At 36.5% G+C, this 72,089-nt stretch overlaps 1 protein-coding gene and 1 pseudogene across 1 annotated transcript; both read right to left on the bottom strand.

Moving 5' to 3' along the window:
• Positions 1–50,717: 50,717 nt before the first annotated feature.
• On the bottom strand, positions 50,718–52,981 carry LOC113279041 (annotated as a pseudogene).
• Positions 52,982–54,070: 1,089 nt separating this feature from the next.
• LOC113279040 lies at positions 54,071–55,810 on the bottom strand. The gene has a single exon (XM_026527758.1). The coding sequence runs from the start codon at positions 55,808–55,810 to the stop codon at positions 54,071–54,073; it is 1,740 nt and encodes a 579-aa protein (XP_026383543.1).
• Positions 55,811–72,089: the final 16,279 nt, after the last annotated feature.

The following is a 72,089-nucleotide window of genomic DNA, read 5'->3' as shown; positions in this document are numbered from 1 at the left end:
CCTTTGCCAATTTTATTGACAAAAAGGGGGAGAATTAATGTGTAGTTCTACTACATATACAAATGGTTTTTGAATCATTGTGTAAGGGGGAGTGGTTTCCATGTGAGATGGAGTATTGACTAAGGGGGAGTGATACATATCACCGTAGTATTATTGTTAAAGTCGTGATGCAATTGGACTTTGATGTTACATAATAATACTATGTCACTGTCTAATGATGATCGAGAATCTCGATTTATCTCATTTTTATAGCTACGGATCGGTGATGCTAAACTTACAACCTTTGGGATCATTGGAGTACTTGGAAGGACGGAGATTTCAGGGAACGTTGAAGATTAGACTATGGAATATGAGCCACTAAAGTTTATCTTTTTTGTATTACATATGTATTAATAGTTTTGTCACTAAAATTGACAAAGGGGGAGATTTTTAGAGCATAGCTCGGTTGACCTCGCATGCGTTGATATATCAAGCATGTTTGTCAATGTTAGTGATCAAAACTATGAGTCTTGATTTCTAGCCTACATAGCTAAGTCTCGGACTAGGATAGAAAAGTGTAGTTGAGCTCAAGGACTTCATGGAGATTCACCATACAACGACGAATATCTACTCAAGGAACCGTGGAACTTTGTCAACAAAAAGGTATGTGGAGACTTGAACTTATCTATCACTCAAAAGTCTATCTCTTCTATCTCCTACTTCTTATGAGACAAAAGTCGTATGCTATATAGACTGGATCATACACATTTGATATTTTGAGCCGAGTATATCTCGCCTATCTGTATCTCGAAATCATGTGTTGGTAAAGCGTTTCTCTTTGATCGGGTTTATATTCACCTAATGACGAAAGTCATATTGTTTCAATCACTTTGAAAATCGCTTTGACGAGAAATAGTGTAACAATTATATAACGTCCTCTAAGAATGTTTCAATGGTTGGAATGAGAGTTTAGGTCAATATAACCAATGATGGATATAAGCATTGTGTGGTACACATATGTGCATAAGTCCTATTCCTTAATCCGAAGTTTGCGAACTTTGTTGATTGAGAGAAACCGGAGGAATTAACTTTGTCAAGTACACGAACTCAGTTTGTGAACTCATTCCGCGAACTGACGGAAGTTCTCTTGCCGAGAATTTCTGCTGGGATTTTCCAAAAACTCGTTTGCGTGTTCAGTTCGCGAACTGGCGGAAGTCTCCTTGCCGAGATTTTCCGCTGAGTTTGGAAAAATCTGTCGGTTGCCTTAAGTCCACGAACTTGCTTGCGTACTTGAGTGGGTTATGATCTAAAGATGTGCTCTGAACATGAATCTTAAATTACTAAGGAATGCTTTATGCAAACCGTGGATATAAAGTTCATCATCTGATTCAATCGAATTGAATCATCTTTGTTTCGATTGTGTCTTGCGTAGTTACATAAAATCTCATAGAAATTGAACAACTCTCTAACTAGTTCATTTGAGTCAATTGAACTAGTTATGGTGAATAAGAACAAGGTTAATATGAAATGCTCATATGGTTAACCTTTTGGGTTACTATGTTGAACCAACATACACGTACACGTTTGGGAACGGTTTTCACAAACCCAGTAAACGTATATCACAAGTGTGTGTGACAAGCTAAGTTTTCGATCTAACGGTTGAGAAATATTAGCTTGAATCTAAATAAGGTTTTCATCTAACGGTGAATATGGATTGTTTTGTAACTAAGGCAAAACCCTGATTTGAAGACTATATATAGGAGACATCTAGCATTGGGAAAAACTAATCCCCACACGTCTGTGTGATACTAGTGCTCTCGCTAGGGTCGATTCTCCTCTAACCTTTGGTTTTCTTCTCTAAAACCAAGTTAACGACTTAAAGACTTCATTGGGATTGTGAAGCCAGACCGATACTACTTTTATCGTAGTTGTGTGATCTGATCTTGCATCTTCTATCGTACGAGTACAATCTATTGATTGGATTAAGATCGTGAGAGTTCTCTGATAGGCAAGATAAAGAAGTCACAAACATCTTCGTCTCACTGTTTGTGATTCCTCGACTAAATTCCATAGGTGTTGCACCTTTTAGTTCAAATTTTTCAACTAAATTCCTTGCATATTTTTATTGAGAAAGAAGAATATTGTTTTTTTGTTGTTGTATTTGCAAACCAAGAAAGTATGATTGTAAGAGCATTGCTCGGTCGAACTCGCGTGCCTTGCTATCTCAAGCATGTTTGTCAATGTTAGTGATCAAAACTATAAGTCTTGATTTCTAGTCTATTATAGCTAAGTCTCGGACTAGGATAGAAAGTGTAGTTGAGCTCAAGGACTTCATGGCGATTCATCATACAAGTAGAAGAACTAATCAATGAACCTGTAAAACTTTTCGACAAAAAGGTATGTGAATACTTGAACTACTAAGTCCGCGAACCTAGTGTGAGAACTTAAGAAAGTTATATATCTGAAGATGATTTCTGAACTTAAACTTTAAAAAGACTAAGGAATGCAGTTTGCAAACAGTGGCTATAAAAGTTCATGAACCGATTCAAGTGAATCAAATCATCTTTGCTTCAATTGTGTCTTGTGTAGTTACATAAGATTTCCTTGCAATTTAACAACTCTCTAACTAGTTCATTTGAGTCATTTGAACTAGTTATGGTGAAGAAGAACATGGTTGATATGAAATGCTCATATGGCTAACCTTTTGGTTAACTATTATTGAACCAACAATGTACATGTTTGGGTACGGTTAACAAAAGTTCATTTGTGTATAACAAGCTAAGTTTTCGATCTAACGGTTGAGAAATATTAGCTTGAATCTAAATCAGGTTTTCATCTAACTGTGAATATTGATTGCTTTGTTACCAAGGCAAAACCCTGATTTGAAAGACTATATAAAGGAGACATCTAGTATTGTGCAAAACTAATCCCCACACCTTACGTGTGATACTAGTTTGTGTACTAGAGTAGGTTCTCCTTTAACCTTTGGTTTAATTCTTCTAAAACCAGGTTAACGACTTAAAGACTTCATTGGGATTGTGAAGCCAGACTGATACTACTTTTATCGTAGTTGTGTGATCTGATCTTGCATCTTCTATCATACGAGTACAATCAGATTGATTTGCTTGAGATTTGATATCTCTGATAGGCAAGATATAAAAATTAATCACAAACATCTTCGTCTCATTGTTTGTGATTCCACAACATCTTGTTTCGCTACCATACGGTTAAGATTGTCGTGAGGTGATTGATTAATCTAGGATGTTCTTCGGGAATATAAGACCGGATTATCAATTGGTTCCTGCTCACCTTGATTTCATATCTTAAGACGGAACAAAAACCTAGGGTTTTTCTTTGGGAGACAGATTTATCCTTTGATAGACTTTTCTGTGTGAGACAGATTTGTTTATTATCAAGTCTGCGATTTTGGGTTGCAGCAACTCTTGGTTGTGGGTTGATAGACGCATTTATGTGTCTAAGTTTTCCTCAATGTTTCGTATTGTTAGTACTCGATTTCGTACTTATTATGGTGTTTTGTGTGTTTGTAGGCATTTTTGGGAAATAAACATTTTTGGAAAATTCGGCTCGAAAAGTTGCCCGGGCACCCTTGGAGGACACGTGTTATTCGGACTCTCACCGTTGGCTAAGGGGCACCTCGGTTTATAAGGGGCACACTAACTGGACAACTGTTATTTACACTCCACATCCGGATAAGGGGCACTTCTTCTTCTTCACGGGAGACAGAAAATTGGAGGGAATTCTTCAGTTCAAATATTTTGTTACGGAAAATTTTTGGCGGAAGATTTTAAGGCGATTAATTGAGACTCAATGCCCGGTTTTGATTGTTACAACCCTGTTTCGATTAAACAGTGGTGGTAATGTGTTTTATCTCGGAAAATTTGGGTTGTGTGCGTGGGAATGACGTGAAACATGATTGAGAGACTCACGGGATTCTGTTGGATTCGTTTTGGAAAGTTGGAGCGAGTATACAGCGTTGTCATCTCATTCTGGAACGTGTATCAATCGGTTTGGAGTGTGTAAACAACAGCTAGCTGCGTGAGAAGTTAAAACAGGGAAGAAATTCCCGTATCTTGCATGAAAATAATTTTTATTGATTACCGGGTAATGGAGGATATTTGGGGAGTAATGGCGAGATATTTTGGTCATGTTGAGTATATATAGGGTGCTGGGAACTCAGAGAAAGGGGATGGAGAGTTAGGGGTGAGAACAGAGTATAGAAATTAGAGTTGCAGAGAGTTGCTGCTGCTGCCATTAGAGAAGAACAATAGACTGCAAGTAGCAGTCGTTTTCTAGTGTCTTAAAACCGTTTCGTTTTCTTCCAGAAAAAGACTGTTGCTTCTGCGACTGTTTTGTGCTATAATTTTGTAATAGCTTCTTTGCAACATTTGTAACACCCGTAGACCATTGCAAATCTCTGTTTTATCTTATTTCTCCAATAAAAACACCATTTGAGCTATGAGTTATCTTTTTGAGTGTGTTTTCACCATGTGAAGCTAGAACTCATCACTGGGACGACGGAGGAAGCTGTATTTCATCCTTGGGGTAATTTAATAAATTCCTTATTTACTTTTTGCATAAATTTTAAATGATTTATGATTTTTATTCATCATTTGTTATCTTGTTAGATAGTGTATGCTTAGTCTTAGATGCTTTAGATACACTATGCTTGTAATTTACAATTGATGTTTTACGAAATCTACTTTGGCAAAGAATAGAGCTATTGTTTCTTTTGCTTTGAGCTATAATTTATGAACCCCATGAACATGAAAACCAGTGGAATCCCGAGTCCCGGTCTCTCTTCATTCTGTGACAAATTTTGTATATATATTTTTCCTTATTTTCTTTATTAAATCTTAAAACAAATTCTCAAAAAATCTGAGTGAACGAATCATCTTACTACAACATCATTGAAAAATACCATCAATCATTTTGGCGCCGCCGACGCGGATTTGTTTATAAATTTGTTTTTAGTTTTTTTTTTATTTGTTCTTTTTTACGCGTTTTGGTACTTTTGTTTGCTTTCAGATTTGGAGCTAAGCTAAAGAAAAAGAGAAGTGCTGAAAAGAATGGCGAAGCCCAATAAGGAAAGAAAAGAGAAATCCAAAAGGAGTGAAGAAGAAGATTTTTTAAATATTTTTTTTTTATTTTTTTTTAGAAACTGTAATTAAGTTTTTTTATTTTTGTAAAGTTTTATTTTTGGACATTTTTATTTTTGGATATTGGACATTTTTATTTATTTTTTTTTTTAAAACCCTACGGAAGGGTACTTTTAAATAAACTGTTTGCAGAGAAGGACGACGATTACGATATCGTCTCGGCCCCTCGGGTTCGTACACTGACATTTGAGTCGGTGGCCCGAGTCGACTTCAACGGTTCATCCCCCGTCTGGAACGGGAGGTAAGAATTCTAAACACCCGCGAATCCCCTGTCAGCGGGTTTACTGGATGATTTTGTATGCCTATATGTTGAGGACCTGAAATCGGATTTAATTTTCTAGTGAAGGGCAAGGCCTGGCCAAATCAAGATAAGGACTCGGATTTCATCACCGTTTCCTTCTTGCCCGCCTTAGGAACACGTAACCTACGCGAACCTAAGCCTAAAAGTTTGACTAGAACGAGACCATAGGGTAACGAGCTTAATAGGAAAGTCATTCGAAAAATATTGGTTACTCTTTTAAGCATACTTCAGAGTTCATGATGGTTTCTGTGAGTTGAATGCGTGACTGCGCCGCCTTGTAATGCGGTGAGGCCTTGGGTATCAAAGCTCCGCGCATCTTCCCTCGCCTCTATTCAACTTACTTTGACTCGGATTGATTCCAAAGGGGTTTGCTCAAATTGTAACGAATTCCCTTTCGAAGGATTAGAAGCTGGTCTAGAAACAATCTAAGTGGATCCATCATGCTTTTTGTTTGCTAGATAAAATAGGCTTGTTGTGGTCGAGTCAGCCTTCTTTGTGTTTGTTTAGAATTCCCTTGCAGTTAGGATGTCGAACTGGTATTATAATAGCCAATACAATGAGTATCCGACTGAGCAGCTTAGACATTATCCTTTTTATGACCATAGTGTGAATAGTGATTGGGAACACGAAACTTTTGAAGGCCATGGTCCATAACATTGTGAGCCCAATTACTATCCACATACCCACAGGTCATACGAGCAAAACAATCCTTCTATTTCTCTAAAAGAGTCTATCAAGAGTTTCAATGAGTCAGCACAGAAGTTATTTATGAAAGATACTTATAATATTCTTCTCCCAGAAGAGTCCATAGAGCGGTCAACTAAGATATCTCTAGAAGAGACCCTCAATCAATTTACTGAGAATACAGATAGGATTGTGGAAAAACTTGCTCAGGATAGTCTTAATTTCCAGTGTAGTTTTCCCAATACCACCCTCGAAAATAAGGATAGTTTTTATTCACATAATCAAGATGACGAGGTTAGAATTGGTAACACTACTTGTTTTGATAAGGTTCGATCATTTTCATGTTATTATAGTGATGATTATGATGAGGATAGTATTGATGAAGAACATGAAATATGTAGGCATAGTGATCAGGAATTTGTTACTCCGATTGAGCGTTATAATGATAGTATTGTTTCTAGTACAAATCCAAATAATTTTACTAATTATTCACCTATTCAAAAGGACTAGGATTTGACTAGAGATACCCCCGTTTTAGATGATGTAGTATTTCCTGTCTACGAAGCCGATGATAGTTTTGAGGAACGAGTTTATTCGGAGAATATTGTTTTAGAGTCTAGAAATTCAGAAACACTAGTCTTAGAAGATGATAAACTCGTAGAAATGAGTGAGGATGAACCCAACTTAGAAGAATCTATTGACCATTTCCAGGAATCTGATGACCTAGAAATTAGGGAAGTTGTCACTAGTCTTTCTAGAGACACAGAAAACTCTAAGTTTGGGGGTGATTATCATTCTCCGTGTGCTTTAATTCTTAGAAAGTACCCTCCTGTCGGACTTGACATTTGTGCCTCAACCATCTTACAAGATTATCTTCATACACGTTTTCTCGAACCTAATGATGTCCAGAAAGAAGCTCAGTTGTTAGAAACCCATCCTCTGGTTGATGTGGTTAACCCAGGCTATGATACCAAGATTGACTTTGTTTTCCCACCAAAAACTTTTCAACCAATTGTGGGAACTTTTGATTTTAAGATGTGTCGGTTATTAAGTTTTGAGACTAAACCTAATCACTTTAGGATACTACGGTCGACACATTTTCTTAAGGAAGACCACCTCTTTCAGTGTGGTCAGTTGTGTGAGTCAAATCTGATTGACTTAGAGGATCCCCAGTTATTCAGGTTGTTGTTATGTGCTTATAAGTTCTTAGTTGAGTTTTTCCAGACTCTAATACCTGAACCGGATCTTAGCTTTGAGGAAATCCAACCGATGAAAACCTGTTATCTAGACCCAGTTATAGAACCTGAACCTGAGCCACAACTAGATGTAGTTGTCTTAAACAAGGGTATGTTCGGCATCTTTTTGGTCTGTTGCAGTTTCCTCTTCTTGTGGGTAATACTTTTTGATCCAGATGACCCACAGTTATTCCGACTACTTCTATATGATTCTATGAGGTGACTAATTCCTTCTGATGTCTGGCTGAAGACTTTAAACTTAGCACTTCTTGGGAGGTAATCCAATATTCTTGCGACACGGTAATATCTTTCCTTATCTCTTTTGCTTCAAGTGGTAACAGTTTCTCCTTGTTCAGGCTTTTAATTTTATCTTTAGAACATTGAGGACAATGTTAGATTTAAGTTTGGGGGTATGGGAGAAACATTTTAGTCGCATTTTTGAAACTTCTAGCGTCACATAGTACCCGGTTAGCTAAGTTTACATACTGTTTCTCACCGAAAAGATAGAAATTGGAATGCTAGAGATAACAACCTATTGAGACATTAGAGAAAAAGACATTGAGATCCTTGAAATTCAGGAGAGAACTTGTTCCTTTCAGAGGGTAACCGTGATGGACCTAACCATACATGATGGAAAGGCAAGTAGGTCAGGAAATGCGAGAAAGACAAAGCAACCTCACAATGTAGTCTTAGTTACTGGATTGCGACTCTCTCTCAGTAGAAACTTATCTTCATCAACAAGCGGAGCGACATCAAAATCTATGAAGAAAGTTGAATACGTTTTAGGTTTAGAAGCAACAATAGAAAAGAATAATTCAAAAATCAAGTTGAAGTTATAAGAGCAAATGATATAAATTGTTAGAATCCATGACACCAAGACATCACAAGTTGCGAAGATCCAAGGTTTGAAAGTCCTTCTCTCATGGCCATGTAAATTGTTGTCTTGTAATTTTTTGTTACCGAAAAAAAATGAAAAAAATGAAAAAAAAAAAATCATCGTTACGTTTTGTTCAATAAGGCCAAAGGGGAAGTAGAAATTTATAAGTCGAGCAAGAAATCGAAGAGAAGAGTTAATTGTCAAGTTTCTATGAGGTTCGATAGTTTATCATCAACAGTTGAAGACCGAAGAAGACGTTGTTTCTACTGAGCACTATGAGAGAGTCGAAGAAAGATACATTTGGTTGCTTTTTTAGATCTTTCTAGCAATGGTTTAACTCATCACACGTAATTAGTCCAATTATGTAGCAGATGTCCCTCTCATTTTTATCTCTCTCCTAATCTTATCCAGCTGTAAAGCAGCGGACGCATCTTACAATGTTTATCTAGCTGTGTAGCGGATATCTCTTTATCTAGCAGCGGTGCGGATGTGTCTCCCCTTTTCTTCAGTCAGCTTTAGAGTTGACACCTTTAATTTCTCTGGCATTCTAGTTACTTGGAGATAGGTTGAGAATATCTATGCCCTCATAGATCTTTGGATACTTGTGACAAAGTAGAAGTCATGGTTTTGTGGGTACACCTTTGGTAAACCCTCCCGAGATTAACTCGGTTTTATTTTTTATTTTCTTTTGCTCGAGGACTAGCAAATAATAAGTTTGGGGGTATTTGATAGACGCATTTATGTGTCTAATTTGTCCTCAATGTTTCGTATTGTTAGTACTCGATTTCGTACTTATTATGGTGTTTTGTGTGTTTGTAGGCATTTTTGGGAAATAAACATTTTTGGAAAATTCGGCTCGAAAAGTTGCCCGGGGCACCCTTGGAGGACACGTGTTATTCGGACTCTCACCGTTGGATAAGGGGCACCTCGGTTTATAAGGGGCACACTAACTGGACAGCTGCTATTTACACTCCATAGCCGGATAAGGGGCACTTCTTCTTCTTCACGGGAGACAGAAAATTGGCGGGAATTCTTCAGTTCAAATACTTTGTTACGGCAAATTTCTGGCGGAAGATTTTGAGGCGATTAATTGAGACTCAATGCCCGGTTTTGATTGTTACAACCCTGTTTCGATTAAACAGTGGTGGTAATGTGTTTTATCTCGGCAAATTTGGGTTGTGTGCGTGGGAATGACGTGAAACATGATTGAGAGACTCACGGGATTCTGTTGGATTCGTTTTGGAAAGTTGGAGCGAGTATACAGCGTTGTCATCTCATTCTGGAACGTGTATCAATCGGTTTGGAGTGTGTAAACAACAGCTAGCTGCGTGAGAAGTTAAAACAGGGAAGAAATTCCCGTATCTTGCATGAAAATAATTTTTATTGATTACCGGGTAATGGAGGATATTTGGGGAGTAATGGCGAGATATTTTGGTCATGTTGAGTATATATAGGGTGCTGGGAACTCAGAGAAAGGGGATGGAGAGTTAGGGGTGAGAACAGAGTATAGAAATTAGAGTTGCAGAGAGTTGCTGCTGCTGCCATTAGAGAAGAACACGAAGAACAATAGACTGCAAGTAGCAGTCGTTTTCTAGTGTCTTAAAACCGTTTCGTTTTCTTCTAGAAAAAGACTGTTGCTTCTACGACTGTTTTGTGCTATAATTTTGTAATAGCTTCTTTGCAACATTTGTAACACCCGTAGACCATTGCAAATCTCTGTTTTATCTTATTTCTCCAATAAAAACACCATTTGAGCTATGAGTTATCTTTTTGAGTGTGTTTTCACCATGTGGAGCTAGAACTCATCACTGGGATGACGGAGGAAGCTGTATTTCATCCTTGGGGTAATTTAATAAATTCCTTATTTACTTTTGCATAAATTTTAAATGATTTATGATTTCTATTCATCATTGGTTATCTTGTTAGATAGTGTATGCTTAGTCTTAGATGCTTTAGATACACTATGCTTGTAATTTACAATTGATGTTTTACGAAATCTACTTTGGCAAAGAATAGAGTTATTGTTTCTTTTGCTTTGAGCTATAAATGTCTAGGATTAATTTATGAACCCCATGAACATGAAAATCAGTGGAATCCCGAGTCCCGATCTCTCTTCATTCTGTGACAAATTTTGTATATATATTTTTCCTTATTTTCTTTATTAAATCTTAAAACAAATTCTCAACAAATATGAGTGAACGAATCATCTTACTACAACATCATTGAAAAATACCATCAATCATGGGTAAGATCATCTAAGGGAATCAAGTGCGCAGTATCCTGCTGGGATCAGAGGCGTAGGAGTACAACTGTACCTTGAATTAGTGGGATACTGATTGGGGTTCAACTATAGTCCAGTCCGAAGTTAGGTTGGAGTAGGCTAGTGTCTGTAGCGGCTTAATACAGTGTGTATTCAATCTGGACTAGGTCCCAGGGTTATTATGCATTTGCGGTTTCCTCGTTAACAAAACTTCTGGTGTCTGTGTTATTTATTTTTCGCATTATATTTGTTATATAATTGAAATAATACAGGTTGTGCGTTCGTGATCATCAATTGGAAATCCAACCTTTGGTTGTTGATTGATATTGATTGATCCTTGGACATTGGTCTTTGGTACCGTCCAAGTATTCCTTGTATTTGATAAAGACTCGCTATTGTTTTTAGCTTGAGGAAAAATCAAATCAATAGAGAGATATTAACTCCTTGAGATACTTGTATCTAGATTGAGTCTGACTGTCTAGTTGATTCTCTAGCAAAGTATTTCGGAGTTAGTCCATACAGATTGCTAAGCGAAATATTGGGTGGTGTTGTTAGACCCCCGCTTTTTCATCCTCAATTCCCTTTTAGGATTCGAAAATCCTGCCAGACTTCTGGATGAATAGCTATACACTCAATTGGAGCAGCACCAGTATTTGAGACGGTAGCTGAGACACCTCCATAAAAAAATCGACATCAAAATATCTTTTTCCAGCAGGTGCTTGCACAAAGACATGTGAATCACAGGGATTTACCAAAGATAAAAGTAAATGGATTTACCAAATTAAGATTTTGGCTAACACCACATGTTTGGAATGTCCTGTCGGTGTCTTCATTTACATAACACATCTGATTCGCGGAATACAAATTATAAGCACCATTTAGTTTACACGCACCGCACCCTGCGGTAGGCCAATTATACCAACAACACAAAAAACAACTACCATTATAATGAATAGGTGTGTCCCTCTTTCCCAAAATTTATCATTTTTAGATCATGAACACATGAACTGCAGTAACCATTACGAACAAATAATCTCCATGAACTAAATATTTTGATTTTTCTGAAAATATCAAACCCATAAACATAATGGACTATATTGAAAATGGGTGAGACACAAACCACCAGTAAAAGCTTAATATTGACCTCCAATTACCGCAACCTATTTATTACATGCAACAAACAATAAAAATAGATTAGACAACAAAATCCTAGATTGTAAGAAACCGAAAAAAATGAAGAAGAAACACCCGTAAAGAAAAATAATGCGCAAACAATGAGGCTTGGCTTTCGCTTGAATTATTATATTCAGTTAACAAAACTAAATTTCGATAAAAAATTAGTTTTATAAAGGAACAATATCAATCAATATCTTAAAGGAAGAAAAATAGGAAAATTATTTTCATAATTTATTAACAATATATTAATATTAATTAAAAAAAATTTAATAATAATAGTAGCGACAAATTGATAGTAGTATTATTACAGAAATTATCTACGTATTGTTATTTTTTTCCCCAAATAATCGTGTGTACATTAAAGGCATGCCATTTTTAAGACCATATTAATATTAATTAAAAAACAAATTACCCCCTTAAAATGGATAAAATATTTGAAATTGTTTTTTGTATCAGATTTATAGATATGCTTGGATTTTTATCATAAATGTCCTACATTAATATAGTATAACTTTTTTATATTTTTGATTTTTATCATTAATATTTGAAATTATATGGTAGTTTTTTTTATTTTCTGGATTTTTATAATCAATACGCGAAATTAGATGGCAAAGAAAACTACTATATTAATTTTGGGCATTTATGATTAAATAAAAAATAATAATTCAGCATATTTATGGAATAGAATAAAATAATTAGATTCGTATTTGTTGAATCTTTTATAAGGAAAAAAAATCTAAGAATGACTATATTAATTTTTAATATTAATGATAAACATCTAAAAAATTACTAACAACATCTAAAAATTACTATATTAACTTTTATATTTGTAAAATATTTTGTAAGGAAACAAAGTTCTGGAAATGGCAAACAAAACTACTATATTAATTTTGGGTATTTATGATTAAAATAAATAAAAATATTCAACATATTTATGGAATAGAATAAAATACTAATAAGATTTGTATTTGTTGAATCTTTTATAAGGGAAAAAAATCTAAGAATGACTATATTAATTTTTAATATTAATAATAAACATTTAAAAAATTACTAACAACATCTAAAAATTACTATATTAGTTGATATTTTAATTTCATGTATTTATGATAAAAAATCCAAAAAAATAAAGAAAAACTATATTAATTTCGGGGATTTATGATTAAAATAAATAAAAAATCAAGTCAACATATTTATGAAATTAAAAAAAAAATTTATATTTTTTGAATCTTTTATAAGGAAAAAAATCTAGAAATTACTATATTAATTTTTAGTATTAATGAAAAACATCTAGAAAAATCTAGGAAACTACAAATTTTTTCCTTACAAAAGATTTTACAAATATAAACCTCATTATTTTGTTCCATGAATATGTTAAGTTCATAAATGTACGAAATTATATAGTATATCTTTTATTATTTTCTGTATTTTTTATAATAAATACATGAAATTATAAGAGATTAATACGGTAATCTTTTTTTTCATTTATATATCTTTTTTCTTTCTTTTTTCCCTTACAAAAGATTTTAAAAATATGAATCTCATTACCTTTTCCATAAATACGTTGAATTGATTTTTTTTTATTTCATTCATAAATGTAAGAAATTAATATAGTATATTTCTTTATTATTTGGATTTTTTATAATAACTATATGAAATTATAAAAGATTGGAAAAATATAAATTATATTATTTTATTCCATAAATATGTGGAATATTATATTGTTTTATTTAAAGTAAATAAATGTATTTAAAAAAAAATTACACAAAGCTTTTGGTTGGTAACCTAGCGACAAGCTGGGCCCCAACTCCTCTTTGAATAGCAACACCTAAACGATGAAAAATAAAACTACCTAAACCACTACTAGCGTCATTACTAACCAAACAGTTCCTTAGACGCTTGAAAAAAACAAGAGTATCCTCACCAAGTTCCCCTAAAGTAGAGAAAGCTAAAACACCTAAGCCATAGCCATGTGCAGCACATTTGTCCACATATTTGGTACGTTTACGTGAAACCGCACCAGAAATAGCCTTACCAGGAGTGACGGAGCGAACACCATCACCAGTGAATGGAGAGACACCTGTAACATCCATACAAACGTCTTGCCCATTTTCCCAGTTAAGAACAAGAATATCAGCAGGTTTTAAATCTCTACCATCATCCGTCTGAAGACCAAGAGAAACTTCCTTGCGCGCAGGTACATTGGCTTTGTAGCAAATGTCAAAGACAACATCACGGAAAATATCATGGCGAAACTTATACCCAATATCTTTAGCACAATGAATCGCATGATCACCGAAAGTGTCCATAGGCTTGTTACAACTTGAACATAGACTATTCTCACCAAACAAAGGAATACCAAGGCGATAGCAAAGCACAGCTCTAAATTGTCTAGGTCCAAGACATTGATTGAGCCCATTAATGGGAACCACCAAAAGATAGTCTTGTGCATGCTTCACACGATTGCATTGCCATAAGATAGAATCACTTTCAGACATATGAAATTGGTTTGGGATTTGCTTCTTAACTGCATCAAAATAAACAACTCCCAAGGAATGCATGGAAGGGGGGGCAGTGTCATCGACACAGTAAGTAGATGGTAATCCACATACCTGAGTGAAGGTCTGAAGAGCCAACTGATAAGCTGAGCCTTTGTCCGTTGAGAATAAATTTCCAAGAAGCAAGGTAGCAGTAAGCACGAGTGTCATCCATGGTATAAATGCCGAGTCCACCATCCTTCATAGGCAAGGTATCTAATCTCTTCTGTAGAGGACCAAATCCCGCACCATCCCCAGTAATCAGAAGCCTCAAATACTGATATAACTGGTCATCGAAAAGATCAGTGGCAGGTTGTAGAGCGGCAGGATTGGTAGTTCGCATTGCAAAATAAAGTCTAGACACACCAGTGCAATTGCGAAGTAAAAGCATCTCACTTTGAGGGTCCTTAAGTTTTTGGATCGCATCCATTAGTTGAACAGTTTTATGCACCCTGTTCAACAACATGTCACTAATGAAGTCCATATCTAAACTCACTGGACCGCCCAAAATTTTAACACCCTTAGAAGGCCTACCAATATTCGAAGGGAAGACATCATCTGTGATACTCCTGGGATCGAGAGAAGGCCAAAAGACTTACGTTTTCTTTATGTTGAGATGTAGCCCCCTGCCTGGTCCTTCAGTTTCAATTATACTCAAGGCCTTAGCTACCTCTAAAGTATCACCAATAATTGTGTCGTCATCAAGGTACCAGGCGTGCAAATCAAGCTTGCATCGAGAAGCAATGGTCTTCACTAAAGGGTGAAGTGTCAATGCAAAAAGCAAGGGACCGAGGGGATCCCCTTGTTGCACACCAAGAGAAGAAGACAAAATATACTGGGCATAATATAGCTTAGCTGGGCGTAAGTAGCAAAATTCTACCCATCGAGAAATACCTGGACAATGAAGGCGGACTTCTTTGATGAGCTGAGTTCTGCTCACCATATTGAAAGCATTGGAAAAGTCAATTAGCAACATTGACATTTTGTCTGAATGACCCTTCAGCTCTAAAAGGAGGTTTACAACATGTAAAATACCTTCCCCTCCTACAGGAACACCAACCCCAAATTGATAGTCTCCTAAATAGGAAGTCATGTCCTTTCCGACAGCAAAGGAAGCCACCTTAGAAACATAAATGTCTAGAATCTAAATAGTAGTTTTCTTTATTTTCTGGATTTTCACAATAAATACACGAAATTAATATAGAATTTTTTCAAATAATGAGGGTAGTCCATCACGTGTGTCCCAACAATCCACCCAATCTACACCGCACATTGTCAGATCGACGCACCATATCTAATGAACTTTCATCCGAAGAATATGAATGGTTTCTCAATTAGCCAATGAGAGTGTGAGGTTACGCTCACCAACCAATAGGAGAGAGAGGGTAAGCTCCACCAGTGCGACTTTCATTCTGGAGTGAAGGATGGTATTGAGTTTTTAGGTTGTTTATAGAACATTTAAACACTCAGCCTTAGACGAACCAAACCAATAATTATCGGAAGACCGAGCATTTTAATTAACTGATACATTTAATTATTCAGTTCTCAAAATCAAATATAAATACTCCCTCCGTCCCACTATTAAGTGACCTATTTACTTTTAGATTTTGTCCCACTATTAAGTGACTTATATCACTAAACAAGGAGATATTTCTAAAATTATCCTTTTAATTGATTATAAGAAATATGCATAATTTGATAGGCATGTTCATATTCATTACGTAGGTGTTTAGAAATGCTTTTCAATGGTATGAAGTTTGCGAACATCCGTGGTGTAGTTTGAGAGATAAATCATTTCAAAATTTCACTAATTATTATCCATAAGGGTATAATTGTAAAAATGCTTAAATATACTCTTTTCCCTTACTTGCCTTAAAAATTGTGCAAACTTGAACTAGGTCACTTAATAGTGGGACGGAGGCAGTACTACATGAATTTATAATCTAATTGGGTTTTAACCATTAAGTGTTTTCGGTCTATCATACCTTTTCCAGTCTCTCATACCTTAATTTACAATATACAAACAGAATCATGAATTTTGGTTTCAAAAACATTAACATAGCCATACCTATTTTGCATAAGGTCTGGAATAAATAATTGAATTACAGCTTCTTCATCAATTTCTGCTCCGGAGGGTGTTTAACCTAGGTGAAGTACTTCTGATAGAGAGAAAACCGTCTCTTTCATATAGACTACCCAATCGGTTTCTTAAACCCACCAGTTTCTCCTAACCCAAGTAACCCCAACTATGGTTTAACTACTAACTTTGCTGGAGGGGTAAACTTGGGATTTTTTTCAAACTTACTAAACACAGACAGACAAACTCGCTTGTTCTTTTGTATAGTTTGAATCAAAAGTTATTCGGACCGGTTGAAAAAACCAAACCTTTGGATTTCGGTGACGATTGCTCCATTTTCTAAGTGGAATAAAATTACCATGGTTTTCATAAGATATCCCCAAAGGTTGTTCTTAACCACCATAATTTGTTAATCCTTCTCCTCTCTCTCTCCTCTCCTCTCTGAGGTGGTTTTTTTTCTCCGCCTCTATAACCACCATAATTTGTCGGCAAACACCATTTTCTAGCCAATAACCACCGCAACCGACGGCCATCGAAAATCATTAAAAACCCTTACCCATGTCAGCAAATCAAACCCTTTTTAGATCTATATGTTCTAGTTACTAAATCTCAATTCCATGTTATTTCTGAGACCTGATTCCATCTTTTTTCTAAGTTCCTAAGACACCGAGTCACAAAGACCCAGCGTCATTGAGACTCCAAGACACCAAGTTACAAAGATTCATAGACACAAAAGACAAAAGCCTCTTAGTTACAAAGACACGAAGTCACCGAGATTCAAAATTTCTGAAGAAATCAGCTCAAGTCCCCCTTTTTAATATCTAAAGCTTCAAGATCCGGAAATTCACAATCTTTCTGTATTCGAATCCCGATTAAAATCTTTCTCTTTTTTGATTTATTTCATCTTCTTTTTAATTGATATTGATTTAATTACGAGATTTGCTTCTTGTTATTTCCGTAACTTGTTTTCCTTTTGCTCTTAATCCTGTATATCGTTTTCACATCTATATGAAGCTAATTAATTTCTGCAAAGAACATTTCACTTTTATCTCAAAGCTAATATGTACTCGTCAAATCCCAGGTACCTTTTGCTACAACTAGAAAAAAAGAATACTCTTGGGAAATCAAAGATTCCAAGAAAATTTACAAACAATTATTCTGAACAACTTCAAAGTAAACCTTTCAATTTTGAAGGAAAAGGAACCATATCCCATATGCTGCATTTCTATAAAGTATGCTGGTAATTTGAATCACTCTATGAAAGCCTTGTCAAACTGTATTGAGCATAAATTGTTTTGTAAATATCCTAATTACACTACTAGTGATTCGGATTCATTGCATAACAAAACTTGCTCAAAGAACTCCAATGAGGTAAGCCTAAACTCATCTCCATGTATTTATTTATGATGACTAAAGATGATAATAGTAGTAACATAATTGCATGTTGCAAACTTCAATTATATGACATTGGTTGGGAGATAAATATGATTTACAATTTTATGCTCTACAAATCAGTGAACATGTTTGTCTTGATGCATCATGAATATATTACCATTAATATTAGCACACATGATTCACCATTCCTGTATAACTTAGAATACCCAATTGTATCTTTTTTTGGCAATTTATTAGTGTAATAGCATGGAATTATCAGGGATTAGGTAATATTTCTACCATAAATAGTCTTAATGATACTTGAACAAATATAATCTTGATATTGCTACCATAAATAGTCTTAATGATACTTTGAACAAAGATAATCCTGATATTATGTTCAATTCGGAAATAAAACAAAAAAAAATGAGGAAATGCAAAAGATCATGAGAAAAGTAAATGTTAGTAATTTTGGCTAGTACCTCCTATAGGTTCTGTTGGAGGCCTTTGTCTTATTTGGAAGGATAACATGAAACTTGATATAATTGATAACCATCATAACTACATTAATGTGAATATCCATGCTAGTAATAATAGACCTGCTTGGATCTTAACTTGCTTTTATGGCAGCCCCCATAGACCAGAAAAATTGAAATCCTGGAATATCATTAAGCAGATGACGCCACATATTGATAAACCTTAGATTGTAATAGGTGATTGCAATGTTTTTTTTACATAGAACAGAAAACAGAAGTAGATTTCCCTTTAAAGAATCAGAAGCTAGAACTTTCAAAAATTTAATTAGTAATTGTGGTTTGATGGACCTTGGTTTTATAGGATATACCTTTACTTGGAATAACAAGAAAACTAATTCTGACTTTATAGAACAAAGAATAGATTTGAATACTCATAATACTTGGAACTCCTTTTGGAACTCTTTCTTTCCTAACTCTAACATAAAACACTTAAGCCCTTTAAATTCTGACCATGTCCCATTTTTCTGAATACTCATAATACTTGGAGAGATGTACCCTCCCCATTTACATATTTTGGTGACTGGATGAAACATGAACAATGCAAGCCCCTGATACAGGAATGTTGGAGAAAGGATATTCAGGGATCCCCTGCTTATACTTTCACGAAAAAGCTATACTCTGTCAAGACCATTCTTAGATTATGGAATAAATCCACGTTTGGTAACATAAGAAATAACATAGATCTAGTTAATAATAAGCTGGATCAAACCAATAAGAAAAATTATTACATTGATAAACCAAAGGATCTAGCTATGTTAACTGCTGAGCTAAATAGTTAGTATGCGATTCTGGAAATTTTTTGGAAAGATAAAAGTAGGGATCAAAATATAGCTCTAGGATATAGAAATACTAGATACTTTCATATAAAAGCAAAACAAAGATTTAGAAGAAACAGAATAGAGACACTTCAGAAAGATAATGGTGAATGGGTTAACAGTAGAGAAGAAATTGTCTCTTGCATTACCAATCATTTCCACAGCATTTCCACTACTGTGAACCCTGACATTGACGAAAAAATGATTGACTTAATACCGAAATGAATAAACGATATTGATAATGTTATGCTTTGTGCCATACCTTTTATGCCTGAGATAAAAAAAATTGTTTTCTCCATGGAATCTGACAAGAGCCCTGGTCCCGATGGTTTCCCTCCAAAAAAATTTCGACAAAATTGGGAAATAATAGGAACTGATTTAACTCTTATGATACAAAAGTTCTTTGAAAGTGGGCATATTTCTAAGGAAATGAATGCCTCTTTCATATCCCTCATACCTAAAACTTTGAATCATGTTACTCCAGATGAATTTAGATCTGTAGCACTAGTAAACACCACTTATAAAATCATCTCTAAACTGATGGCTGGAAGAATGAAATGTATGCTAGACAAGATAACATCTCCATTCCAATCTGGCTTCGTCCCTGGAAGGCAGATCTCTGATAATATTACTATAGCTCATGAGATAATTCATAAAATGAGAAATAAAAAAGGAAAAAATGGGTTGATGGGTCTAAAGATAGATATGTCAAAAGCCTTTGACAGAATGAAGTGAAATTTCTTAATTAAAATTATGGATTAGTTAGGATTCAATGAAAAATAGTTTATGAATGTATATCAACCACTACTTTGGTTGTTTTGATCAATGGGTCTCCATCTGAATTTTTCAAACCTACTAGAGGATTGAGACAAAGAGATCCATCATATCCTTGTCTATTTCTTTTTATATGGAATCCTTGTCTAGAATAATTTTGCATGTTGAATCCTTGCGCCACATAAAAGGTATAAAAATTACAACTCGTGCTCCTTCTATAAGTCATTTACTCTTTGTTGATGACTGCTTAATCTTTTGTGATGCTAATGTTACAACAAGTCATAATTTGGTAAAACTGTGTAAAGAGTTTGGCTTAGCCTCTGGACAATTGATCAATCTCAGTAAGTCCGGATTTTTCTTTAGTACTAAAACAAACCCTAGTATTAGGGAAGATATTCAAGCCATTCTTGGAGTTAAGGTAATACCCTTAAATGATAGGTATTTAGGTTCCCTATTATTCACTAATAGATCTAAGATTAAAAGTTTTGAGGCACTAGTAGAGAAGATGAGCAAAAGACTGTTGAGTTGGAATGGTAAAAACCTAAACACAACTGGTAGGACAGTCATGATAAAAAAAAATGATACCTCTTCCTTGTGTGTTTATCAAATGAATTGTTTCAAAATCCATGTGAAAATCTGCAACACTATTACTAAAATGCAATGAGACTGTTGGTGGGGTAAAAATGAAAAAGGAAAAAATAAAAATGAAAAGAAAGGAGTTTTCCTTAAGGCATTTGACTCTGTTTGTAAACCTGTTAGTGAGGAAGGATTAGGACTTCAAAACATTCAGAATTTCAATCTTGCAATGATAGCTAAAATGGGTTGGAAACTCAAAGAGAACCCAAATTCTCTTTGTGCAAATGAAATCTAAATATTACCCAAACTGTGATATTTTTCATGTTAACTCTAAAGCTAAACATAAATATAGTTGGATTTGGAAAGGAATGTTGATACGTGTCCAACAGATCAAGAAAAACTTATTCTGGGAGGTTGACGATGGAGATAAGATTGAAATATAGAATGATTACTAGATGCCAGGCCTCAAACCTCCTCTTGACAAGAACTCTGCAGGAGTTGATGATTTTAAAAAAGTTAGCCAATTAATAACAGACATGCATACGTGGGACCAGTCAAAACTAACTCTCAATTTGTTTTATCCAAAGTACCATCAACAAGATTTTGGGAATCCAAATCCCAACTAGAAGAATAGAAGATAAACCACATTGGACCTTAAACAATACATGTATGTTTTCTGTTAAATCTCTGTATAATTTTACTAACTCTAGTGGTACCAATGGTACAAACTCGAATGATTGGAACAGAACATAGAATATGAAAGTAACACCTTTTGTTAAAACTTTTGTATGGAAAGCTGCTCATGCCATACTTCCCAATAGTATTAGAATGGCGGCCATCCTACCAGATATAAATACCATTTGTACTCTTTGTAACAATGGTGAGGAAACTCTTACGTATCTTTTCTTCAATGTAACCTTGCTTCTCAGGTATTGATGCATTTGAACTTTGATATGCATTTTGTTACTAATGACACTACTGATTTCCATGATTGGCTTAACACCTGGTTTGACAACCGTAATAGAAATGAAGGAGCTATGGATTGGGCTGTTCTTTGTAGTATTATTAGTTAGCATATTTGGAAAGCAAGATGTGAGCATGTCTTTCAAAAATCTAAGCAAAATAGTGCCCAAACTTCTAAGACAATAGTCAAGTTTATAAACAACATCATGAACATAAGTACAAAAGATTATGACAACATGCAGACACTTTATTACAACCCAATGAATGATGAAAACTTGAGAATAAATTATGAAGACCCTGAAATGGATAAAGTGTTTATGTATGTCCGGATCAATGTTGTTATTTGCTTGATTCTTTTTCTAGCTCTGGGATAGGCTTGACACTAGATGATTATGCAGGGAATACAACAGAAGCAAGAGGATACTCTGCAGATTGTAGTACCAGAGAAGAGGTCGAACTGAGAGGGGATGTAGAGGCTTTTAAGTGGGAAACACAATTGAGTGGTCACAACGTCATCTTTCAAAGTGATTCTGAACCCATTCTTTTGTTGCTGATGTGAATGTATGCTAGAGCAAGGGAAAGAAAATATACTATCAGCCAAGATTTCGATTATAAAGCTACAGATTGCATAAACTTCAAAGCACAAGGATTTATCTTGAAAAACAGATTTCATAATATAGAAGCAACTCATATATCTACTTACTATAACCGTCTAGTTATGAACCACATATGGACAGGTGAAAATTTTAGGGTATTTTTAAACAATCTCCATTTCCGATTTTGGAAAGATAGGTTAATACATTTTGTTGCCTATTATAACAGTTTAGCTACAAACTATTTAAAAGTTCAGGTGACAATTTTGGAGTTTATTTAAACAATCCTCAATTTCATGACTGGAATGTCAATGTAACTAACTATACTACTCTTTATTACGAGGAGTCGTAGATTCAAAACAATGAACGAGGTTATTCCTTTTTTACGGAAAAAAAGGTTGTTCTTAACTTGGTGCACCCTATAGCACCATGCCCCCATTTGTTGGTCAAGAATAGTGTTTGAAATGTATAAAAATCATAATTCAGCCAAAGAGTTGGTATCATTTTATGTCTTGCAAAAGTTGTTCTATGTACATTGTTTTTGCGTATTTTGGGTTTGAATCATTGATCGAACAAATCACTTTATTAAAACTTTATTATCTTCGACTATGAATATGTATCTACTGCATCGCATGAGCAGGTATGACTTGAACATGTCTACTGATTTTAAATAAGAAAGTTGGCGAGTCGAAGAAAAAGAAAAGGATATGGATTAGGGGGTTCTCACAAAGGCATACATATTAAAGTTTTTAAGCTACATACTAATAATCAGAGCAATCAATAGTTTATTGTTATTACACTGAAGTCTCTTGCATTTCTGACACAGTTACGATTCCCAGATTCTGTTTGTACATGAAAATCTTCTTCAGTTTTCAAATTTAATTAAGCCAATTTGTACTTCTATTCTTGGAGGACTTAATTGTGCAAAGTAAGACAGATTCAGTCACCATCCTCCAGTGGTTCATGTAGAATATTTTTTCGACATACGTATTATATTCAACATACACAAGATCATATGCATTGCCTATTAATTCGTACCATAGGGGTTCCATTACTAATATCAATCATCTTTATTGAAGTGTAAAGATTCTACTTATTAAGCTAAATAAGACTAGAATCAAATCATATACGAGTATACATACATAAATATCAATTGATTAATATATGTGATGAGCAAAACCAAACTTACAACTTTTCCAAACGTTTTCAGTCAGATCCTCAATTTTTTGCAGTCCACCCTATCCTTTTCCCTATTTCCCAAGTACATACTTCATTGTATCCATAATACCTGATATTAGCTTAATAAAATACAAAACACACACACACAAGAAAGAAATCTAAAAAATTCTAATTTAAATTACTTATTGATCATCGCCTCAATATCCAAATAGATCTTCGTAGCACTATTCCAAATAAAACAGTTCATAAATCATAATGAACTCGAAGTTAGCAACACAATGACTGTACCTAGACGTTGCATCATTAGAGCTACTTCGATTTCAGCTACTATTCATCTGCTCTGGTTTAAGATCAGGAAAACCAATTTATCATCCGCTGCAATAATGAGATAATTAATCCCTGGCTTCAATTTCGATCCAATAGTAAATAAACGAAAAACCTAGATTCGAATCCAAACTACAGAATCAAATCCAACGACGTGTGACAGTTAAAATCTACGGAGGGGTCTGTCGTTAGTAGTTCATTAGGGGTACCTTATTAATTTTTGTTAGTTAATTAATTGAATTATTGAGTCTGTTAGATTGTAACACGTGTGTCCAATCCATTGATTCATTTTAGGGTTTAATTATTGGGTATTAATTGTGTAAGAGAAGTTCATTATTTTCTCATCTGAAAAACTACATGAAATAAACTTTGGCTGCTTTGTGTTTAGCTCAGATCTTTGGCCTGAATCGTGAGATTTCGGAGGCGATTTCACCATTTTTATACTTCTTTGTGTTTAGTTGTTGTGTTATCACAATAATTGGTATCAGATCCGTTCAAAACTCATCCAATTTTTTTTCATCATCCACAATGACTCTAAAAGAGGTTCGGGACGATGTGGCTAAATTAAAAACTTCACAATCGAAACTACAATCTCATTTTAAGGCATTTTCATCAGATTTAACTACTAAGTTCAATTCTATTGCTACCCCTCTCAATACCACATTACAGGAAAATAATCGCAACTCAACCTTACAATAATCAACAACAACCAAGTCCTGAAGTTTCTAGTGGATCATATACATTTGATGGGGGTGATTAGAGTTTTGTTCACCAACCTCAAGCTGGGTTTTCTTATCACCATCATCGTATTCCAAAGTTCAATTTTCCAAGGTTTGGTGGAGATAATCCTAGAGATTGGATCCAGAAAAGTGAGAGACAATTTCAGTTAAATGCCATTGAGAAACACATGAAAGTGGATATTGCAGCAATTTATCTTGAGGGTAAGGCTGAAAAATAGTTTTTAAATTTTCAAACTAATCGAAATAGAATTACATGGCATGATTTGTCTCAACATGTATGTGCTAGATTTGAAAATCCTGTTAAGGAAAATTTTGTTGGTAGTTTTAATAAATTAGTGCAAAGCTCTTATCTGGGTGATTATTATGAGGACTTTAAGTCACTAAAAGAACTGATGTTACACATGAATCCATCTCCCAGTGAAGCCTACTTTGTTATGAGTTTTCTTAATGGGTTGAAGGATGATATAAGTAAATCTGTGTCCATGTTTCACCAACAAACACTCTCAAATGCTTTTTCACTGGCTAGAGTACAAGAACAAAAAATCAATCTAGCAGTTGTAGCTACTAAACCATTTACCAAGTCATTCAACACCTCATTTAACTCCATCAGATAATACTCCTTTCCACCTAAACCAATTCTCACCTCCTCTAAATTTGTACCAATCGCTCCAAAATCTTTATTCAATCCTCAACCAAAACCCAACACTTCAAGTCCAACAATTAAAAGACTTACTCCAGAGGAAATTCAAAAGAGAAGGAATCAAGGACTATGTTACAATTGTGATGTTGTTTATAAACCAGACCAATTTTATAAGGGTAAACAAAAAAAAAATCATACTACAAATGGATCAGTTTGAGTCTCAGGACACAGAAGAGGAGGATGAAGTCTTTGAAGAGGATGTTGAATCCCCAATCCAATCTGATATTGAGATTTCCTTACATGCTCTCACCAGCAGTGCTATTGGGGATACTATAAGAATTCCTGGGGTCATCCACAAATAAAAGGTATACATCCTTATTGATACAGGAAGCACCACAATTTTCATTGATAGTACTTTAGCTGCATCACTTACTTTCCACACAATATCAACTGCTCCTATGATGGTCACAGTTGCAAATTGAGACAAAACTGTTAGTACTGGTATTTGCTCTAAGCTTCATTGTTTAGAGCAAAGATGTCTAAGTGTTGCTTTGGACAATCTTCATTGGAGTATCTTGGTCATATTATAACAGCTGGTGGAGTTTGTTCTGATCCCAATAAGATTTCCTGTATGCAAAATCAGCCATTACCTAAAATTATCTAGGAGTTAAGAGGATTTATTGGACTCACTGGTTATTATAGAAAGTTTACGCAAGTATATCTCTCCTTGAGTAAACCTTTCACTAATCCTATAAAGAAGAATTCCTTTCAGTGGAGTCTAGCTGAAACAACTTACTTTGAAGATCTCAAGAAAGCAATGACCAGTACTCCCATTTTACCTCTTTCAGACGTCAATAAGACATTTCTAGTTGAAAATGATGCTATTTACATTGGTACAGTTTTACTTCAGAAAGGCAAACAAATTGCTTTATTCAACAAACCATTAGGTCCAAGGGCTAGAGCAGTTTCTACTTATGAAAAAGAGTTTCTTGCAATAACCATGGTTGTGCGGAGATGTAGACATTATTTACAGGGCACTAAGTTCACTATCAAAACTGATCATCAGAGTATCAAGTATTTTCAGTAGAAAATAATATTGCCCTACAACAAAAATGGCTTATCAAACTTCTTGGTTTTGATTATGATATTCAATAAAAAAAAGGGGACTAACAATAATGTTTTTGATGCTCTTTCAAGAAGACCTACAGATTCTACTACTTGTCATTCATTGGTCATCTCCACACCAACTTGGGTTCAAGAGGTTACACGTAGCTATGTAAATGATAATAAGGTCAACCAGCTCCTTTCACAGGTTTTACTTAATCTTACTATTGTTCCACACTAAACATATCATGATGGAGTTCTAAGATACAAAAATAAGCTTTACATAGGAGTGGGAAGAAATGTAAGGCACACTCTTATTGAATCACTACATGCTTCTGCTATTGGTGGCCACCCAGGAATTCAAGCAACTTCTGTTAGAGAAAGAAGTCACTTTTATTGGAAGGGCATGCATCGAGATATTGTGTTTTTTGTTTCTCAATATGAGGTATGTCAAAGAAACAAAAGTGACCACACAATTGCTGTTAGACTACTCTAACCTCTTGCCATTCCTGATCAAGCATGTCAACATATCATTATGGACTTCATAGAAAGTCTACCTGTCAGCAGCTACAAAAGTGTTACCTTAGTCATTGAAGACAAATTAACCAAGTGTTCTCATTTTGTGGCCCTCCAACACCCATATACACAGCTTCCTCTGTGGCCAATTCCTTTCTAACTCAGGTGTTCAAATTACATGGTCTACCATCTTCTATTGTATCTGACAGAGACAAGGTCTTTACAAGCAATTTCTGGAATTATTTGTTCAAGGCTTTAGGGACAAGTCTCAAAACTGAGCACAACATATCATCATCAAACATATGGCCAAACTGAAAGAGTCAATGCTTGCTTGAAAACTTATTTGAGGTGTCTCACTGGCCACAAACCAAGAAAATGGAGTCAATGGTTAGATTTAGTAGAATGGTGGTACAATACCAACTATCATACTACCTTGAAGATCTCTCTTTTCCAAGCACTATATGGGTATGTACCTCCTCACTTAGCTTTTACTTCTACTGAGACCACTTCAGTTGAGGAAATGGATCTAAAGGAAAGAGCTTCTCTTCTTGAACTGCTAAAATAATCTCTTCAAAAGGCTCAAGAGAGAATGAAATTATATTCTGAACAATCCAGATCGGATAGATCTTTTGAGGTGGGAGATCTGGTTTACCTCAAGCTGCAAATGTACAAGCAAGCTTCGTTGTCCTTAAGGAATAATTTTAATCTCTCCTCCAAATTCTACGACCTTTTTCTGGTGTTACAAAATATTGGGAAAGTGGCATACAAGTTACGACTTCCCTCTCATGCTCGCATTCATCCATTATTTCACGTCTATCATCTCAAACAACATATTGGTCGCAAACACACTCCCTCTCCTACCTTGCCAGTTGTTGATCATGAAGGTGAAATCATCATGGTTCCTGAAAAAAATTTGCGCATTATAACCATTTTACTGGCCAACAGATTGGTACGACAACTTTTGATTCAGTGGACTAATTCTTCTCCAGAGAATGCTACATGGGAAGATATCTCTAATGTCAAAGCTCACTATCCAAAATTCATCCTTGAGGAAAGGAACTTTTCAAGAGAAGGCAATGTCACAGTGTGACAGTTAAAAGCAACAGAGGGGTCTGCCGTTAGTAGTTCAGTAGGGGTGCCTTATTAATTTTTGTTAGTCAATTAATTGAATTATTGAGTCTGTTAGATTGTGACACGTGTGTCCAATCTATTGGTTATTTTAGGGTTTAATTATTGGATATTAATTGTGTAAGAGAAGTTCATTATCTTGTCATCTGAAAAACTAAATGAAATAGACTTTGGTTGCGTTGTATTTAGCTCAGATGTTTGGCCTGAATCGTGAGATTTAGGAGGTGATTCCACCATTCTTAACCATATGTGTGTTTAGTTATTGTGTTATCACAACACGACGATAGAAACCTAAAATCCCTAAATTTGAATTGAGATTGTGAAATACAAATCCTAGTTTTAGTGAGAGAATTTTCAAAAAGACCTGAGAATTTGATAAAAAGAAATATATAAAAAAAAGAAACTCACGAACTTACTCTTCTCGCCTCTCTATGCATCTCCTTTAAGAAGAGGGTAGATTGTCTATTAAGGGGTAAAAAATCACGCACAAATATAATTTCGAAAAAAATAGGTTTCTGAATAAGAAAAGTGAAATAATAGGGGGAGTCAGTGAACTTTTACGCCCATGGCTTTCCGACTGGAAAAAAAAATGAATAACGGGCCTAACAATGACAAACCCACTTTCAAGATTTCTTTCACCCAAAAACCCACGGGGGTAAAAGTTCACGCGCACACCTGTTGTCCCGTTCAAAATTTCTCAGAGACCCAATATTTTGAAATTGTGTTTTCTTTTTCTTTTTTCTTTATTTCTAACTTAACATTCTATAAAGAAAGGCGAGATCCATCGAAATCAAAAGCCTCTGGGATATTGCAGAGCAGATTGATCTTCGATCTTCTCTGACAACACAGTACACGAAGATCTCAACTTTTTGGTCATCATCACCACCATCGTTTACATCTCAGAGAACCAAGAAACAAAAATGATTCGAGGCAGAATTGAAGACGAAGAGAATGGTTAGTTGAAGGAATTGCAGGTCTTCAACAATGGTTTTTACATTCATCGAGCGCGGGTAACTAATTCAATTTATTCCATAAAAACCCTAATTCCTAAATCCCTAATTCTTATTATTAATTTTAATTTCATTTCTTATGGATTCATATTTTAATTTTCCCTAACAGTTTACTGATTTACCTACATCGTTTGCAGTTGGGTATTTTTAGAAAACGGCATTTGTCACTAAAATCCATCATTTCCTCTTCCTATGATTCTCATCTCGTCTTATCCTCCCTCTATTTGTCTTTTCCGCCACCCCCACATTAATAATGCTCTCTCTATAAATGCCTTGTTAAACTGATTCCATTCCCCAACCGAATACTCTCTTGTTGTTGATCATCAAATAAGACTGTTAGAAGCAAGAACTTATCCTGGAGAAATTGGTTCCATTTTTTTTACTGAATTCCATTAAACCAGACCTCTTCAAGTTTAAAGGTGTGTCTTTTCTTCCTTTTAGGTTTAGAGTAGACATGATTTGAGTCAAGGGGTGACTTTGTTCTTCTGTGATAGAGATTATGTGTAGGCTTTAATTTTAATCTTAATTTTGTGATTTTTTATGCATACACATTTCTACAGACATGCTTGGTGGTTTTAACTAACGGGAAAGACAATGAAGAATGTAATGTGATTTAGTTTGTAGTGTTTTGTGTGTGTGTGGTGGGGGGAATGTACGGAGTGTTAATAAATTGGATATCGTGATTGAAAATATATTGATCCATGAGTGTCAAAATAGGAAACACCAGTAAACCAATGGGTCTTTGCCAAACTTGGTATCACCATATCATGAATTTAGTGAACCTAGTTTAGAATTCTTATAATTCTCTGGAATAGGGAAGACATATACAGTCACATGAGTCCATCAAAAATAATTTATAAGGTAGAGATACAAATGCCAATGAAACTATTATCCCTTACTATATACTTCATCCGTACCACTATTAGATGACCTACTTGGTTTAAGATTTTGTTCCACTATTACTTGACCTATTTCATTAAACAAGGGGATATTTCTAAAATTATCCTTTTGATTGATTATCGGTATTATAAGAAATATGTATAATTTGATATCCATGTTTATATTCGTCGTGTAGGTGTTTTAAAATGTTTTTCAATGATACAAAGTTTACGAGAATCGATGGTATAGTTTGAGAAATAAATCAATTCTAAATTTTACAAATTACTGTCATAAGGGTATAGTTGTAAAAAATACTCCATTTCATTTCTTGCTAAGAATTGTGCAAACTTGAACTAGGTCATCTAATAGTGGGACGGACGGAGTATTTCATTTCCACTTTATGAATGACTTGCTAATTTAGCTATATATGTCAGCTCACTAGTTTGTATGGCGACAAGCTCCAGAATCCAAAAATGAATCTACGCGAGGTCACCAAATTCAAGCACTTACGAGCTTTTTGGTTGAATGAGAACACTCTGCCGTAATAAGGTGTTTCTGAAATTTCATTTTACATTTGTATTTAGCTACGAGACTTGTGCAGTCGAGACATACACTTATGCAGTCGAGACTATGGATGCATAAAGCATTATGCAACCATTTTTCTGTAAGCACTGAAATAAAAAAATTATGCATAATCTTTTATGCATCCAAGGAAATAGATGCATAACTTGATATGCATCTGAAAATATGGCTGCATAATGCATTATGCATCAACTTTTTCGTAAGCATTTAAATTATCCAAAATAACGGATGCATAACTTGTTATGTAGTCGAGAAAATGACTGCATAGTTCGTTATGCGTTTTTTTTTTTTTTTGTGATGTTATTTTTTAGGCATATATATCGTTTTAGTGGTTGCGTAACTAAATTAGTAGATGCATGAACCAAAATATGGTTGCATAACGTTTTATGCATCTTTTGTAGTGTCTGTGTAATGTGTTATGCATCTTTTTTGGTGGCTACATAATGATTATCTATCAAGTTTTCGAAATTTTTGCCTAAAAGAACAATCACTTCCGACTTTTTGGTAAAATAATTAAATTTAGGATACATAATGAGTTATGCAAACATTTTTCATGATTTCAAATGAATGTATATTTTTTTGGGGGGGCTTAGCCTAATTTAACCCACAAATTATGTCTCGACCTAAATTACCTATTGATCCAAACTTTGCACTTTTGACTGATAATGTTTGACATCTAATTGCAAAAGTAGAAATTAACGTTTAATCTCATATATATTGGGCTTTGGACACTCTAGTCTTGCCTCCTCAAGCCTAGTACTAGGAGGTCCAAATGTTATAAATCTAGCACGAGTTAGTCCATTTTTAAACGATTCAGTATAAATTGATTATTTTTTCACAACTAAAAGTAACCCTCCTATAAAAGCCTAGAGTGGTTGTTGTAGCTAATTCATTTCACCTCTCTTCTCCAATGAGTTTGTGAAAACAAATTAGGTTTCGTCGAGAGAAAAATGTAAAAGAAAATCTCAACAAGTTTTCATATAAATCAGGGAGTTAGTTATCGTTTATTGAGTTCAAGAAAGCACAAATCGATCCAATCCATCTTCAAAACCAAAGTCTGATTGTCAGTTAGCAATTGATTCGGCAAGCCTGAATCCGACATCATCGACATCTATTCTCAAAGAATTAGCTTGATAGTAATGTGGATAGTAAATGAAATCACCAACAACAATTGAATCTTAGGATTCATCAACAAAAATGTTTAGGAACAACAATTACTTATCATCGATTAGGTTTTCTTCTTCTCCATCTTTGAGTCCGCGGTTTAATGGATATGATTGCAGACAAATTTGTCAGATTACATTTGAAGGTATAAAATTAAACGAGCATTTCTTGTTGATACATTAGCTCTTGTAATTATTTCTTCCAATTTTGATTTTCTTTATATGATTTGTTATTTCTTTTGTATATTCTTAAGGTTTAGGATTCTGTAAGTTTGGATATGTTAGTGCTTATGCAGATTAAGTGTTTGTGTTATATGTGTTAGGTTAGGAAATTAGACAAGCAAGGTTTTGAATCCTTCAAGCACAGGTCGGATTGAAGTTCTTTCTAGTTATTTTTTGTTTGTTTATTTTGTAACCTCATGCGGTGCCTTGGTATGCTTATTTCACCCGAGTATTAAATGTTTAAGATTCATTGTATGTTAATGTGTAGATAGTTGTACATATGTTGATTCTTGATGTGTACATAATTGTACACCTGTTATTTACGTAAGGATTGACTAAGTAAGCTGACTGCAATCTCTTTTAGTACTTCCAAATTTGGTTGCCTATGATGTCGACGCGGTATAAGTTTCATTGATACGGTTAATTTCATGAAAAATCTTTGTTTGTACAAGATTAATTTATTAGTACCTTTGAAGTAGGTCGCATCATCTCTTCAAGTGCTTATTTACCCAATAAGTTCTTTGAGTGTTGGAAATGCTTGGTCGTAATTTTAGTTTTAAGAAGATAACACATTTAAGATGGAATTGGCTGATGATTTCGTTTGCCTTCTACTATTGTGTTAACATCATATTTGTTTTGTTGTTAAAAATGGGGTGAAACAGAAAGTACACATGTTGATGCTTAATGTTTACACAATTGTACACATGTTAATCTTTAATGCGTACATATTTTTACACATGTTGATCGTTAATGTGCACAAAATTGTACACCCATTGATCGTTGATGTGCACATATTTTTACACTTGCTGATCATTTATGTGCACATAATTTTTCCTATGTGGTAATTGGTTGCATTTTCATGGTCATTCTTTTTCCAGCTTATTCGTTTGCTATTTCAAATTTTTCAGATGAATTGTCTTTGATACTTCTTGGATGAATTCCTAGAAGTTAGGTGTTATTGTTATTTCTTCTTATAGGTGTCCCCTTTTTTGTAATAACAATAAACCCCACTTCCATTTTTAACTTTTTTTCCATATCCATAACAAATATTTTTTTCATGAATTCCTGTTTAGGTGATTTTTTTTGGCATCATTAGCCTTTTTGCATTGAGTTGTAGCTACTTCAAGAGTCGCCAGTAATTTCAATAGATCATGACTTCTTTCTGAAAAGTCCATAATCAATAGAAAAGCTATTTTAAATGGTCGTTGTGCAAAATATATTTTATGCTCACTGCTATTTTTCGGTTATCCTTGTTTCTCTACTTTATTTGTCTTATATTTACTTTCACCCTATCTTGGCTTGTTGTGGTTTCCAATGTTTTATTTCTGTAGATAACGATATCGTCAACGAGAAAACGAGTTGCGTCTCTGAATAGTAAACTTGGCAAGGTTAATTTCTCACATGTGCCCTCTCTAACCATTACCTTTCCTTGTGAAATCTGTGAAGATATTCTTTTGAAAGGTTAAAGACTTGTAGAATCTTTATGTGCATTGTTTTTATTATACCGGATGTACGAGGTGCACTTGTTTGTACACCAGTTATGCGTAGTGTATTTTTTAGTTGTACGCCATTGCGCTATCTCAATAATATATGCATGATTTTTGGTATATATATTGGGGTTTTGTAGGGGTGTATATTAATATACTCCATTGTGCTCTCTAATGATTTATGGCCTTGGATTTTTATAGGTGTGTATACCACTGTACAATCTCAATAATATATATGACCTGTTTTGTGGGTATGGATGTTAGGTATATAGTTGTATGCCATTGTGTTATCTCGATAATATATGCATGTTTTTGGGTATAGAAGATGGGTTTTTGTATATGTGTACATAGTTGTGCTCTCTCATTATTTTATGGTCTTTTTTTGGTATGTATATCGGATTTGTTGGGTTTTTGTAGGTGCGTGCATAGTTGTACACCATTTTACGATCTCAATAATATATGGCTTGTTTTGTCGGTATGGATGTTTGTTTTTTTATAGGTGGGTACATATTTATACACAATAGTGTTATCTCAACAATGTATGCTGACTTTTATAAGCGTGTACATAGTTGTACACCATTATGCTCTCTCATGATTTTTTGGTTTTTTTTGTGGTATGTAAATTTTTTTAGGTGTATATACCATTGGACACCATTGTAATCTCAATGATATATATGACCTGTTTTATGTGTATGGATATTAGATTAGTTGGATTTTTTTTTGTGTATACATAGTTGTACGCCATTATAATATATGGTCGTGGGTATGTTAGATTTTTGTAGGTGTGTATGTAACTGTACAACATTGTGCTCTCTCAAAAATATAAAAAAACTAATTCTTAACGGAACCTTAAGTTGTTATTTTTCGATATCATGAAAAGATTTTAATAGCATGCTTGCTTTGTGTTTAGGTACTTTCAATGGAGCTTAAGAAAATGGACAAGAACAATGGACAAGTTGTTTAGATGGACGATTTTATAGATTTTCTAATTTCAATAACATGCTTGCTATGTGTTAGATTTTAATAGCATGCTTGTTAGTGGTGTTTTGGTGGACCACTGGTGCACTTTGTCTTGTCTTTGGATTTCTGGATTTTCGGCACATGTTTGTACTTTGTACACCAGTGTAAACTAAGATTTTTTAAAAAATGAAAATTATATAGTCATATGGGTACTCTTTTTGTAGATCTCGGAAAGAGCTTTCCGAATATATAAAGTTTGCAAATTTTGGACAAATGGTTCGAAAAATAAATTGTTTTTTAATTAATTTTATATCCATAATAATTTTAATAATATGACTAATAAATTTAGAGTAAAATCATACAAAGATTTTGGTTGGTAACCTAACCACAAGCTGGGCTCCAACTCCTTTCTGAATAGCAATGCCTAATCTATGAAAAATTAAACTACCCAAGCCACTACTAGCGTCGTTGCTAACTAACCAATTCTTCAGACGCTTGAAAAAACACAAAGTATCTTCACCAAGTTCTCCCAAAGTAGAAAAAGCTAGGACACCAAGACCATATCCGTGTGAAACGCACTTATCCAAGTATCTAGTGCGTTTTCGTGAAACAACACTAGAAATAGCTTTTCCTGGGACGAAAGAGCGAACACCTTCACCAGTGAAGGGCGAAACACCTGTGACATCCATGCAAACGTCTTGCCCATTCTACCAGTTTAGAATAAGGATATTGGAAGGCCTCAAATCCTTATCGTCATCTGTCAGAAAACCAAGAGAGACTTCCTTGCGTGCAGGCACACCAACTTTGTAGAAGATGTCATCAATAATATCTCGAACAAGATCATCATGAGTCGCTTTGTACTAAACTGTAAATATTTGGATTAAATTGTACACCAGAAAGGTTATACGTGTATTTTCCATATTTTAAAGTAAAAATTAACATTTAGTTCCATTTTTACTGGGTTTTAGACAATTTAGTCTTGTCAGCTAAAGCCGCATACTCGGAAGTCCTAATTTACCAAATCTAAAATGGGTTAGTCCTTTTTAAACGATTCAGTCCAATCGAATATTTCTGATGACAAAAATAACCCTTTTATTAATTCTTCTCTGACGACAAATTTGTTTCTAAAAAATGATTATTGTTTCGTTGAGAGAGAAACGTAAAACCAAATCTGAATCTCAACTAATTTTCATATAAATCAACGGATTCACAATTCGTAAATTGAGTTTAAGAAAATATAAATCGATTCAATCTCCATCTTCAGTACCAAAGCTTGAGTACTAATTAGCATTTGGTTCAGCAATCCTAAATCCGACATCATCGGCACTTGTTTGTGTTATATGTTTTAGGTTAGGAAATTAGAGAAACAAGGTTTTGAATACTTCAAGCACTGGTTGGATTTGATGGTGTTCAGACAACAATTGCGAGGTTCGGCTTTTGAAAACCCTTGTTTGTTATCTTTTTAGGTTTTGATTTTACTATTCACTTCGTATTTGTGAATTTCAATATAAAATGTTGCAAAGCTCAATTGCTTAAAATACTAATTATTATTTGAATAATTTTTCTTGTGTTTGATCAAATTTATAGGTTGAATTCTTAGTTTGTCTTGATATGCTTAGTTGATCGAGTGGTGATAATGAAGAAGAATTTAGATGGATCCGTCCGAGTTCACTCCAGAGAATGTAAGTAATAATTCAAATTATGTATTTATTTCTTCACTGAGATTTGTGGAATTTGATCTGTATTTTGGGTTGGATCTCAGTGATTAAACACTACTTTTATTTATTACTTCTTAGAACACTTCAAATTATCTAGATTAGACATGTGGAACTAGGAAGCAAGTGAAAGGAAATGAGAAAGCAATAGGAATGTTGGCTAGATATTGTGTCCTGTAAATTTTTTCGTGGATTGGATCATTGGAATTACATTTTGAATTTTGTATTTTATGTAATTGATTGGAACTAGGACGTAAAGGATTAGACATGTGGAACTAGGAGGCAAGTGAAAGGAAATGAGAAAGCAATATGAATGTTGGCTAGATATTGTGTCCTGTAAATTTTTTGTGGATTGGATCATTGGATTTACATTTTGAATTCTGTGTTTTATGTAATTGATTGGAACTAGGACGTAAAGGATGAGATAGAATTTTTTGTGGTTCTTTTGTTTAATACTATGGAAAATGTAATTACGTTTTACAATAGAACAAGTGCGGCAGTAAATTTAGTCATAGGAGCTCAGTCTTACTTGAAATCTTCTAGTGTCCGACTATGCATGATATAAAACAGTTAGATAACTTAATGAAGGAATGCATGTTTGTATGCTTGTTTAACTTGCCCCCAAATGTAATTATTTGTGTAGTGGTCACTGCCTACCTCTTTATCTTCCAACATCCAAAAGAGTATAGTTTGTACAATAGTTGTTTTGTGCCTTTTAAAACGCGATTTAATCTATGGCTTCCATATGGGGAGATCGGTTTTGATTGAGAAACAAGATTTATTTTTGTTGTTTGGTTAGGAAATATAGTACTTTATGTGGAGCGTTGCAATCAAGATCTCTGTGTTGCCGGGGAGCTCGCATTTTTGTTTTATTTAACTTATTATTAGTTAGAATGATAAGCTTGTTTTACTGAGACACATTGCATTTTAGTTTCTTGGTATGATTCAATGAAATGTCATCGGTACATTGCTTGCTTGTAAATCGATTAGAGATACCGTGGTGAGGTGATGAGTTTAGAACCTTTAGAAATAAGTCTCATACAATTGTATTATTCGATTGTTAGGTTTGACTTTGGACTTCACATCTTAATGTGGTTTTTTCTTTTCATTTTGTTGTTGTAATTAAAACATTATAGATTTGTTGAATAGGGCCAACCAGTTTTTAGATGCTTAAATAGAAACTCTTTTGCTGGACCTAGGATTTTCCTCTTGTGTTATAATCACCATTTTATAACCCACTCGGGACACTCTCAAATTTAAGATACATAGGTGATGGCTGTCGTAAGTGCAATCAAATTAAATAACTTATTTCCACACAATTAGCTGGAAATATAATGGAAGTAAGGATTGTTCCCACGAAGAGCAGTGAGTTTTAGTTGTCAAAGTGTCACAAAAGGTGGGTTTTGCTTCAGATTTTAAACAAAATAAAATAATCAAAGCAAATAAAGTTGAGTTGTAAGCAATAAAGAGAGGTGATCGAGGAATCCTTCTTCGTCAATAAGTTATTATACTTTCCTACTTGTCGTTAATCATAGATTATCACCAACCGTGGAATAACAGCTAGATCAGTGCTATTCCCTAAATTCCTTATATCACTGGATACAAAAGTTCTCTCCTATCAGATTATATTCATCTAAACCACCTAGTAGTAGATCACTCAAGGTGTAATTTGGTCGAATGCTTTATCTTCTGTGAATTTATAGGTCGATCCTACTAGTTAGATCTTAGATCAAGGTCCACTTTTTAGTGTTGTTTATACACACAATCGCTCCGCAGAATCCCTCTGCAAGGTCTCGTGTTCTATACTTGTGTACAAGTTATTCGACGATTACTTATCTCCTAACTCAATACTATCAATAGATTAAATCAACAAATCAATTTAGTTGGCCATGTAAACAATCCATCCATCAATCATAAATATAAAAATTCGATATAGTATAAACAAGCGATAATCGTATGAAGAACTTCAAAGTAAATTAATATCAAATCTTTTTTACAACTCATCCTCAATCAATAGGTGTTTATCTACTCATGGATGTAGAAACATCCATGGTATACATATAAGAAAAGTTTAGAGATATCGTTACAATTGAAAAACCGCTCTGAAACCCCAGCTTTCATTATGTGTGTTGTTTCTTTTCTCCAAGCCTTTACAATTTCGTGATCCCTTGATGATATCTCATGCATGATCTAATACCTTTTTATATAGATTTACATTGCTTGACCTTCAAGTATCTAGATCGGTTCAAGAACCCGACCCGAAAATACGAAATAAAGACCCTAACCGTGAATTTTGGCCTTCAACAGTATGCATACCCGTTTGCATACTTAAATTTCAGTTAAATCCAGGGAAATAAGTATGCATACCCGTTTGTATACTTTTTCTGTCTTCGATATCCGATAAAAAGCTTGTTTTGCCCACAACTTCTTCGTCCGAACTCGGAATGACCTCATTCTTTCTGAACTCTTTTCCTATTTAAATTATCTTCGATTTGGTGATGGGAAATCCTAAATTTGAATGATTTAATCTTGGTCTTTGTACCGTTTCTTGATTTTGAGCGTTTTGCTCCTTTTCGTCCCACTTCTCTTCGATTTGAGCAGTTGGATACTTGGAATACTTCTCTTCTTAGCTCTTTTCAGCACCTTTTAGTTCCTTTTTGGATGATTCACCTAACAGAGAAAAATAAGAGAAAACAAGAGTAATAATACGAATACATGCAAGAATAATAGCTAAAACAAGTATGGAATGGACACTAAAGTCATATGAATTACGCACTTATCAAATTCCCCCACACTTATCTTTTGCTAGTCCTCGAGAAAACTAAAATAAACTAATCCTAAATACAACAACTCCATTTCGTTGAGAATACGGTTACACTTAGCTAATGCAACATGCCTTTAAACCCCTAAGTGTCCCTAGTGGACGAGTATAGTCTCGTGAGGGTTTACGAGAGGTATACCCACAAAACTTACTCCAATTTCTCACCTTGGAAGAACCACTAAGGATAGACACAAAGTAGTATCTAATAAGGTAGTCATCCTACATATGTTCTTTAGCTGCAAACATCCCACATACATCCCAATCATCACACACAAGCAATTAATTGTGTGTGTCATTCAACCTGATTGCATAACTCTACTAAGATAGTCATCGTATTTGTTGCAATATTTCTCAACATTTTTTCCGCAACACTCGCGTACTGAAATCACATGGATAGATAAGAGAATGAAAATAGAATAGTGAAGTGTGCAAATGTTGACTAAGGCATGTTATCCACAATATTTGTATGAATGTCGTCAAAGGATTCTTTGCTTATAGCGCAATAGTTGAGATAAGCACCCATTCAACTCGATAACATGATTAGATACTCTAAGAGCATGTTTATTTTCAGCAAATATGTGATAGTTCCCTTGGATCCTGCATTCCACCCTTGTTTAGGAGACGGAGACAAGGAAAACGTTTTACACATACTGTTATCCAAGTGTCGAGAACCTCATCAGTAGTCTTTTGACTTGCTATATAATGATGATAGGTTTCAGTCATTACATCGACTACATGATTAATTCCCATGGATCATGCGTTCCACGCTTGTTTAGGCGACGAAGAAAGGGAGAATCTTCTCTTTGTATTCATTTATTTATTTTTAAATGTCGATGTATGAAGAGGAGCCTCATATAGATTTTTAATTTTTGGCTCACTCTTTATGAGTGTAAGACAATTGTCTATGGGGCTTTTATAAACTCAACCAATGATTACCTTGCTACAACATCCATGGCAGTACTAGGATCCCATCAAATGACTTAGAGAAACGTATAACTGCAAAAATAAAAAGAAAGTGATTCAGTAATGATAAATTGCGATGACGAATATTTCAAGAGACTACCATGCTATTTCTAGCATCTGAGTTTCACATTCAATTATGAACGTATATATAATTAAGCACTGTACAACGATAAAGTGGGACTCAATCCATAGCCGTAAGAACTGTTTCAACCTAAAAAGGTTTAAAGTGTCATCCTAAATAGCTCATAATTAACTCCAAAAGATAAAGTCTCAAGAATGCAAGACATCAAAGACTATGATTTTTATTTTTTTTATATATGCACACTAAACATGCTTAACTACTCCCTGACACTTAAACTCAACATTGTCCTCAATGTTCAAAACCGAAAATTCTGATTTCTAATGTAACAGCCTGGAAAAACTCAAAAACTATACAAACGGGTAGGGAACTAGGAAAAACATCCTAAATGAGAGTTGTTCGCCTACGTCTTCTCTATGAGGTTTCAAAAGGGCACAATGTTTCTATAAACGGTCTAAAATTTATGGCCTCCAGACTGACAGACATGCAATCTGAAAAAATTCTGGAAAAAATACCGAAACTCAAATGTCCAGGCCTATCTCTCCAACTTAATAGAATCCTAATTCGGATTTTCCTTTCGTAAAACAAAGGTTAGTATGTCCTCTTTTAAATTTCGGTTCAACCACTCAAATCGGACTCCGTATGAAATCTCGAGAGTTTTTTTCGTGACAATCGCCAATCAGAATTTGCTGACGAGAATTCGTCAAAGCTTTTATTATAGATATATGACTTTGTAAAATCTAAGATGGGAATGCAAGATATGATATGCAAAACTAAGAAAAACTAAAAATAAAGATGGATAGAGATACAAAACCGATGGGTTGCCTCCCATGTAACGCGTAGTTTAATGTCCTCGGCCCGACTTGGTATTCCAATTATGTTACTCCTTCAGAGGGAGATAATCACGAAATTCTTGCACATCCATATCTACATAAGCTATGCTTTCGTAGTATGATTTCAACCTGTGGCCGTTTACTTTCAAAGTTATCCCATCCCTGAGACTAGATATATCAACTACGCCAGGAGAATAAACATTAGTAGCAACATACAGTCCAAACCATCTGGACCTTAGCTTACCAGGAAATATCTTAAGACGAGAATAAAATAAAAGAACTTTTTGACCCACAACAAAACTCTTCCGAGAAATCATCTTGTCATGGAAAAGTTTCGTCTTTTCCTTGTATATACGAGAACTCTCGTAGCATCATTTCGTGTCTCCTCTAGCTCGTTAAGTTGTAACTTCCTTTTTTTCCCCACATTGTCATAATCCATGTTGCACATCTTTATCGCCCAATATGCCTTGTGCTCAAGTTCAACCGGAAGATGACAAACTTTGCCATAAACCAACCGATATGGAGACATACCAATCGGTATCTTGTACGCCGTTCTATACGCCCAAAGAGCATCGTTAAGCCTATAACTCCAATCTTTCCGTGTAGTGTTTACGGTTTTCTCAAGAATGGATTTAATCTCACGGTTTGAGATTTCGGCTTGCCCACTTGTTTGTGGGTGATAAGGCATACCAACCTTGTGTGTTATGTTGTACTTCTTGAGTAGGGCATGGAAGGATTTCTGAAAATGTGAGCCTTCGTCACTGATAACCACTCTTAATCACACGAGAACTCTAAGAATCTAGCCACAATGGCTCACACAAGAATCATATAGTTACATCTAATGGTTCTAAGACCATATATGGTTCTACATCTTTTATCATCTATCTTTATCATATCTAAGGTCTACTAATTCAATTTGATTAGTTCTATAGTCAATTATCTAAGTCTTATGAACATCTACAACTTTGTAGAAGGAACCAAAGACTATTTCGGACCATACGGGTCCAAACATCAATCTAGGATGACTAGCCCTAAGCCCAAGTCCACTTAAACAAAGTGAAAACTACAGGGAGACCTATTCGACAGATTTTCTACACCGTGAAACCCACGGGCGGAAAAGTTCACGCACGCACCCAATTTTCGTGAGAAAATTTCTCCCAAACCCACAATTTATAAAATTTGGTTTCTTCGTATCTTATCTTCTTCTTCTTCACGGAAATTTCTTCTTCAATTATTTTTCTTTTCTTCCTCCCAACTGTGGCTTATGATCAATAATATTGATAGACAATATAATCACATGAAGATTGGAAACAATAGATGAATGAAATCGAAAATTAGGGTTTGAGGTGATGTTATGAGGTGAATCGAGATCTTGCTGTTTGTTATTTCCGAAAGATGTATGAATGGTTTTTTTTTTTTTTATGATTGAGAAGATGGATCTGAGATGTGTTCTGAGATGGAGATTGGGTTTTGTAATTGTTTCAATCAAGTAGAACATGAAGAAAAGTTAATTAGAGATTTAGAAAATACAGGGAATAATAATAAAGCTTATTTGAGCTTGGATGACGAACAACAACGAAGAAGAAGAAGAAGAAGATGGTGTTGTTATGAGTGCATAACATGTCATGCAGTCAAAAAATGGATGCATAACACATTATCCGGCATCTTTGTTATTTTGTGTGAAATTGAAAATTGATGCATAATGCATCATGCAGTCGAGAAAATGGATGCATAATGCATTATGCATCGAGAAAATTGTTGCATAATCTTTTATGCATCGAGAAAATGGATGCTGAAAATTGTTGCATAATCTTTTATGCATCGAGAAAATGGATGCATACCTGATATGCATCCTTAAATATGGATGCATAACCAATTATGCATCAATTTTTTTTATGTACGGATTAAAATCAACCAAAACAATGGCTACATAACTCGTTATAGATGCATAACTTTGTTATGCAGTCGAGAAAATGATTGCATAATTCGTTATGCGTCTGCATAATGTGTTATGCATCTGTTTTGGAGGTTGCATAATGAATATGTAGTCAGTTTTCGAAACTTTTCCCTAAAACGATGATCACCTCCGACTTTTTCGTGAAAAACAAGAATTTGATATTGTTGTTTGTACTCGTTGTGTAGCTCTCTTAAAAAGATTTCCGACGATATAAAATTTGTAAAATTCCAAGGCGCGGATTTTTAGATATGTTATATCCAAGTTGTGTTGCCAATTATACCACTGAAAAATTAGGCTGCATAACGAGTTATACCTGAAAAAATAGTATGCATAACGAGTTATGTATTGATTCTTAATAATTTCGGATAATTTTGGGTGTCACGGTATCTAAAATTAATTGTGGGCCTGACAATAAGAATATTATTTTTTTTGGGCCTGCGCCTAGGGGTGAGCATAAAAACCGGAACCGCGGATTTGATCCGTATCCGTCCGCAAAATTGCGGATTTCACCCAAACCGCAAAACGTATGGGCCGGACACGGATGGGATTCTCAAATCCGCACGTTTTAGCGGTTTGGGTGCGGTTGAATATTGAAAACCGCGGATTCACCCGCACCGCATCTGACTCTGCTCCATTAGCTATAAGCCACTAAGCCCAGCTAATTGAATGTGATGTCACTAAGCCCATATCAAAAATGGATTGCTTATTTGCTTCTTAATCTTGATGTCACTAAGCAAGCAGGCCCAACATGGGAACTGGATCGAACCAAAGAGGCGAGACTCCGCTGCTCAATGAGCAGAGATGTGATGATGAGTTGGGAATTTAAGTCTTCTTCTTTTCTTGCTTGACAGATTTTTTTTTCTTTTTTTTACCAAATCCGCGGTTAATCCGCAACCTGCCCGTACAATCCGCGGAAGTAAAATCCGCGGATGATTGGGCCGATCACGGTTTGATTTTTCAAATCTGCAATTTGGACGGTTTGGTTGCGGGTGACCCCTAATCCGCAACCGTCCGTCCGTTGCACACCCCTATCTGCGCCTAATTTTCCCTGAAACAAACTCATTACACAGGGCCTGACCCAACTGGGTCAATCTAACGGTCAAAGGGGTCAAATAACAGTCCACGTCCAGTCAAGGTCAAGTCCAGGGTAATCAATCAGTCAAGGTCCACTGAGTCAACTCTGAGTCAAACCGATCCAACTCAGATTAACAGGGTTCACTAACTTGTTTGTAGCTGACTCGGCGTCTGAATCTGAATCAACCCCTGACTCGGACCGAGTCAGCAGTCAGACCGTTTGTTTTCAATTTTGAGTCAGATCTGACTCGACCTCTGACTCAGACATAACCCCTGACTCGGACTCATTTGAGTCAGGTAACAAAATACCCCTGACTCATGGGACCAAACCACTGATTCACTTATTTCCGAGTCAGATGAGTCAGATCTGACTCAAAACAAACATATCGACTCAGATCCAGATGAGTCAGGTGATTTCACTCAGATCCAGATGATTCAGATCCAGACGACTCAGATGAGTCAGGAGTAAACAAACATGGTGTTAGACTAAGTCAGCTAAACAAATTGAGTCAGCTAAACTGACTGGGATAACTAATAGGTCTAAAATCAAATACAGATTCACTTCAATTCTAACACGTACAACTATAACTCAAGTTCGACTTCAATCTACTCATTGCATCAATTCATTGAATCTTAAAACAAACTTCATAATCAAAACAATTACAAACACTGGTTACCTACCTGTAATTGAAGTTCCAAGCTTTATAGCAACACTAATTGCAATTCTATAATCAACACCAAATCCAATTACAGTCACCTTCAATTACTTTCTCTAGTTCACATACCCTTGATCCATTCATCTAAACTTACAATTCATTCAGAATCACAACACCATCTACACTCACTAATCTCAACTTCATTAATAACCCATATTAACCTCAGTTACAACCTCATATCCATCATAACACTGCCAACTCAAAATCATTAACATCTCCAAAATCCTAACATTCATCTTCAACACATCCATACTCAAATTTCAGTCTCAACATACCACCATCATGACCCCAATTCCATTTCTCCATGAACAGCAACACCATCATCACCAGAAATTCAACCCCATTTATATCTTCTCACACAATTCTTCGATACAAATACACAATCACCATTCTCAACCCTGTCTGCAACAATAACTTGCAACTCCAACTCTTTCCTATCCTACACAACCTGCCTGCACCCGTACCATTAGTAACTCTAACAACAGAGTTCATTAAACTGAGTTGCCACTATTTAAACCTGAACTCCACAGTTCAACCTCCAACAACAGTTCTTGAATTTCCATTCATAATTACAAATTCCATCATTCGCAGTTCATACATACACATCACTCAATCCAATCCAAGCTCATGCTAAATTATGTAACTTATTCAAGACTATAACATTTCAATTCTGCATATTCCCATATCAACACTTAGCATAACCCACACCAACACCAAACTCAGCAACATCATTTTAATTCTTAATTTCATTAAAAATCACACAAACTCAACAAACTGAATAATAACTTTACTAAACTGACAGAGGAAGCCATTTACCTCAAGATAATCTTTACTCAAGCAACTGAATTAGATTCGGCTTCTCACTTGATTTTGATTCACCAACACATCTCAAGACCACTCAGAATTCCCCAGCTTCACCACTGGTTCTCAGAAAACCCTGGAAATAATTTTCAATCCTTCATTCTCCAATTCGAGTTCAAACAACAATCCAAACTCAAGAACCCTAAATCCCAAATCTAATAAGAACCCTACTTTCTTCACATACACAATAACCTCACATCTCAATTCTTCTTCACGATAACTTCACAACCTCAATTAAACAACGACCCCTTCGTTCTTAGCCTATTAACAACATGAATTGCTTCTCAAATTCATATGACTCAAAACTAAACCTATAAACCCTAATTACTGATTTCTCAAATCCTTAATCAACTCTTCAACCTTATATTGTAAATCGTGATAAACCCAACCCAAATCCATCTTCTAACTCCTCAATTTACTCTTGATAGAATTCCAAATCAATTTACAGAAAACCCTAATAATCTCTCATCAATGAATCTCCACTGAATCAACTTCAAACATCTAATTCAACTACAACCCTATTTTTCTTCGTCTAACGGCAACCCAATTCACCTCTCAAATCGTCATAAACCCTAACTTCAATTCTCTTTAATCTGTAATTTCTTCTTCCTCCAACGATAATTCATCTTCAACACCATCACAAGTGACTACTGCATGATCTACTCCACCCTATGTTCATCACAGCGCCTCCATTTGATTTCTCAATCACATGCAGAAGAGAAAGAACAGGGGAAGAAAGAAAAGAGAAGGAGAAAGAAGAAGAACGAGAAAGAAAGAGAAAAAAGAATACTAAATGAGTTATCTGCTGCTCGACTGGATCTGTTAAGGCCAAAGACAAATGATAAAAGTACTCTACAAAAATATATGTGGAGCCCATGTCGGCTAAGCTACAAAATGACTATTCTGCCCTTCTGATAATTCTGATGATATCTTCTTCGTACGGTATCCGATTGACACGTTCGAGCAGTCCAATCCGCATAACTTTCCGAGATCTATCCAATGATACTAGTTTAGTACCTAGATTGTTGTTAAATTTCTATTAATTAACGTTCATGTTAAACTAATCGAGTCATTAACGGCCGAATTGTCACTTGATCGTCTCTTGATCGGTCTAATAATGTTGACGAGCTTAAGGATCGTTACATTCTCCCCACCTTATACATTTTCGTCCTCGAAAATCAAACCATCCTTCTGGTCTTCAAAAACTCCCCACCTTATAGAATAATCTTATCTCTTATCTAAGCGCAAACAATAAGAAACAAAACACAAACCTATATGGCTTTCTATAACTAAAATTTGTTGCTCTAGGATAAAAATACTAATTTCAATTTTAATAAGTTATTGTTTCTAATTACGAGAGAAGATACTCTATAATAAAGTTTCTAAGTAAATTTTGGGATCTATCAGTTCACTAATAGAAGCAAGTCTCCCTTTCATGCCTAGTGATACAAGAATGCAGTTGCCCTGTCTAGGTTCATGACGCCTGACAATGCCTACAACGTAACAAGTATCACCTGAACACTTCAGAATTACCAACCTCGATATTCCCCAGTGCTGGATTAACTAAGTGCTAAGTTATTATGACTAGTTAATCTCTAAATTCTATTTTATCTGATTTACCATAAGAGTTTTACTTCATAAATTATATAGATAATTCACAACATTTAAAATAATTTAATCATTAAAATTATTTTATTTTATTATGGAAAGGAGCAACCAGGGGCATTTTATTTTTTATTATTATTATATATAAAAAAAAAGTTAGTTACATTTCGTTAGCAGGTAGCCTGGCCACTAGTTGGGCACCTACACCTTTTTCAATCACGATACCAATTCTATGAAAAAGCGAGTTACAAAACTTGTGGTTAGCATCGCGGATAAGAAGGCAGTTTTGTAATCTCTTCACGAATGCAATAAGATCATCTCCCAATTCACCCAAGGTAGAGAATGCAAGAACTTGAAATCCATATTCCTGAGCAGTGCACGTATCCAAGTATTTGTTACGCTTCCGAGTGACAGCCATGGATATGATCCGACCTGGTGTGAATGTAGTGGTGCTGGCAGTAGTAAAGGGTGAAACACCCGTAACATCCATACAAACATCTTTTCCATCCTCCCAGTTTAAAACAAGGATATCCGCAGGTCGAAGGGGGGTAGATGAGGTTGAAGACAAGCCAAGAGAGACTTCCTTCCGTGCAACTACACCGCCTTTGTAGCATATGTCTGCGAAGAAATCTTTCACCACGTCATGTCTGTATTTTTGCCCGACTTCTCCTGCACAGTGGACGACATGATCTCCATAAATGTCCATGTTCCTATCACAGCATGGGCATACATAACCTTCTTTAAAAATGGGTATACCAAAGCGGTACATGAGCACAGATCGAAACTGCCTAGGGCCAATAGATTGGTTAAGCCCTTGAACGGGGATGGCCTTAAGAAAATCCATAGCATGTGGTAGTATGTTGCTAAGCCAAAGATTTGTGTCACGTTGTGTTAATGAGTATTAAGTGGGGAGGTTTTCCTTTACGACGCCAAAGTAGATGACTTCCATTCATAAACTGTGGGGCATCATCGTTGATGTCGAAAGTAATGTTGAGACCACACGTCTGAATGAAAGCTTGTAATGCGTGCTGATATCGAGGGCTTGTGTCCAGAACTGAAGGCTACTGAAGGATCAAGTTTTGTAAATGTCGAGTCTGCACACTTGATGCCAGGAAACAATAATGACATGTATCCTTCATGGTGTACACCCTAAACCTCCATCTTTAATGGGGAGTGTAGCAAGACGTCGTTGAAGCGGACCAAATCCAGCTCCGTCACCGACAATAATGTTATGAAGGTACTGCATGAGATTCTTGTCATAGAAGGAAGCAACATTCTGAATTGCAAGGGGGTCTGTAGTCCTGAGTGTAAAATAAAGCTTGGAAACTCCACTGCAATTTCTCAGAAGCAACAACTCACTTTGCGGTTCAAGCAGTTTCTTAACTCTGTCCATGAGGAGAACTGTCTTCTCGACTCTAGCTTGTACTGTATCCATGCAGAATTGCACATTTGAGCTAACAGGGCCACCAAGGATCTTTACCCCAACAACTGGCTGGCTAATCGCAGCAGGAAAGGTACCTGCAACGTCTCTCCTTGGGTCGAACGAAGGCCAGAATAATTCTGTTTTTGCGATATTCAAGTGTAGCCCTCTCATAGGGCCATCGTCTTGAATAATCCTAAGAGCCTTAGCAACTTCCAAGGTATCACCTGCGATATTCCCATCGTCTAGGTACCACGCGTGTATATCTAAGGTACATTCAACTGCAATTTTCAGCGCAATTGGGTGTAATGCAAGAGAAAATAGCAGGGGACCTAGAGGGTCTCCCTGTTGTACCACTGGGTTGATAGTAGAATAGATTCATTGTAGTATAGGCGCGTTGGTTTTGAATAACAAAACTCGATCCAGCGAGAAATACATGGACAGTGAGTGCGTACCTCTTTGATGAGTGTGGGGCTGTCAACCAAGTTGAATGCGTTCATAAAGTCTATGAGCAGCATGGAATTTGTGGTATCAGCACCATTCAATTCCAGAAGTCTGTTAGCTGAGTGCATAATGCCTTCGCCGCCGCAAGGGATACTAACTCCATATTGATGAGTACCCAAATACGAGAGCATATCACTGGTAACAACAGAAGCAGCGAGTTTGGAGCACAATCTTCTCCAAATTGTGCCCACGGCTATGGGTCTGATGCCACCCCCAGGTTTGAGAAAGGGAGTTAATGTAGCGCTTGCGATAAATTCTCCAAGAATGAGAGGACACATACCTGCTAACCACAGATTAACCACGCCGGTGATCGAATTTAGCAAGTCCTCACTTACAGCAGCTGCAGCACCGCTTAAAGCGTCTAAAAGATGTTGAGCTTTTAGTCCATCACGCCCTCCTGAGGTTCCTTTGGGAAAGCTTTGCAAAGATTTGAGTACTGCAGTGGAGTCCACTGATAATGGTGGGGTTGCAATGACTTCTGTGGGGATGGGGGGGGGGGGGGGGGGGTCTGCATATGGATGTTTTTGCTCTAGTTCGAGTAAAGTGTCTGGTGACGGTTGAGCAATGCCATTTGATGAGATAATACGGACTGCTGCCGAAAAGTGACCCTTCGCAATCTTCCTTTTACAGGACTCAAGGTTAGGGTCTTCCTTCTTTTTATGCTTCTTGTTAGGTTGCTTTGGAGGTGGTTTTTGCTGTGAGAGCAAGTTGTGAATCATGCGAGAACATCCATTGGGTTCGTTCCAAGTCTGAGTGGCTTGGTTAATGGCAGCAACCTGAAGTCTTTTCCGATTACCGGAGCGCTCCTCCGTAGAGAATTTAGGTATGTAAATATTCAAAATAAAAATGGGAAGGAGCAGTAGTTGCAACCAAGCATGAAGGTTGGAAGGTTGCAGAATTACCTTGTCCAGGGAAGACTTCAGTGTGCGAGAGAATTGTAATATACACTGGTGTGGTATGCTTGCAATGGTTCTTACTTGTTTCTGGAAAATTAGGTTTAACAAGTCAACTGTGAGATCGATTGCAGCATTGGTTGGAGTGCTTTCTTCTGACAGATCTGAACTGGCTAATGGTTTCGCAGTTCCATGGATAAGAAAGTTTGCACAGCTAGCTTCATTGAGAGGGCCTGCAATGATCTCAGCAGGGTGGGACTTAGATGCACATGGTTTTTCCAGGCGTGAACTTGTAAGCATTTGATGCACAGCTAGCTTCATTGAGAGGGCCTGCAATGCTCCCATGCGCTGAAACAAGCAGCGTTGTTTTGAATTCTCTCCCTGCAGATATTCTTTGCTTCTGTGGTAGGGAAGTGCTTATCTGTAAGATGCTTGTAGATTGAAATTTTAGCGTACCCTCCACCCCTGATACCACCGAGGCATCCATCAAAACCTTTGAATGGACATGGAATTTTATCGCCCTGGGAAGACACCAGATGAGACGGCAATGGATATGGGGATGGCGGAAGGCATGGTGATGATGAATGCTGTGATGAAGAGGGACATGATGACTGTGTTGAACTACTTCAAGAAGTCTGCGCGTGAGGTATCCAGCATCTGAAGTTCGTACAACAATATCCATAACGCCCTTGCGGGCTCCGTAACAGGAAATTATATATTCCGTTAAAGAGAGCCCTTCGCGTAAATTGCTTTGAATGGGTAAATCAATCAGTTGTCCTTGGGGATACGACATTAATCCTCTCATACCTACTAATTGGTGTACTTGAGATGCATTTCCCCTAGCTCCCGAAAAAGACATTATATGGACTGGATTTAAAGGGTCAGTCATCCTGAAATTAGGATTCATTTCTTGTCGCAAATATTCACTTGTAGCATACCATATCTCAATGGATTGACGTAATTTTTCTACCGCGTGTACATTTCCATAATGGTGGTGTTTTTCCAAAATCAAACTTTGTTGTTCCGCATCTTGGACTAGCCATCCCTTAGAAGGTATTGTTAAAATACCATCAATTCCTAATGAAATGGATGTAGCAGTGGCTTCATGGAAACCAAGAGTCTTTACTTGATCCAGGATGTGCGATTTATATGCCATTCCAAAGTGATCTATTAATCTGCTAATAAGTCGTTTTATGGCAGTTCCATCTATCGCTTTATTGTGAAAGACCAGATCGGCCCTTTCTGCCATAAGTACCTCCATATTCCGCTGAGTAGGATTCGACAATAGGTTTGAGTCAGTGATACGAAGACTTCCTTTCCTCGATCTTGCGTCGTGTATACATTCAGGAATTATGATACTATTGGAATCGAAGAGACCCGAATTTACGGGGGTATCATATAATTACTTAACTTAGGTACCATAGGAAGAGGCCCGACGAAACCCTTGTATGACTTCTTCAATTTCTCGATAAAACGAAATATGGCCAACGGTGGTTCAAATGTATATACACAGAGTTTCCTTTTTTACACTTCTTACTATTAAATATAGTATCCATAAATCTCATGATAAGTTCCAAAAGAGTCATATTGAACTTCGATGGGAACTTCTCTCGATCCAATGACGCGTTGATCTAATCGCCACCGGAGACACAAAGGACTATCTAAATTTATTCGTTTCTGCTGATAAGCTCCAAGTGCATCATAGGAACTACAAAAATAGGGTTCTTTTTCTTTTGTATATTTATAGTTATTATCGTCAATTTTTTCATTTTGATAGTTTAGGTGATTACATGGATTATATCTATTTGCACAAATACCTCGACGATTTCCAATCGTTAATACATAGAGTCCCATAAGCATATCTTGGGTTGGTATGGAAATGGGATCCCCAATAGCTGGAGACAAGAGATTCATATGAGAAAACATAAGTAAACGAGCCTCCGCTTGAGCCTCCAAAGATAAAGGTACATGAACAACCATTTGATCCCCATCAAAGTCTGCATTGAACCCCTTATAAACTAATGGATGTAAACAAATGGCACGTCCTTCCACTAAAATGGGTTGGAATGCATGTATGCCTAATCTGTGCAGAGTGGGTGCTCTATTCAGCAATACAGGATGCCCTTGCATAACTTCTTGAAGTATTTCCCATACAATAGGTTCTTTTTCCCTTATTTTACTTTTAGCAACTCCTATGTTTGAAGCAACCTGCTGTCTGATTAGACCACTAATTACAAATGTCTGGAAAAGCTCTATTGCTATTTCGCGGGGTAATCCACATCGATGTAATGAAAGTGAGGGGCCCACGACAATTACGGAACGCCCCGAATAATCGACACGTTTACCAAGCAAAGTCTCACGAAATCTTCCTTCTTTGCCTTCAATTACATCTGAAAAAGACTTATAAACTTTATTATGACCATCCCTCATTGGTTGTCCGCGGATCCCATTATCAAGAAGTGTATCCACGGCCTATTGCACTAATTTTTCTTCACACATAACTACCTCCCCCGGCGTAGATCTACTTGTTGTTAATAGTTCGGTAAGAGTATTTTATTATTATTATAAAAGGGGCCACGAAGGCTTTTATTATGAATCAAAATCAGTATTACAGGGGAAGGCGGGTAACCTAGCAACAAGCTGGGTACCAACACCTTTTTGAATAACTATTCCTAGTCTGTGAAAAAGAGAATTGCCTATCTTAAAATTAGCATCATGTATAGCCATACAATTTCTCAATCTCTTTAAAAAGGACGTTAAATCAGGACTAAGCTCCCCGAAAGTGGTAAAGGCTAGAACCCCAAAACCATAGCCGAGTGAAGTGCACTTGTCCAGGTACTTATTGTTCTTGCGAGTGATGGCTGCAGAAATAGCAGACCCTGGTATAAAGTTGCGAGTCCTAGCACTAGTAAAAGGAGAAACCCCGGTGACATCCATACACACATCTCTGCCGTTTTCCCAGTTATAGACCATGATATCCGCCGGCCGAAGTTCATTGTTGTCTGCTGAAATAAGCCCTAGAGACACCTCTTTCTTAGCCACAATCCCTGCTTTGTAACATATATCCACTAAGACATCTTTGGCCATGTCATGTCTAAATTTAAGCCCTACCTCACCAGCACAATGAATAGCATGATCTCCAAAAATATCCATATGTTTACCACAACATGCACATTTGCTATCCTTCTCAAAGAGAGGTATCCCTAAACGATACTGTAGGACAGAACTGAACTGTCTAGGCCCAACAACTTGGTTAAGCCCTGGAATAGGGATAGCCTTAAGAAAATCCATTGCATGCTCTTCCCTATTACATTGCCAAATGGTGGATTCACGCGTAGATAACAAGAAGCAAGAAGGTACCTTTTCCTTGACAACACCGAAGTAGATAAATGCCAGAGACTTCATGAAATCGGATAAGGATAGACCACAAGCTTGGGTGAAGCCTTGTATCGCGTGTTGAAATCCTTGAGACAGTTCAGTTGTTGCTGGAAGCTTCAGAATTGAATTCTGCAAGTGTTGAGTCTGAGCCTGAGATGCTAAGTAACAATACTTCATAGTATCATGCATAGTGAGTACGCCAAAACCACCATCTTTGATTGGAAGGGTGGCTAATCGTTGTTGAATCAAACCAAAACCAGCCCCATATCCAACCACAAGCCGGCGCAGATACTGCATAAGGTGGTCATCAAAGCGAGACCCTGCAACCTGGAGTTCCTCGGGTCAGGTGGTGCGAAGAGCGAAATATAACCTTGAGACAAAATCAACATTACAAGGAATGGTGGGCAACCTAGCAACAAGCTGGGCGCCAACACCTTTTTGAATAAGGATCCCTAACCGATGAAAAAGAGAATTGCACATGAAATTGGCATCATGTCGTGCCATACAATTCCTAATTCGCTTCAGAAAAACAACAAAATCTGTACCAAGCTCACCAAAGGTGGAAAAGGCCAGCACCCCAAAGCCATACCCGAGTGAAGAGCAGACGTCCAAATATTTATTATTCTTGCGAGTGACAGCCGCTGAAATGGCATGACCCGGAGCGGAGCCTCGGGTTCTAGCACTAGTGAAAGGGGAAACACCGATGACATCAAGACACACATCTCTACCATCTTCCCAATTATAAGCCATAATATCTGCAGGTCGAAGATCCTTGCCATTGGTGACACCCACGGAAACCTCTTTCCTGACAACCACACCAGCTCTAAAGCACATATCAGCCAAGATGTCTTTCACCATATCATGTCTGAATTTAAGCCCAACTTCACTAGCACAGTGGATGGCATGATCGCCGAAGATATCCATGGGCTTGCCACAACAAGAGCATTTGCTGCCTTCATCAAAAAGGGGTATGCCTAGACGATACTGCAATACCGAGCTAAACTGTCTAAGCCCAACAGCCTGATGAAGGCCGGGTATAGGTATAGCTTTAAGGAAGTCCATGGAATGGTCTCGCCTATTGCACTGCCAAACAGCAACCTCACGAGGAGATGGAGCAAAGCTGGAAGGAACCTGGTCCCGAACTGCGCCAAAATAGATAGACGCCAGAGACTTCATGTATTGGGGGGCGGTATCGTTGATGTTGAAGTTCGGGGATGAAATCCTACAGGATTGCTCGAAACGCAGCAAAGCATTGTGAAAACCAGGGCAAAGTTCTGATGCTGCAGGGGTCTTCAGAATAGAGAGTTGTAGATGCCGCGTCTGTAGTTGAGAAGCTAGGAAGCAATAATGCATGGTATCGGCCATTGTGAGCACCCCAAGCCCCCCCTATTTGATCGGCAGTGTGGCCAGACGCTGTTGGACCTTACCAAAACCAGCATTATCCCCCACAACGAGACGCCGGAGATACTGCATGAGGTAACTGTCAAAACGCTCTGCATCAGGCAGCAAGGCCATCGGAAAGGTAGTGCGAAGAGCAAAAAACAGTCTCGATAACCCAGTGCAACTACGAAGGAGTAGGAGTTCGCATTGAGGGTCACACAACACTTGAATCTTGTCCATAAGTTGAATAGTTTTGTCAACTCTATGAGCCACAGTGCGGCAGCAAAAGCTTGGGTCTAAACTAACAGGGCCACCAAGAAGCTTCACTCCATCTGTAGCCTTGCCAATATTAACCGGGAAAGCAGACTCCCTCCTCGGATCAAAAGATGGCCAGAACAATTCTGTCTTGGCAATGTTTAAATGCAACCCGTAGCTTGGACCAACATCCTGCAGAATCTTGAAGGCCTTGTAAACCTCCAACGTATCACCAGCTATGGTGCCATCATCCAGGTACCAGGAGTTAAAATCAAGAGTGCAATTGGACGCAATCTTCTCAATGAGCGTATGCAAAGCTAGTGCGAATAATAGGGGACCAAGAGGGTCTCCCTGCTGCACCCCCTGTGTTGAGGAGAGGATATGGTCCCGGTAATATAACCTGGCAGGCTTCATGTAGCAGAATTCAACCCAATATGCAATACTAGGACAGAGAGCACGTACCTCCCTTATGATGGTAGACCGATCAACGATATTAAAGGCGTTGGTGAAGTCGATCAGCATCATTGTTTTGGAGGTATCAGAACCACAAAGCACGATCAGTCTGTTGGATGAATGCAGAATCCCTACGCCTCCACACGGGATACCAACCCCGTATTGAAAATTTCCTAGGTAGGGGTTCAGACTTTTACAAACGGAATTGGCAGCCAATTTAGAGCAGAGCCTACGCCATATTGTACCCACAACAATGGGTCTCAAACCACCTCCTGGTTTAAGCAGGGGCGTCAAAGGAGCGCTGGCAACAAACTCACCGAGAATTGAAGGACATTTACCTGCAAGCCAAAGATTCACAACTCCAGTAATCGACTGCAGCAGGTCATCCGCAATAGCTGCACTAGCACCACTCATAGCATCCAATAAATGCTGTGCTCTGAGGCCATCTCTGCCACAAGATGTCCCTTTTGGGAAACTCTTAAGAGCCAAAAGAACATCACTAGCCCCCATGGAGATAGCAGGTGCAGAAATGGCTTCTGTTGGAATGACAGGAGGCTGCGCTAAAGGGTGTTTCTGCTGGAGTTCGTAAAGAGTGTCTGGGGTTGGAGGAGCAACACCACTGGATGAGAGAATACGAATAGCAGCGGTATAGTGACTGTAACTCAACTTCTTTCTGCAGGCTACCAAATTTTTGCTGGACTTCTTTTTGCTGGCCACACGCTGCTTAGGAGGCTGTTTAGTCAGGTCTAGCAATTGTTGAACAAGGATGTAACACCCAGAAGGCTCCTTCCAAGTCAACAGAGCGGAGTTGATCGCAGCTGCCTGTAATTTCCTTCTGTTACCAGATCGTTCCTCACTCGATCTTTTAGGTTCATACAGATTAAGGGTGCAAATCGGCAAAAGGAGCAGACGTAACCAGACCACAAGGTTTGTGGGATTTGCGATAACAAAATCTAAAGAAGATTTCAATGTACGAGAGAAGTGAAGCCTGCAGTGCGGTGGAATACTTACCGTAGTAGTAATCTGGCGCTGCAACATTTGATTGAGTAAGTCAACTCTTTTTTATCAGTATAAGTAATCCAATTTCAATTTCATGTCGATTTAAGATCTGATATTTTTAACTTTGGTATAATACCATATATATAATTTTTAGATTCATGTACTATTTAAGAATAGCTTAATGTTATAACCATTATCCAAATGTTACTATTATTACACATTATGTTCGTAGTATCTATTTGTTTATTTCTTTATGTGACTTGATATAAGTAAATAACTGCTAACAATTTTTTTTATAGTTGTTTAGTATTACCATTTTATTATTATTACATTTATTTCTTATTTCTTAGACCGATAAAAGTTAATCGTAATTAATCATAATGTCAAGTTTAATTTTATTATTGATACTAGATTTGATTCGATCTAACTTGATTTCCTTAAATTTTATATTATTGCTAAGTAATCCTTAAGTTGTACTATTATTAAAAATTACATTTTGCTATTACTGTCCAATAATAATTATCCAATTGATATTTACAATAATGCTTTTTAATTGACATGGGTGATCCTTAAGCATGCTATGGATTTTCTCAAAGCTGTTCCCATTCATGAGCTTAATCAAGCAGTCGGACCTCGTCAATTTCGAGCAGTTCTTAACAATAGATTGGGTATACCAATGTTTAAGGAAAATAGCTTGTGTCCATGTTGTAATCGTGCTATGGATAAGTATGGTGACCATGCTATACATTGTGCTAGTGCAGTCGGCATCAAATTTTGACACGACATGTTTCGTGATGTTTTGGCGGATATTTGTTACAAAGCCGATGTGCCCGCTGGCAAGGAGGTTTCTATGGGTTTCTTATCCGATACCGCTCATGTCTTAACGCTGGCAGATTTACTCGTCTACAATTGGGAAAATGGTCGGGATACGTGCTTTGATGTCACGGGTGTCTCGCCGTTCACTAGTGCTAGAACTACTTCCTTCACCCCAGGACATGCTATTTCTGCGGCGACTCGCAAATGTAATAAATACCTAGACACATGCCTGACACACGAATATGAGTTTGGTGTTTTGGATTTTTCAACATTTCGTGAATTGGGAGAAGATACTTGTATATTTTTGAGTAGGTTGAAGAATCGTCTTGCTAGTCAAGATGCTAATTCCAAAGTAGGAGGTTCTCTTTTTCATCGTATTGGTATTACTCTTCAGAAAGGTGTTGGTGCTCAGCTTGTTTCTAGGCTACCAACAAACTCTTTGTAACAAATATTAATTGTATTAATAATAAATATAATAATAATAATAAACTATGTTTGTATAAACTAGGCTTGGCTATCCAGAAAGGAGCCGGTGCTCAAATTGTATCCCGTCTCCCAACCATTCTTGTATAAACTATGCTTTTATAATAATAAAAATAATAAAAATAATAATAATAATAATATTTACAATATCTCTAAATTTCATAATAATTAGTACTATATAGTATGACTATTTGCTTATCTTATCAAAAAAATTATTGTCGTACTTATATTATCATTTTCATTATTCTTAAGTTAATTGTCCAGTTGATACACTATGTCTTATCTTTTAAATATAATTTATACATTCACGTAAAGATTGATATAATAGATTTTATCTATTCATGCTGAATGCTTATACTATATCTTGGTAAATACTGGCGTTCGTAATTTAATATGATTTATATCTGAGTCTGTATAAATTCTAACATGTCTTAGATTTCGGTATTAATAATGAGTATCTTATTCATAGGCAAATTTATTATCATTTAAGTCTATTTCGTTCGAAGCATTCAAGTACTATAAATATCCCTTCGTGTATATCATTTAGTGGTTTACTGAATCATTTATTGAACTAAGGATAATCTGGGTATAAGATCGTTAACAAGTTTAGTCTTTACTTTATGCATTATGTGACCTCACGTTCTTAATCCTACCGAATAAGTCTTATATTAACTATCTGGTTTAAACGCAGAACATATAATTCTAGTTTGTTATTAGTTAACTTTGAAAACTTAATCGTAGATAAGCACTAATAATTTTCCATTGCTATTTAATCCTAAACATTATTTTATTACTATATATTTGTAAATGAGATTTTAATTTAAGTTATGCTCAATATAATACTAATTTAAATTCTAACAGTTTAAGTTCGTCATACTAAGTTTCCATTTAAAAAAAAATGATTGAATCTATTTACGAAGAAGGATCCCATCAATATATGAATTTATTTTCTTTTAATTCTTATATTACACTAAGCATCCGAATACTCTTATTACTACTTCATGTATATTTGTTTCATTTTAAAAGATTTACTGGATCATTTGTTGTCCTAAAGATAATTTCGGTACAAGATTGCTAACAAAATGAGTCTTTTTATTTATTATATCCTTATCCTCTTACATCTAACGTCTAATGTATATTAACTATCTAGTTTTGACGCAAATATATATATCTAATTTGTAATTAGTTTAATTTACAAAACTTAATCATAATAAGCGTTATCAATTTTCCATAATTATTTAACCATAATTATTATTTTTTTGTCGTTATATATCGTTATTGAAATTTTAGTTAAGTTAAGTTTAATATGATACTAATTGATAAATGCTAACATTACTTTATTAAAATTATTATTACTATTATTATCATCTATAATTACTATAATAATATTTTTATTATTAACATGGATGGTCAAACTATTATTTTAACTATAAATATCGTTGAGTCCCAAAAATATTATTAACATTTATGTAATTATAAATTGTTGACTTTACGTATAAGTCAATGTACTCGATAAATTTCTATGTGACTTTCAAAATTTATCAATTGTGTTAATTGCATTATTTTTGTAGTACTGGATTGTGTACGTGTTTTAAATTTTTAGGTTAATTATTCTCAAATCCTTAATAGCTAAAGTTATCGGTGTACCCTACAAGTTTTACTTCATTACCTATAAAAACAACCAAACAAACGAATCAATCAATCAGATAATTATTTTAATTATTGATAGCTTTTACTGATTAAGATTTATCTCACAACCCACCCGGTTCTAAGCTAATCTAGTTCACTAACTGGCACTGGCTATTCCTATCGTTTCCCATATAAGATCTAATAGTGAGCTCTGATACCAAGTCTCCAAGAGATTAACTAAATAAAGAGGCACTACGAATCTAATTCAAATACTTAAACATTCAATTAATAAAAATGCTACAAAACTTAACCCAAAAAGTAGCCCTGCTCAGAAATATATATATACAAGAACTCCTCTCAAATGATACATACACAATACTCATTTGGTTTACAAATATAATATGCAACATAATAAACATAGCAGAAGTTAAACAACTAGCGAATTCGACCCTTGAAGCTTTCACTGTGCAACTCTGATCTGTCTCTGAAACTGAACGTGAGAATGTGTGAGCACTTTACTCGGTCAACAAAATAAATAATAAAAAGCGAAACTGTACATGGACTAGGCTATATTAGCGCTAAGCCAAAAGGATGCATGCTAAAAAGACCTATTTAAAACGAAAATAAACCTCTCCAGGCCATTCAACAGAATGAATAAAGCCCCGTAGGAATAACATTTAACTTTCATGCAATCACTGGAAATGATTTAAAAACAATTGTTGTTTTCCCTAAACACTAAACACAACCAATTTCACAGAGGTAAACAACCATGTATATGGAACTAGCTCCTTCTAAACAATGTATAATATGGTGACTCGTCCCGCACCTAGATAATAATATGGTGACTCGTCCCGAACCTAGATAATAATATGGTGACTCGTCCCGCACCAGTAAATGAAGGAGCAGTACCCTATATACCACAGATGGAAATTCTCATTTCCAAACAATCAAATGAAAATTCTTATTTCCCAAACAATTCATAAAGACAAACAAGGCATTACAATTCCTTTCCAAACAATGGAAAGATTAAAAGAGATAATAAAACTTTCGGAATTTAAAATAAACAATGCATGGAATACACGATCAAATAATGCATGAGTTTGTTAAACATAAACTTTTGTAAAAGAAAACAACAATAATCACAAAAGAGATAAATGCATTCCCACCTCTTTTGATGACAAGCCACGCCTACCTCGAGATCCACGATCCGCTGGTTCATCCTTTGAATCGATCGTTGTTAATAACTAACTTTTAATCACACGAGAACTTTAAGAATCTAGCCACAATGGCTCACACAAGAATCATATAGTTACATCTAATGGTTCTAAGACCATTTATGGTTCTACATCTTTTATCATCTATCTTTATCATATCTAAGGTCTACAAATTCAATTTGATTAGTTCTATAGTCCAGCGGCAAAATATATTTACTCCCTAGTCCAAAAAAGTTTTGAAAAGAGTAAAATTACTCTACTAACCCTAACATATAATATTACGTATATTAATACATATGTTACTACATATGTAGTATGTAGTAATAACATATGTAGTATGTAGTATACTTAGTTACTAGTATACTAGTAGTAACTAGTACTAGTAGTAATATGTTATATATCGTCAATATGTAGTATGTAGTAATAACATATGTAGTATGTAGTATATTAGTAGTAACTAGTACTAGTAGTAATATGTTATATATTGATACTACATATTAATATGTTATACGTTATATATTAATACTACATATTAATATTGATACTACATATTGATATGTAGTATGCTATATATTGATATTACATATTAATATGTAATACTAATATGTTATGTTCAACACTGTTATGTTATGTATTGATACTACATATTGATATGTAATATGTTATATATTGGTATGTAGTATGTTTGATATGTAGTATGTTATATATTGATACTACATATTGATATGTAGTATGTTATATATTGATATGTAATATGTTATGTATTGATACTACATATCAAAAAATTGTTATGTATTCATACTACATATGTTATTAGTAGTATACTAGTATACTATATATGTTACTACTAGTACTAATATACTAGTATACTAGTAGTAGTAACTAGTATAGTAAAGTAGTTACTTAATTTACTAGTAACAAATTAGTAAGATATTTTTGTTACTGCTAGTATAGTACATATTAATATGTAGTATCACCATATTGATATTACTAGTATGTAGGAACATACTACTAGTAACATTTACATGTGTTGATACTAATTAGATCTGGAAGGGTATTTTAGGCATTTAGAAAATACACTTTATAATCCCCACGAAGTTTTTGGACTAGAGAGTAAATAATTTAGTCCAAACTAGGGAGTAAATGATTTTCACGGGTGAACTAGTCATTAACTGGGTCATGAAAAACTGGACTAAACAGTAATTCCTACGTGTTTGAATACGGACTTCACTTGATCCGACCCAATAGCCCATATTTAAAAACTCAAAACCTCATGCACAGAAAATTGGAATTTCACAAATTGAAATGGAAATTTCGTGAAATTGAAAGCGAAAATTAATATTAGCAACCCATTCATCAGATTTACAAACAAAATTTCACTAACGAATTTCAATTTCTGTGACAGAGAATGAAATGAAGAAGAACTAATATAGGAGAAGATGAAAAAGAAACAACACCCAATACACAGAAGATTATTAGGCTAAAAGTACCTCCGAACCTCCAAGTTAATTGTCAGCAAAAGAAAGAGTACCCCTACTTCCACTCTTTCAAAACTTGAAAATCATCCATCGCTCCAAGTCTTCGATTTTAGCTAGAAAAGGAATATATATATAATATCTACAAACAAAAACACGAAAACATAAATTACTTATTCTTTGACCGTACCCTTCAACTTTCAGATCATATCAGAACCAGAAATTACATGTTTTTGAGAGAGAAGGTGGGGGATGAAAAGTAAGGAGCAAAAGCAGAACCAGAGAGAGAGGCAGAGAAAAGGGAAGGGAAAAAATAGGTCTTCTAGCTTACTTCGCTTTTTTTTAGGTTAATAAGGGACTGGATTACTATAAGGCCCTTATCCTTTAGAAGCTAACACTTGGTTGTCACTTGTCCTGCATGCAGCAACATGTGGGAGTAGTGAGCAGGGAATTAGAATGGTCTACAAATTTGATCAAACATAGGTGAACTGGATAGATTAATAGTACATATGGCATTGGTGTCCATTGCGATCTCTACGTGAAAAAATACAATTATCTAAGTCTTATGAACATCTACAACTTTGTAGAAGGAACCAAAGACTAATTCGGACCATACGGGTCCAAACATCAATCTAGGATGACTAGCCCTAAGCCCAAGTCAACTTAAACAAACACATTACACAGGGCCTGACCCAACTGGGTCAATCTAACGGTCACTGACGATCAAAGGGGTCAACTAACAGTCCACGTCCAGTCAAGGTCAAGTCCAGGGTAATCAATCAGTCAAGGTCCACTAAGTCAACTCTGAGTCAAACCGATCTAACTCAGATTAATAGGGTTAACTCAGTTCAGTCAGACTGAGTCAACTAAACAAATTGAGTCAGCTAAACTGACTGGGATAACTAATAGGTCTAAAATCAAACACAGATTCACTTCAATTCTAACACGTACAACTCTAACTCAAGTTCGACTTCAATCTACTCATTGCATCAATTCATTGAATCTTAAAACAAACTTCATAATCAAAACAATTACAAACACTGGTAACCTGTAATTGCAGTTCCAAGCATTACAACAACACTAATTGCAAGTCTATAATCAACACCAAATCCAATTAAAGTCACCTTCAATTACTTTCTCTAGTTAACATACCCTTGATCCATTCATCTAAACTTACAATTAATTTAGAATCACAACACCATCTACACTCACTAACCTCAACTTCATTAATAACCCATATTAACCTCAGTTACAACCTCATATCCATCTTAACACTGCCAACTCAAAATCATTAACATCTCCTAAATCCTAACATTCATCTTCAACACATCCATACTCAAATTTCAGTCTCAACATACCACCATCATGACCCCAATCTCATTTCTCCATGAACAACACCACCATCATCACCAGAAATTCAAAACCATTTATATTTTCTCACACAATTCTTCGATACAAATACACAATCACCATTCTCAACTCTGTCTGCAACAATCACTTGCAACTCCAACTCCTTCCTATCCTACACAACCTACCTGCACCCGTACCATTAGTAACCCTAACAACAGAGTTCATTAAACTGAGTTGCCACTATTTAAACCTGAACTCCACAGTTCAACCTCCAATAACAGTTCTTGAATTTCCATTCACAATTACAAATTCCATCATTCGCAGTTCATACATACACTTCACTCAATCCAATCCAAGCTCATGCTAAATTATGTAACTTATTCAAGACTATAACATTTCAATTATGCAGATTCCCATATCAACACTTAGTATAACCCACAACAACACCAAACTCAGCAACATCATTTTAATTCTTAATTTCATTAACAATCACATAAACTCAACAAACTAAATAATAACTTTACTAAACTGACAGAGGAAGCCATTTACCTCAAGATAATATTTACTCAAGTACCTGAATTAGATTCGGTTTCTCACTTGATTTTGATTCACCAACACATCTCAAGACCACTCAGAATTCCCCAGCTTCACCACTGATTCTCAGAAAACCCTGGAAATAATTTTCAATCCTTCATTCTCCAATTCGAGTTCAAACAACAATCCAAACTCAAGAACCCTAAATCCCAAATCTAATAAGAACCTTAATTTCTTCAAATACACAATAACCTCACATCTCAATTCTTATTCACGATAACTTCACAACCTCAAATAAACAACGACCCCTTCGTTCTTAGCCTATTAATAACATGAATTTCTTCTCAAATTCATATGACTCAAAACTAAACCTATAAACCCTAATTACTGATTTCTCAAATCCTTAATCAACTCTTCAACCTTATAATGTAAATCGTGATAAACCCAAACCAAATCCATCTTCTAACTCCTCAATTTACTCTTGATAGAATTCCAAATCAATTTACAAAAAACCCTAATAATATCTCATCAATGAATCTCCATTGAATCAACTTCAAACATCTAATTCAACTACAACCTATTTTTCTTCGTCTAACGGCAACCCAATTAACCTCTCAAATCGTCATAAACCCTAACTTCAATTCTCTTTAATCTGTAATTTCTTCTTCCTCCAACGATAATTCATCTTCAACACCATCACTAGTGACTACTGCATGATCTACTCCACCCTATGTTCATCACAGCGCCTCCGTTTGATTTCTCAATCACATGCAGAAGAGAAAGGACAGGGGAAGAAAGAAAAGAGAAGGAGAAAGAAAGAGAAAGAAGAATACTGAATGAGTTATCTGCTCGAATGGATCTGATAAGGCCAAAGACAAACGATAAAGGTACTCTACAAAAATATATGGGCTAAGCTACAAAATGACTATTCTGCCATTCTCATAATTCTGATGATATCTTCTTCGTACGATATCCGATTGACACGTTCGAGCAGTCCAATCCGCATAACTTTCCGAGATCTATCCAATGATACTAGTTTCGTACCTAGATCGGTGTTAGATTAATTTCTATTAATTAACGTTCGTGTTAAACTAATCGAGTCATTAATGACAGAATTGTCACTTGATCGTCTCTTGACCGTTCTAATAGTGTTGACGAGCTTAAGGATCGTTACAGGACGGTTGAGGTTGGCTTTTCCTTTGGTACGGTTTCCGACTAAACTTCCTTCTCAATATCGTCACTAGGTACGCGTATCGTTCCCGTATCCATATTAGCATCTTCTGCTTGCCTTCAACTTCTTAAGGTTACTGTCTTGACGTGCTCTTGTAGATGGTGGATTTTCGACAAGGTCTAAAATCGTAAACTCATAATTATACGAATCTCTGATCCAGCAATCAGACGTGAGTATGGAGACACGGGTCTCTCATCGAATTCTCAACGGAGAGTACTTTCTCTCAGAGTACATGTAGATATGTAGTCTCACGACTGCACAACGGCATATCTCATGAATACTGAATACTTTCAGTGATTATTTCTATATAGTATCACGAAATGGACGGCTCCTAGACAGCTTGCTCTGCTAGTATAGAGCGATAACGTCTTCAGGAACAAACGACGAGTTTACCCTGACTATATAAAGGATATGACTTGCCGACAAGCTCATATCGGGATAATTAATGCTCCTAGACAGTTTGCTCTGCTAGTATAGAGCCATAAAGTTAATTATTCCTAATTATAATTGCTCCTATTCCATGGTCGAATCAACGACTGGTCCCATGGAATGACAATACCAATTGCTCCTATTCCATGGTCGAATCTGCGACTGGTCCCACAGAATGGCAATAAACAATTGTTCTGATTCTATGATCGAATCCACGGCTTGATCTCATAGAATAGCAATAACTATATTATCTCATTACTCCGATTTCATGATCGAATCCACAACTGGTCTCATAAATGGTAATAGATAAATCTTAATTACTCTGATTCTATGGTCGAATCTACGATCCCATGGAATGGTAATGCTCACTTTATTATTCTGAATTCGTAGTCGAATCCTCAGCTGATCCTATGAATTAATAATAAACATCTTATTACTCAGTTTGTGAATTATTCTACACTGAATTCCACAATTAGTAATAAATAATCAACAACCGTGCGCCTGAGCTACCTCTAAGTAAGCCCAATTCAAATGGTGAAAGTGTATTTAACGACGATACACTAACAGTCACCGCACGAACGAGTATTTCAAAATACAACGAACGATAAACCTATGCAAAATAGGGAAGAAAATAATAAATAATTAAAAATATTGACCAAGGTGCTGGGAACACGGACACACGACCTACCGACCGTGCCGTGGTCAGTTCCACGCCGGTTTTATATTTATAATACATTTTTGTTATTTTCCATGATTTGATGAAAATTCTCTCATCTGATCAAATCTCCTTCGTCTCGAGGAAGCTCCTCGGTTTCATGGTACTTCCATAAATCCATAACAAATAATATAAAATTAAGGAAAGGAGTGTGGGGAGTGACCATTGGCCAACCGGCCATGCCTTGGTCCCAGCCGGCCCCACACCCCACGGTTCCTTATTATTTTATTATTATTATTATTATTTCTCTAATTTCATGAAAAAACTCCTTGATTTCATGGTATTTTTTGCACAAATCATCATATAATAATAAAATAAAATAAAATGATGAAAAATTGTGGGACCGGGCCACTAGCCGGCCGGCCATGCCCTAGCCGGTCCCACACTCCCTTTGCTTTATTCTTTTATTATTATTTATCCTATTTTTCCTTGAATTCATCAAATTCCTTGATTTTATGGTATTTCTCTCAAATTAGGAAAAATTCCCTCAAATCATCAAAAATACCTAAAAATATTAAAAAAGTTATGAAAACTCGTGGGACCAGTCCATAGCCGGACGGCCATGCCTCCACGGTCCCACACGCCCGTGTTTTTATTATTTTAATATTTTGCTTCGATGAACTCATGAAAACTCTTTCAATTCATGGAAACTCCCTAAATTCATCAAATTTCTCAAAATTCATGAATTTTTCATAAAATCATCAAAATATTATAAAATTAAGGAAAAGGCACCACAGGACCGTGGTCACGACCGGCCGACCGTGCCTTGACCACGGCGGTCCTACGCCTCCTCATTCCTTATTTTATAATTATTTTTCATCATCTCATGGTGTTTTCCTTAGTTTCGTTGAAACCCTAATTTTGGCATATTTTCTCGAATGGATGCTCAATTGCACGCCAGAAAATATCAAAATTCTCAGGACTGAGACGCGGACGCCTTGGGGACACGAGCACGCTATCTTGACCGACCAAGATTGTCTCTTTGGCTCACGGAAGCCGGTCCCATCAATTTTCACAGTTTTGACCTAATTTGCACAATTGATCGTATTAGGTCCAAAACTCTTCCAAACACTTTGGATTTTCATGAAGTGATCGTCAGGCGGTGACGTGACAACCCAGGGATGTTTTCATGACTCCATGGTCGGTCCTTCGCCTCGTCATAATTAATTAGGTTTTCTCACCTAAGGCTCAGACGAGCATTTTTGAATAAATGATTAAGCCAGCATTTAATCATTCTTCCACCAACAAATCGTCAACTCTTCAAGAGTTCTTCGTATTTGCTCACGTGAGCATACAGACACTACATGGTTGATCCACGGTCCCATATAGTCGCTCCCTCTTTCGTCCTATGGTTAAACTTCTTACGAACCATGAATTGATCATCAATTGATCAAATTAGGGTTTCTGAATCCAAGGATCATCATTCCAGATTCCAACCTTAATGATTTTACGACGGCCTCGTGGTCATTAATTTTATTAATTATGCTCGGATCAACGACCAGTATTCTAATTAATATTTTTGGTGCGCTGCCAATAATCCATCAGATGAGCAACACATGCTCAGACGATCAAATATTCAACAATTCCTCACATGAGCAACACTTGCTCAGATGATAAATATTTGCTCAAACCAAGGAATATTGGTTCAACAATCAATATTAAACGATCCATCGAATGAGCAATACTTGCTCACTTCATCGTAAGAATTATACCTCTGTCTCATGACATGTTCAATTCATGAGTTTCAGAACATCATGTTCGACACTCAGCAACTACATGGACTCATCATCCCACCAAACCACGAAGTCATTAATTGACTAACAAACCCGAGACGTCAATCGTGTCACTTGGGGGGATATCACTTAGGGTTTTGGTCTGGCGGTCTACGACACGTGTGTTCAAACACACGATGGAATGTGAGCAAGTCGTGCAATCAGTTGAAGGAATTCACGAGGTAGTGGGTGGAAAATCGACCAAGTCTCCACACGTTGAGCAACTGGTTTCAAACACGATCTCCACTTCCCCACTCCTTGATTCCATCAACTGTCACACTTCATGGAGTCATGGTGTCTGAAATTCCAGCAATATAAATAAATCTCTGAATCATGATTGAATCATCAGCATCAACAGTATCATCAATCTCACGTCTCATCGACAACACGAGATCATCAACTCATTAATTGAGCAACTACTCTCAATTGAGCAATTTCAATCATTCAGAGCTTATCATATTCAGAATTCACACACCCAAAATCTTTGATTACCATTGATTCCACACATTTCCCAGCTTCCCTCCTACAGATCAACCCATCCTCTCTTGTGACCGAATTTACTCTGGAACGGTCATTGTCTTGATTTAGGCCGGAGTATGATTGATCTCTCGAATCTAAAGCACCCCCTTTGCAGCGGTGCATCTGTGTGAGGTTTAACATTTCGCTCGGTTCGAGGAGTCTCCTCCATACGGTCGTCTCCTCAATTCCTTAAAAACCAGCAAATCGTTTTTCCCCATCTACATGGCGACCACAGTGGGAGATTAATCTCTCGGTTGCAATCTAATAATCTCACAAGATGGTTGGTCTTAGGACTAATTCAACTAATTCAGATAAGAATATTTCAAACGGCAACATTCCTCATGTTACACCTGGCGGCATGGAAGGCAGAGGGATCCCGACTTTGGCAGAGTTGTCTCAAATTCTAGAGGTCCATACCAGGAACATGGACCTGATGAAGGAGACGATAAACCACATCCTCGACTTTCTCATCAGATTAACATCCGAGTTAGGAGGTATCTCCGCTCCAAAAGCCTCAACACCGGGGACTGAAGCGTAATTTGACCCTAAAATCAACAGCTTCACCACATACGAGAAGCCGGTGGAACAAGAGGTCACACATTTGATTGAAAATCAATGTGAACTCCTGCACTTCTCCAGGAATCAGCACACAGACACATTTTCAGCACTCAACCAGATATCATCCAGCGTGCAAATAACGCCACCAACACCATCAGTTGAAGAAGTCTCCCTAGTGCCTGGGCATTCGATCGACAACATCTCTTTTGGAGAAGAAGATCGCATGACGGATGAAGGACACAGCCGAGCATTGTATGCTACTGGTTTCATCAAAGGCACCGAATTTAGAAGAGCTCTTGTCGACACCGGTGCTTCCACCAACATTGTCACTATGAAGACTCTCAAGATGGACAGATTCCCACAAGGTAAAATCGTTCGCTATCCCATCCTAATGACAGGATTTGAAGGAAGTCAAAGCTATACATATGGATATGCATACATAGATTTGAGGGTGGGGCCGATTCGATCGAAAGCAAAGTTTCATGTGATCGAGCAAGAACCTGACTACCACATAATACTGGGACGCCCATGGATCCATGATAACAAAGTGGTTCCTTCAACATACCATCAATGCATGAAGGCTCTGCTCGACAACAAGATCGTTCGCATTCCGGCTTCATCATCTCCTTATACTCCCGTCTATGATACTGAGTTCCTTGAATCTCAAAAAGGCGTCCCGGAACCTCAAAGCAGGATTCACAGTGCTCCACTTTCAAGATGGAAGACTATCGAGAAGGCTGATAACGATACGTCATCCTCAGATGCTAAAATGATCAAGTCACCTACTATACCGACTAAACGCCATAATGATCAAGTCTCAACTCCAGGGTCAAACTTCACGACCGATCGAGACGTAGAAGGGAGAGTCATTTATCACCAACGGAAAGATTAGCAATTAATCAGGGAGAACGATGAAAAGTCTCCCCACCATGAAGAATCGTGTCAGAGTGAGCTATCACTTGAAGAAGAAGTCCAGGATGCCCCGCGACAACTACAGGACGACACTGACTCTACCACTGACAATCATGAAACAATCAACATTGGGACTGAGGACGATCCAAGGCCAATCCTGATCAGTTCAGCACTATCACCAGAAGAGCGGACCGAGCTGATAAAATTGTTGAAAGAATATCAAGATGTATTCGCCTGGACGTACGAAGAAATGCCGGGTCTGGATGACAAACTCGTCACCCATCACCTGCACATCGTCCCTGGTTCCAAAGCTGTCAAACAACCGCCCAGACAATTTAGACATGAAGTCGAGGAGCAAATCAAGGTCGAAATCCAGAAACTGTTGGCAGCAGGGTTCATCAAGCCTATTCTTCATCCAACGTGGCTAGCAAATGTGGTACCTGTTAAGAATAAAAATGGTCAAATTAGATGTTGTGTCGACTTCAGGAACTTGAATAAATGTTGTCCAAAGGATGATTTTCCTCTACCGAACATTGACATGCTCGTCGATGCAACCAGTGGTCACGGTATGTTCTCATTCATGGACGGCTATAGTGGGTACAACCAGATCAAGATGTATGAACATGACGCCAATAAGACTGCGTTCCGTACTCCCATTGGGAATTTTCACTACACTGTGATGCCCTTTGGATTAAAGAATGCTGGTGCCACCTATCAAAGAGCCATGACTGCCATATTCCACGACATGATGCACAAGCAAGTAGAAGACTATGTTGATGATGTGGTGGTAAAATCGAAGACTCGAGCATCTCATCTCGAAGTTCTAAGGCAGGTGTTTGAAAGATGCAGAGAATACAAATTAAAAATGAATCCTTTAAAGTGCGCATTTGGAGTTTCTTCCGGAAAATTCTTAGGATTCCTGGTCACGGCTGAATGGATCAAAGTCGACCCAGACAAGGCAAAAGCTATAACCACCATGCCTCTTCCATGAACCTTGAAGGAACTACAGAGTTTATGGGCAAGGTAAATTATATTCGACGCTTCATTCTTGGATTAACTCAACTCATTGCTTCGTTCACACCTCTGCTGAAAAAAGGAGCAAGCTTCACCTGGAAAACTGTTCAACAAGAAGCTTTCCATAAAATACAACAAATATTATTGTCACCGGACATCATGAGGTCTCCAGTGCAGGTACGACCTCTGATTCTTTACACAGCCTCCAGTGACGTTGCCATCGGCGCACTCCTCGCTCAGGAAGACGACGAAGGCGTCGAACGACCGATTTACTACTTCAGCCGCATAATGAGAGATGCTCAACTCCGATATCCAAAGGCCGAAAGGTCTGGCATTGGTACATGCAATCCAGAAGTTCAGACATTACTTACTATCTAACAGGGTCGTACTCATCTCCAAAGCTGATCCCATAAAGTTCTTGCTATCAAAGCCAGCCTTGATAGGGAGACAAGCGAAGTGGCTATTCCAAATGTCAGAATTTGACATATCTTGCAAGCCACCTAAAGCCATCAAAGGTCAAGCGGTCGCAGACTTGCTCGCTGCTTTTCTAGGGGAAGACACAACAACACTACACGAAGAAGTGCCCGGCGAATTCCCATGCATCTTGGTCATCAAGGAAGAAACATGGCTTCTATACTTTGATGGATCTGCCACCCCTAGTAGTGACACCGGAAGAGCGGGAATAGTACTGGTGTCTTCATCTGGTAAAGTTTTCTCACATTTGTTCAAGTTAGATTTCCACTGCACCAACAACTCAGAAGAATATGAAGCCTTCCTATTAGGATTATCCTTGGCTAAGCAAGCAGGAGCAACACACCTTGAGATAAGGGGGGATTCAAAATTATTGGTCAACCAGATGAAGGGAACGTATTCTCTCAAGGAAATCACACTTGCTCCATTCAGAACTGAAGCTCAGCGACTGTTGACCTATTTTGCTGACGCAACGATCGTCCATACTGGACGGACTAACAATAGGCATGTTGATTGCCTAGAAACTCTCGCCTCCAAGCTTCAATTTGAAGGAGCAGAGAAAACGATCACTGTACAGAGGCGTACCGTATCTTCAACTTGGCTCACTCATATAGAAGACATTCCAGCAAACGACCCATCATCCATGAATTGAGCAGCTCTGTTTCAGAAGGCCAAGTCAGCCTCAAAGACTTGAAGAACTACTTTTTGCTCCATGGAGGACTATACTATCGAAACCCTTATGGATCTCTATCACGATGTCTTGGGAGCAACGAAGCAGAAGAACAACTCAAGCGCATACATGAAGAAATCTGCGGGCAAACGTTAGTGGTAACACTTTATAGAAAGCTTCAAAGAATGGGATACTACTGGCTATCCATGGATACTCAGTCAAGAGCTTTACAAGGATCTTGTCCTGATTGCCAAACACCTCCTCATCACCTGGAGATTTTGACAGTCCACCGCACCGGGGACTGGAAGGAGCCTTACATCAAATACCTCCGGGATAACGAACTACCATTGGAAAAGAAGCAAGCAGTCAAACTCATTCATAAAGCTAAGAGATTCGTCTATCTCGATGGGATCTTATACCGCAAAATCTTTGGTGGGAATTTACTGAGGTGCTTAGCCGAACACGAAATCCCTACAATCCTGAAGGACATGATGGAGAACATCAAGGAAAGAGGAAACTATTTCTT

The sequence above is a fragment of the Papaver somniferum genome, chromosome 5, assembly GCF_003573695.1.
Source record: "Papaver somniferum cultivar HN1 chromosome 5, ASM357369v1, whole genome shotgun sequence".
NCBI lineage: Eukaryota > Viridiplantae > Streptophyta > Magnoliopsida > Ranunculales > Papaveraceae > Papaver > Papaver somniferum.
This window is presented reverse-complemented; position numbering and strand designations above follow the sequence as displayed.

Excerpts from the sequence above, each read along its gene's own strand:
- LOC113279040 (XM_026527758.1), bottom strand. The coding sequence starts at position 55,810 with ATGTTGCAGCGCCAGATTACTACTACGGTAAGTATTCCACCGCACTGC.